This window comes from Lipotes vexillifer, unplaced genomic scaffold (assembly GCF_000442215.2).
Source record: "Lipotes vexillifer unplaced genomic scaffold, Lipotes_vexillifer_v1.1 scaffold902, whole genome shotgun sequence".
NCBI lineage: Eukaryota > Metazoa > Chordata > Mammalia > Artiodactyla > Lipotidae > Lipotes > Lipotes vexillifer.
Genome location: NW_006794304.1, coordinates 204,976 through 277,064, shown reverse-complemented (window position 1 = coordinate 277,064; position 72,089 = coordinate 204,976). Strand labels below are relative to the sequence as shown.

Sequence of the window (72,089 nt, the reverse complement as noted above, 5' to 3'; positions counted from 1 at the left end):
GAATCCAAATTGCAAAAGAAGTAAAACTGTCACACTTTGCAGATGACATGATACTATACATAGAAAATCCTAAAGACGCCACCAGAGAATTACTAATCAATGGATTTGATAAAGTTGCAGGATACAAAATTAATGAACAGAAATCTCTTGCATTCCTGTATACTAACAATGAAAGATCAGAAAGAGAAATTAAGGAAACAATCCCATTCACCATTGCAACAAAAAGTGTAAAATACCTAGGAATAAACCTACCTAAGGAGGTAAAAGACCTGTACTCAGAAAACTATAAGATACTGATGAAAGAAATCAGATGACACAAACAGATGCAGAGATATACCATGTTCTTGTATTGGAAGAATCAATATTGTGAAAATGACTATACTACCCAAAGCAATCTACAGATTCAATGCAATCCCTATCAAATTACCAATGGCATTTTTCACAGAAGTAGAACAAAAAAATCTTAAAACTTTTATGGAAACACACAAGAACCCGAATAGGTAAAACAATCTTGAGAAAGTAAAATGGAGCTGGAGGAATCAGGCTTCTTGACTTGAGACTGTACTACAAAGCTACAGTAATCAAGACAGTATGGGACTGGCACAAAAACAGAAATATAGATCAATGGAACAGGATAGAAAGCCCAGAAGTAAACCCACACACCTATGGTCAACTAATCTATGACAAAGGAGGCAAGGATATACAATGGAGAAAAGACAGTCTCTTCAATAAGTGGTGCTGGGAAAACTGGACAGCTACAGGTAAAAGAATGAAATTAGAGCAATCCCTAACACCATACACAAAAATAACTCAAAATACAATAGATACCTAAATGTAAAACTGGACACTATAAAACTCTTGGAGGAAAACATAGGCAGAACACTCTTTGACATAAATCACAGCAAGATCTTTTTTGACCCACCTCCTAGAATAATGAGAATAAAAACAAAAATAAATAAATGGGACTTAATGAAACTTAAAAGCTTTTGCACAGCAAAGGAAACTATGAAGAAGAAGAAAAGACAACCCTCAGAATGGGAGAAAATATCTGCCAACAAAGCAACTGACAAGGGATTAATCTCCAAAATATACAAACAGCTCATGCAGCTCAATACCAAAAAAACAAACAACCCAATCAAGAAATGGGCTGAAGATCTAAAAGTACATTTCTCCAAAGAAAACATACAGTTGGCCACAGGCACTGGAAAAGATCACTAATTATTAGATAAATGCAAATCAAAACTACAATGAGGTATCATCACCTCATACCAGTCAGAATGGCCATCATCAAAAAATCTACAAACAAATGCTGGAGAGGGTGTGGAGAAAAGGGAACCCTGTTGCACTGTTGGTGGGAATGTAAACTGATACAGCCACTATGGAGAACAGTATGGAGGTTCCTTTATAAACTAAAAATAGAATTACCATATGACCCAGCAATCCCAGTACTGTGCATATACCCTGAGAAAACCATAATTCAAAAAGACACATGAACCCCAATGTTCACTGCAGCACTATTTACAATAGCCAGGTCATGGAAGCTACCTAAATGCCCATCAACTGACTAATGGATAAAGAAGATATGGTACATATATGCAATGGAATATTACTCAGCCATAAAAAGGAACAAAACTGGGTCATTTGTAGGGGTGTGGATGGACCTAGAAACTGTCATACAGAGCAAAGGAAGTCAGAAAGCGAAAAACGAATTTCGTATATTAACGCATATATATGGATTCTAGAAAAATCATACAGATGAACTTGTTTGCAAGGCAGAAATAGAAACACAGATGTTGAGAACAAACGTATGGACACCAAGGGGGGAAAGGGGGTTGGGATGAATTGGGAGATTGGGACTGACATATTTACACTACTATGTATAAAATAGATAACTAATGAGAACCTGCTGTATGGCACAGGGAACTCTACTCAGTGCTCTGTGGTGACCTAAATGGGAAGAAAATCCAAAAAAAGGTGATATATGTATACATATAGCTGATTCACTTTGCTGTACAGCAGAAACTAACACAACATTGTAAAACAACTGTACCCCCCCCACACACACACATAAAAGGAATAGAATGGAAAATGGAGGAGTAGGAAGACCTTGAGCTCATCTCCTCCCACAGGCACAGCAAAATTACAACTATTTACAGAGAGACTATTGATGAGGTTGTTTCCATGTCTTGGCTACTGTAAATAGTGCTGCTATGAACATTGGGGTGCATGTATCTTTTCAAATTAGAATTTTATCTTTTCTGGATATATGCCCAGGAGTGGGATTACTGGATCATATGGCAACTCTAATTTTAGTTTTTTGAGGAACTTCCATATTGTTTTCCATAGTGGCTGCACCAATTTACATTCCCACCAATGGTGTAGGAGGGCTCCTTTTAGAGACTCCACTCTTAAAGTGGACACACAGGATCTTGCATACTCTGGGACCCAGGGTGGATCAGACCTACCTGCTGACCTTGGAGAGCCTCCGGCGAAGCAGGAGGCCACTGGAACTCACCCTGGGGACATAGACACAGATGGCAGCCATTCTGGGGACTTGTTCTACTACCTGGGCACTGGTGCTGTCAAGTGCCATTTTGGAATCCTCCCTCTAGCTTATTAGTGCAGGGACCTGGCCCAGCCCACCAGCCTGTTGGCAACAGTACTGGGATGCCCCAGGCCAAGAAGCTAGCTGGGCAGGGACACAGCCCCACCTACCAGCAGGCCTGGTCCTAAAGACCCCCTGAGCCCATAGCCACTTCCACCAAAGGGCCTAAGACCCAGCCAGCCCCTCACACCAGTGGGCTGGCACTCTCCCTGGGACCAGCCTCACCCACCAGTGGGCAGGAATCAGCTCCAGGACCCCTTGGGCTCCAGCCCTGCCCACCAGTGGCCTGAAACACCAACTCTGGAAATCCCTAGGGCCCTGCTGGCAGAACCCTGGGACCCAGCTCTGCCCACAATGAGCCTGCACTAGGCCCAGGACCGGGTTTGACCCACCAGTAGGCTGATACCAGCTCCAAGAGACCTTGGACCACTTAGCCAGCTGCCCCAGGATCCAGCTCCACTCACCAGCAGGCCAACATTAGATTTTGGACCCCTGGTTCTGTAACTACACACTCCAGAACACAGCTCTACCTAAGTGGGCCAAGACTAGCCCCTGGGCCTCCTGGGGTCCTGCAGCAAGCAGCCTCATGATAAAACCTGCCCACCAGTGGCTGGCAGCCTCTGCATAAGACAGGACCTGGAAATCAACTGGGGGCCAGACACGCCTACCAGATCATCCACTGTAGTCAGCCCACAGCAATAGAAGGACCCACATAGCCCAGATAGGGAACATCCCTAAAGCATATAGCTCCAGTGATCAGAAGGGAGTGTGTTGCTGGGACACATAGGATGTCTCCTACAAAAGGCCACTTCTCCAAGGTCAAGAAATATAGCCAATCTATTGGATACATAGAAATAAAAACAACAAATTAGGCAAGATGAGGGGACAGAGAAATGTGTTCAAAATGAAGGAACAAGATAAAAGCCCAGAAGAACTAAGTGAAGTGGAGATAGGCAATCTACCCAATAAAGAGTTCAAGGTAATGATCAGAAATATTATCATAGGGACTTCCCTGGTGGTGCAGTGGTTAAGAATCCACCTTCCAATGCAGGGGACATGAGTTCTATTCCTGGTTGGGGAACTAAGTTCCCACAGGCTACAGGGCAACTAAGCCTGCGCACCACAACTACTGAGCCTGCACTCTCTGGAGCCCACGCATCACAACTAGAGGGTCCACACACTGCAACTACTGAGCCCGCATGCTCTGGAGCCTGCGCACCACAACTAGAGAGAAGCCTGCATGTTGCAATGGAGAGCTGATGCACCCCAGTGAAAGATACCATGTGCCACAACTAAGATCCCATGTACCACAACTAAGACCCAATGCAGCCAAATAAACATTAAAAAAAAAAAAAGAAATATCATCATAGAACTCAGGAGAAGAATAGATGAACAGAGTGAGCAGTTAGAAGTTTTAACAAAGAGTTAGAAAATACGAAGAAGAACCAAACAGAGATGAAGAATACAATAACTGAAATGAAAAGTACACTAGATGGAATCAACAGTAGGTTAGATGATACAGAGGAACGGATCAGAGATCTGGAAGACAGAGTAAGGGAAATCAGTGTAGAGGAACAGAAAAAAAGAATAAAGAATAAAAGAAATGTGGGCAGTTTAAGAGATCTCTGGAACAATATCAAGCATACTAACATTCACATTATAGGGGTCTCAGAAGGAGAAGTGAGAGAGCAAGGGGCAGAGAACATTTTTGAAGTCATAATAGCTGAAAACCTCCCTAACATGAGAAAGGAAACAGACACACAGGTCTAGGAAGTCCCAAACAGAATCAACCCAAAGAGGAATACACCAAGATGCACTGTAATTAAAACGTCAAAAATTAAAGAGACAATATTAAAAGCAGCAAGGTCCCATTTGTTTATTTTTGTTTTTATTTCCATTTCTCTAGGAGGTGGGTCAAAAAGGATCTTGCTGTGATTTATGTCATAGAGTGTTCTGCCTATGTTTTCCTCTAAGAGTTTGATAGTTTCTGGCCTTACATTTAGGTCTTTAATCCATTTTGAGTTTATTTTTGTGTATGGTGTTAGGGAGTGCTCTAATTTCATACTTTTACATGTACCTGTCCAGTTTTCCCAGCACCACTTACTGAAAGAGGCTGTCTTTTCTCCACTGTATATTGTTGCCTCCTTTATCAAAAATAAGGGAACCATACGTGTGTGTTTTTATCTCTGGGCTTTCTATCCTGTTCCATTGATCTATATTTCTCTTTTTGTGCCAGTACCTTTCTGTTTTTGTGCCAGTACCATACTGTCTTGATTACTGTAGCTTTGTAGTATAGTCTGAAGTCAGGGAGCCTGATTCCTCCAGCTCCATTTTTCATTTTCAAGATTGTTTTGGCTATTCGGGGTCTTTTGTGTTTCCATACAAATTGTGAAATTTTTTGTTCTAGTTCTGTGAAAAATGCCAGTGGTAGTTTGATAGGGATTGCATTGAATCTGTAGATTGCTTTGTTTAATAGAGTCATTTTCACAATGTTGATTCTTCCAAACTGAGAACATGGTATATCTCTCCATCTATTTGTATCATCTTTTGCACAGCAAAGGAAACCATAAACAAGACCAAAAGACAACCCTCAGAATGGGAGAAAATATTTGCAAATGAAGCAACTGACAAAGGATTAATCTCCAAAATTTACAAGCAGCTCATGCAGCTCAATGTCAAAAAACAAACAACCCAATCCACCAGTCAGAATGGCCATCATCAAAAAATCTAGAAACAATAAATGCTGGAGAGGGTGTGGAGAAAAGGGAACACTCTTGCACTGCTGGTGGGAATGTGAATTGGTACAGCCACTATGGAGAACAGTATGGAGGTTCCTTAAAAAACTACAAATAGAACTACCATATGACCCAGCAATCCCACTACTGGGCATATACCCTGAGAAAACCATAATTCAAAGAGTCATGTACCAAAATGTTCATTGTGGCTCTATTTACAATAGCCAGGAGATGGAAACAACCTAAGTGTCCATCATTGGATGAATGGATAAAGATGTGGCACATATATACTATGGAATATTACTCAGCCATAAAAAGAAACGAAATTGAGCTATTTTTTTGTTTTTGTTTTTTGCGGTACGTGGGCCTCTCAATGTTGCGGCCTCTCCCGTTGCGGAGCACAGGCTCCGGACGTGCAGGCTCAGCGACCATGGCTCATGGGCCCAGCCGCTCCGCGGCATGTGGGATCTTCCTGGACCGGGGCACGAACCCGCGTCCCCTGCATCGGTAGGCGGACTCTCAACCACTGCGCCACCAGGGAAGCCCTGAAATTGAGCTATTTGTAATGAGGTGGATGGACCTAGAGTCTGTCATACAGAGTGAAGTAAGACAGAAAGAGAAAGACAAATATCCTATGCTAACACATATATATGGAATTTAAGAAGAAAACATGTCATGAAGAACCTAGGGGTAAGACAGGAATAAAGACAGAGACGTACTAGAGAATAGACTTGAGGATATGCGGAGGGGGAAGGGTAAGCTGTGAAAAAGCGAGAGAGTGGCATGGACATATACACACTGCCAAATGTGGAGTGGATGGCTAGTGGGAAGCAGCCATGTAGCGCAGGGAGATCGGCTCGGTGCTTTGTGACCCCCTGGAGGGGTGGGATAGGGAGGGTGAGAGGGAGGGAGACGCAAGAGAGAAGAGATATGGGAACATATGTATATGTATAGTTGATTCACTTTGTTATAAAGCAGAAACTAGCACACCATTGTAGGGAAGTTATACTCCAATAAAGATGTAAAAAAAAAGAAAAGCAGCAAGGAAAAGCAACAATTACATTCATGGAAACTCCCATATATCACCTGATTTTTCAGCAGAAACACTGTAGGCCAAAAGGGAGTGTCCCAATATATTTAAAGTGATGAAAGGGAAAAACCTACAACCAAGAATACCCTACCCAGCAAGGCTTTCAATCAGTTTTTTTTTGCCGTATGCGGGCCTCTCACCGTTGTGGCCTCTCCCGCTGCGGAGCACACACAGGCTCTGGACGCGCAGGCCCAGCAGCCATGGCGCACGGGCCCAGCCGCTCTGCGGCATGTGGGATCCTCCCGGACCGGGGCACGAACACGTGTCCCCTGCATCAGCAGGCGGACTCTCAACCACAGCACCACCAGGGAAGCCCCTTTCAATCAGTTTTAATGGAGAAATCAAAAGTGTTACAGACAAGCAAAAGCTAAAAGAGTTCACACCACACTAGCTTTAGGAGAAATGTTAAAGGGACTTCACTAAGTGAAAAAGAAAGGCCACAACTAGAAACATGAAAGTTATGAAAGGATAAATCTCATTGGTAAAGGCAAATATACAGTAAAGGTAGCAGATCAGCCATGTATAAAGTGAGTAGGAAAGGTAAAAGACAAAAGTAGTAGAATCATCTCTATCTGCAATAAATAGTTAAGGGATACTCAAAACAAAAAGATGTAAAATATGATGTCAAAAACAGTAAACATGAGGAGGGGATAAAAATTCATGGTTGTTAAAATGTATTTGAACTTAAGAGATCAGCAACTTAAAACAATCACAGATAGATAAATAGTTATGTACAGTGTGGAGAATATAGTTAATAACTATGTATCTTTGAATGGTGACATATTGTAACTAGACTTATCCTGGTGATTATTTTGAAATGTAAAGAAATACCAAATCACTATGTTGTGTAATAGGAACTAACATAGTGTTGTAGGTCAATTTTACCTCGAAAACAAACAAACAAACTTATAGAAAAAGAGAGCAGATTTGTGGTTACCTGAGACAGTGAGGTGGGGGGAGGGAGAATTGGATGAATTGGTGGTCAAAAAGTACAAACTTCCAGTTATAAGATAAATAAGTACTAGGGATGTAATATATAGCATGATAAATATAATTAACACTGCTCTATGTTGTATGTAAAAGTTGTTAAGGCAGTAAATCCTAAGAGTTTTCATCCCTAAGAAAAAAGTTTTTCTCTAATTCTTTAGAAATAGAAAAATTTTATATTTTTCTATAAAATAAAATTCTATAAAATAGAATTTTATATCTATATGAGATGATGGATGTTCCCTAAACTTATTGTGGTAATCATCTCATGATGTGTGTAAATCAAATCATTATGGTGTACACCTTAAACTTATACAGTGCTGTATGTCAATTATATCTCAAAACTGGAAGAAAAAAATAAAATAAAACCTAAAAAAAAAAAAGGAATAGAATGCCAAATAAGAAAAACTGAAAAAATCAGAAAATAAGGAAATGCTCTAGAAAATAAAAATATATGATAACAGAAATAAATAAAAAACAATGGAATTTTTGGAAAATTAAGTTGAGGAACTCAGAAAGCAGAGCAAAAGGCAAAGAGATAAAAATAAAAGAGAAAAGATAAGACAGTTAAAGAATCAGCCCAGCAACCCCAACATTTGAATAATACAAGTTCCAGAAAGAGAGAGTCAAGAAAACAGAGAGAAGAAATTTAAGAAGGAAATAATACAATTTTTCCCCTTAGAGCTAAAGAACATATGTTTTTCAATTGTGTTAAAAAAAATCCAACTGAGTAAATTTGAAGATCTAATTGTCTTTATTCAATGATTCAGGAATAGATCGGCATACCATCTAGTAAATAGAAGGGTGCTCTGAGGAGCTGTACAAAACGGAGGGTTTTTATACGAGTGTTAGGCAAAGAATTTGTCAGTAAAAGAAAAGAAAGAATGGTTTCAGGCTGGGTCACTTTCTTTTGAGAAGAAGGTGAGGGTCTATCATGCAGACTACCTCTTCTTCCTTTGACAGGGGGATGGAGAGAACACATGTGACAGAATACCTCACTGATACTGACCAGAAAATTCCAGACTGGCTAATTAAGATTATGTCCCTGGGGAAGGTCATAACTACAATTAGGTCAGATATTAAATCTAGGTTTGTGGTCATGGGCTTTAGCACAAGTGACACCATTTTGGGCCTGTGGTTTTCTCTTTCACAAAGGACCCATCTGATTCCCAGAAATATAAATGAAAAAACACCCACTTCCAGCCACAAGATCGTGCATAGAAAAAGAACAGGAATAGAAAAAATATTCTCGAAACTTTCAGAGAGAAGGGGTTTCCCTGGTGGTGCAGTGGTTAAGAATCCACCTGCCAATGCAGGGGGACACGGGTCTCGGAAGCTCTGGTCTGGGAAGATCCCACATGCTGAGGAGCAACTAAGCCCATGTGCACAACTACTGAGCCTGTGCTCTAGAGCCTGTGAGCCATAACTACTGAGCCCGTGTGCCACAACTACTGAGCCCGTGCACCTATAGCCTGTGATCCACAACAAGATAAGCCACCATGATGAGAAGCCTGTGCACTGCAATGAAAAGTAGCTCCCAATCACTGCAACAAGAGGAAGGCTGTGCAGAGCAACGAAGACCCAATGCAGCCAAAAATAAATAAATAAATTTATAACAAACAAACAAACAAAACAACAAAAAAAACCTGACTAGTAAATTTGCTGAATTTGCCAGCTGGCACCTGGAGGGGGCAGGAGCGAGCTGACCCAGGGCTTTCTAAATGACTTGATGGAAATCCCTGAAGTCACTACTGTGCATTGTGACCTTGCTCACTGTTTCCTGCACCTATAGCCTGTGATCCACAACAAGATAAGCCACCATGATGAGAAGCCTGTGCACTGCAATGAAAAGTAGCTCCCAATCACTGCAACAAGAGGAAGGCTGTGCAGAGCAACGAAGACCCAATGCAGCCAAAAATAAATAAATAAATTTATAACAAACAAACAAACAAAACAACAAAAAAAACCTGACTAGTAAATTTGCTGAATTTGCCAGCTGGCACCTGGAGGGGGCAGGAGCGAGCTGACCCAGGGCTTTCTAAATGACTTGATGGAAATCCCTGAAGTCACTACTGTGCATTGTGACCTTGCTTTCACTGTTTCCTCTCTGTTTTTTTTTTTTAATGCTTAAATTTAATTTAATTTATTTTTTATACAGCAGGCTCTTACTAGTTATCTATTTTATACACATTAGTATTAGTATGTCAATCCCAGTCTCCCAATGCATCCTATGACCACCCCCCCACCACCACTTTCCCACCTTGATGTCCATACGTTTGTTCTCTGCATCTGTGTCTTAATTTCTGTCCAGCAAACTGGTTCATCTGTATCATTTAGCTAGGTTCCACATATATGCGTTAATATACGATATTTGTTTTTCTCTTTCTGACTTACTTCACTCTGTATGACAGTCTCTAGGTCTATCCATGTCTCTACAAATGATCCAATTTTGTTCCTTTATATGGTTGAGTAATATTCCATTGTATATATGTACCATATCTTCCTTATCCATTCATCTGTCAATGGGCATTTAGGTTGCTTCCATGACCTGGCTATTGTAAATAGTGCTGCAATGACCATTGGGGTGCATGTGTCTTTTTGAATTATGGTTTTCTCGGGGTATATGCCCAGTACTGGGATTGCTGGGTCATATGGTAATTCTATTTTTAGTTTTTTAAGGAACCTCCATACTGTTCTCCATAGTGGCTGTATCAGTTTACATTCCCACCAACAGTGCAAGAGGGTACCCTTTTCTCCACACCCTCTCCAGCATTTGTTGTTTGTAGATTTTCTGATGATACCCATTCTAACCAGTGTGAGGTGATACCTCACTGTAGCTTTGATTTGCATTTCTCTAATAATTAGCGATGTTGAGCAGCTTTTCATGTGCTTCTTGGCCGTCTGTGTATCTTCTTTGGAGAAATGTCTATTTAGGTCTTGTGCCCAATTTTGGATTGGGTTTTTTTTTTAATATTGAGCTGCATGAGCTGTTTATATATTTTAGAGATTAATCCTTTGTCTGTTGATTCATTTGCAAATATTTTCTCCCCTTCTGAGGGCTGCCTTTACGTCTCGTCTGTAGTTTCCTTTGCTTTGCAAAAGGTTTTGTTTCATTAGATCCCATTTGTTTATTTTAGTTTTTATTTCCATTACTTTAGGAGGTGTATCAAAAAAGATCTTGCTGTGATTTATGTCAAAGAGTGTTCTGCCTATGTTTTCCTCCAAGAGTTTTATAGTGTCCAGTCTTACATTTAGGTCTTTAATCCATTTTGAGTTTATTTTTGTGTATGGTGTTTGGGAGTGCCCTAATTTCGTTCTTTTACATGTAGCTGTCCAGTTTTCCCAGCACCACTTATTGAAGAGACTGTCTTTTCTCCATTGTATATCCTTGCCTCCTTTGTCATAGATTAGTTGACCATAGGTGTGTGGGTTTACTTCTGGGCTTTCTATCCTGTTCCATTGATTTCTGTTTTTGTGCCAGTCCCATACTGTCTTGATTACTGTAGCTTTGTAGTACAGTCTCAAGTCAAGAAGCCTGATTCCTCCAGCTCCATTTTACTTTCTCAAGATTGTTTTGCCTATTTGGGTTCTTTTGTGTTTCCATAAAAATTTTAAGATTTTTTTGTTCTACTTCTGTGAAAAATGCCATTGGTAATTTGATAGGGATTGCATTGAATCTGTAGATTGCTTTGGGTAGTATAGTCATTTTCACAATATTGATTCTTCCAATCCAAGAACAAGGTATATCTCTGTATCTGTTTGTGTCATCTGATTTCTTTCATCAGTATCTTATAGTTTTCTGAGTACAGGTCTTTTACCTCCTTAGGTAGGTTTATTCCTAGGTATTTCACTCTTATTGTTGCAATGGTGAATGGGATTGTTTCCTTAATTTCTCTTTCTGATCTTTCATTGTTAGTATATAGGAATGCAAGAGATTTCTGTTCATTAATTTTGTATCCTGCTACTTTACCAAATTCATTGATTATCTCTAATAATTTTCTGGTGGCATCTTTAGGATTCTCTATGTATAGCATCATGTCATCTGCAAACAGTGATAGTTTTACTTCTTCTTTTCCAATTTGTATTCCTTTAATTTCTTTTTCTTCTCTGATTGCTGTGGCTAGGACTTCCAAAACTATGTTGAATAATAGTAGTGAGAGTGGACATCCTTGTCTTGTTCCTAATCTTAGAGGAAATGCTTTCAGTTTTTCACCATGGAGAATGATGTTTGCTGTGAGTTTGTCATATATGGCCTTTATTATGTTGAGGTAGGTTCCCTCTATGCCCACTTTCTGGAGAGTTTTTAACATAAATTGGTGTTGAATTTTGTCAAAAGCTTTTTCTGCATCTATTGAGATGATCATATGGTTTTTATTCTTGTTTGTTAATATGGTGTGTCACATTGATTGATTTGCATATATTGAAGCATCCTTGCATCTCTGGGATAAATTCCACTTGATCATGGTGTATGACCCTTTTAATGTGTTGTTGGATTCTGTTTGCTAGTATTTTGTTGAGAATTTTTGCATCTATATTCATCAGTGATAATGGTCTGTAATTTTCTTTTTTTGTAGTGTCTTTGTCTGGTTTTGTCTGGTTTTGGTATCAGGGTGGTATCAGGCCTCATAGAATGAGTTTGGGATTGTTCCTTCCTCTGCAATTTTTTGGAAGAGTTTGAGAAGGATGGGTGTTAGCTCTTCTCTAAATGTTTGATAGAATTCACCTGTGAAGCCTTCTGGTCCTGCACTTTTTTTTGTTGGAAGGTTTTTAATCACAGTTTCAATTTCATTACTTGTGATTGGTCTGTTCATATTTTCTATTTCTTCCTGGTTCAGTCTTGGGAGGTTATACTTTTCTAAGAATTTGTCCATTTCTTCCAGATTTCCATTTTATTGGCATAGAGTTGCTTGTAGTAGTCTCTTATAATGCTTTGTATTTCTGTGGTGTTCGTTGTAACTTCTTTCTCATTTCTCAATTTAATGATTTGAATCCTCTCCCTCTTTTTCTGATGAGTATGACTAAAGGTTTATCAATTTTCTTTATCTTCTCAAAGAACCAGCTTTTAGTTTTACAGATCTTTGCTATTGTTTTCTTTGTTTCTATTTCATTTATTTCTTTATTTATGATTTCTCTCCTTCTACTAAATTTGTGTTTTGTTTGTTCTTCTTTCTCTTGTTCCTTTAGGTATAAAGTTAGATTGTTTATTTGAGATTTTTCTTGTTTCTTGAGGTAGGCTTGTATTACTATAAACTTCCCTCTTAGAACTGCTTTTGCTGCATCCCATAGGTTTTGGATTGTCCTGTTTTCATGGTCATTTGTCTCTAGGTATTTTTTGATTTCCTCTTTGATTTCTTCAATAATCTCTTGGTTATTTAGTAATGTATTGTTTAGCCTCCATGTGTTTTGTGTTTTTCACAGTTTTTTCCCTGTAATTGATTTCTAATCTCATAACCTTGTGGTCGTAAAAGATGCTTGATATAGTTTCAATTTTCTTAAATTTACTGAGGCTTGATTTGTGATCTATCCTGGAGAATGTTCTGTGTGCACTTGAGAAGAAAGTGTAATCTGATGCTTTTGTATGGAAGTCTGATAAATATCTGATAAATATCAATTAAATCTATCTGGTCTATTGTGTCATTTAAAGCTTGTATTTCCTTATTGATTTTCTGTCTGGATGATCTGTCCATTGGTGTAATTGAGGTGTTGAAGTCCCCCACTATTAGTGTGTTACTGTTGATTTCCTCTTTTATAGCTGTTAGCAGTTGCCTTAGGTATTGAGGTGCTCCTATGTTGGGTGTGTATGTATTTATAATGTTATAGCTTCTTCTTGGACTGATCCCTTGATCATTATGTAGCGTCCTTCCTTGTCTCTTGTAACATTCTTTATTTTAAGGTCTATTTTATCTGATATGAGTACTGCTACTCCAGCTTTCTTTTGATATCCATTTTCATGGAATATCTTTTTCCATCCCCTCACTTTCAGTCTGTATGTGTCCCTAGGTCTGAAGTGGGTCTCTTGTAGACAGCATATGTATGGGTCTTGTTTCTGTATCCATTCAGCAAGCCTGTATCTTTTGGTTGGAGCATTTAATCCATTTACGTTTAAGGTAATTATCGATATGTATGTATTACCATTTTCTTAATTGTTATGGGTTTCTTGTTTAGGTCATTTTCTTCTCTTGTGTTTCCACTTAAATAAGTTCCTTTAGCATTTGTTGTAGAGCTGGTTTGGTGGTGCTGAATTCTCTTAGCTGTTGCTTGTCTGTAAAGCTTTTGATTTCTCCATTGAATCTGAATAAAATCCCTGCTGGGTAGAGTAATCTTGGTTGTAGTTTCTTCCCTTTCATCACTTTTAATATATTGTGCCACTCCCTTCTGGCTTGTAGAATTTCTGCTGAGTAATCAGCTGTTACCCTTATGGGAGTTCTCTTGTATGTTATTTGTCATTTTTCCCTTGTTACTTTCAATAATTTTTCTTTGTCTTTAATTTTTGTCAATTTGATTACTATGTGTCTAGGGGTGTTTTTCCATGGGTTTTTCCTGCCTGGGACTCTCTGTGCTTCCTGGTCTTGTGTGGCTATTTCCTTTCCCATGTTAGGGAAGTTTTTGACTATAATCTCTTCAAATATTTTCTCGGGTCCTTTCTCTCTCTCTTCTCCTTCTGGGACCCCTATAATGCGAATGTTGTTGTGTTTAATGTTGTCCCAGAGGTCTCTTAGGCTGTCTTCATTTCTTTTCATTCTTTTTTCTTTATTCTTTTCCACGGCAGTGAATTCTACCTTTCTGTCTTCCAGGTCATTTATCTGTTCTTCTGCCTCAGTTATTCTGCTATTGATTCTTTCTACTGTATTTTTCATTTCAGTTATTGTATTGTTTATCTCTCTTTGTTCTTTTTTTTTTTTTTTTTTTTTTTTTTTTTTTTTGCAGTATGTGGGCCTCTCACTGCTGTGGCCTCTCCCGTTGTGGAGCACAGGCTCCAGATGTGCAGGCTCAGTGGCCATAGCTTATGGGCCCAGCCACTCCGTGGCATGTGGGATCTTCCTGGACTGGGGCATGAACCCGTGTCCCCTGCATCGGCATATGGACTCTCAACCACTGCACCACCAGGGAAGCCCCGTTTGTTTGTTCTTTAATTCTTCTAACTGTTTGTTCTTTAATTCTTCTAGGTGTGTGTTAAACTTTTCTTACATCTTTTTGATCTTTGCCTCCAGTCTTTTTCCAATGTCCTGGATCATCTTCACTATCATTATTCTGAATTCTTTTTCTGGAATTTTGCCTATCTCCACTTCATTTAGTTGTTTTTCTGGGGTTTTATCTTGTTCCTTCATCTGGTACAAAGTCCTCTGCCTTTTCATTTTGTCTGTCTTTCTGTGAATGTGGTTTTCCTTCCACAGACTGCAGAATTGTAGTTCTTCTTGATTCTGCTGTCTGTCCTCTGGTCAATGAGGCTATCTAAGAGGTTTGAGAAAGCTTCCTGATGGGAGGGACTGGTGGTGGGTAGAGCTAGCTGTTGCTCTGGTGGGCAGAGCTCAATAAAACTTTAATCCACTTGTGTGTTGATGGGATGGGCTAGGTTACCTCCCTGTTCGTTGTTTGGCCTGAGGTGACCCAACAATGGAGCCTACCTTGGCTCTTTGGTGGGGTTAATGGCTGACTCTGGGAGGTCTCATGCCAAGGAGTACTTCCCAGAAGTTCTGTGGCCAGTGTCCTTGTCCCCACAGTGAGCCACAGCCACCCCCAACCTCTGCAAGACACCCTCCAACACTAGCAGGTAGGTTTGGTTCAGTCTCCTATGGGGTCACTGCTCCTCTCCCTGAGTCCCGATGCAGACACTACTTTGTGTGTGCCCTCCAACAGTGGAGTCTCTGTTTCCTCCTGTCCTGTCAAAGTCCTGCAATCATGTCCCACTATCCTTTAAAGTCTGATTCTCTAGGAATTCTTCCTCCCGTTTCCAGACCCCCAGGGGAAGCCTGATGTGGGGCTCAGATCCTTCACTTCAGTGGGTGTACTTCTGTGGTATAAGTGATCTCCAGTTTGTGAGTCACCCACCCAGCCATTATGGGATTTGATTTTATTGTGATTGCACCCCTCCTACCACCTCACTGTGGTTTCTCCTTTGTCTTTGGATGTGGGGTATCTTTTTTGGTGAGTGCCAGTGTCTTCCTGTTGATAATTGTTCAGCAGTTAGTTGTGATTACAGTGCTCTCACAAGAGGAAGTGAGTGCACGTCCTTCTACTCTGCCATCCTGAACCAATGTCCTTTTTTTTTTTTTAATGCATATAGTAATTTATTGTTTACAGATGAAGAATCTGAATTAGGCACGAGCAGTTAGTAAAGTTGTTCAAAGCTTCAGGACCAAGGAAAAGAGTACCATGATGGAATTCCAGCTTCACATCATTTCATCCAGGGATATGTTGGGAGTAGCAGTGACTTCTTTGTAATGATACAACCAGCTGACAACAGGTGCAGTTGAACTGCTAACTTGGCACACTACTTTGGCATTCTCTTCTGTTTGAACTTTTGAGGAGATACCACTTCTCTGAAAGTGAGTTTTTGGTAAATTTCCAAAACAACAGTAGCTTCCTGTATTTGTCCTTTGGTATCTGTTGCTCAACAAGATATATCCATGCATCTTCTATATTTGCAATGTAGATGGCTTCCTTCTGCACCACTACCCTCTGTGTTGAAATTATCTTCTCTCCTAGAGGATTATACGAATCTGTACTCTCAGGTTCACCAATTGCTGTATGTGTGAAAAATTTAGATTCACCCACACTGAGTTCTACTTTGCTAAGTGGAATTGTCACTTGAAGAACAGCTTTTTTCTTTTCCTTTGTGCTTAGTCTAGTTTCACTTGCTCAAAGGGTGCTGCATGCAGAGGTCTTGCACCCAGAACCTCAGACCTGGGTTCCTCATTTTCTATTTTTGTCTGTCATCTGTGAAATGAAGAGTTCACACTGAGTGATCCTTAGAGTCTCTTCCAGCTCCATAATTCTGTGTGTAAGATTTAAATAGGAGAAGTTTGGCTTTGATCTAGGCTCTGGGGACAGAACAGAAAAGTCTTCAGACAAGAATTCCCCACCCTTATGAAGCTAACATTCTGGTGGGGACTTCCAGAGCCCTGTGGCTGCCACAGTGATATGGAAGGTGTGAGGAATGGAGGGTGTGGGCTTAACAGGGCCTCAAAAACACTGCTTGACCAGTAGGCACTTGACCAGAAAACAAGCAACGCAGAAAACAACAAGGGGTTTGCTGGATAGTGTTAGGTACATCACTTGATCTGTGAGCACTGGTCTGCCACCTCTTATGACATGCTTCAATATTTTAATTATTTGATTAACAGCTATTCCCAGGTCTTCAATTATTCTTTATACTTAAAGGTAGAGGTTCAGTTCCAAATGGAATGTGCATGATCAGGCAGTGACCTACTTAATACTAGGTAACTCTTGTTGAATGATTATTATGTAATAAATGCTCTGCTAAACCATTTTCATGTATGATTACCTTTAACCTTTAATCTCACTACACACCTATGAGGTAGAAACTATTATCTATATTTTCTAGATAAGGAAACTGAGATTCAGAGAAGCTAAGCTCCTTGCTCATGGTTATAGGATCAGGAGGAGATATATAATACTCAGAGCTGTTCTCTTTCTCTCTCTCTTTCTCTCATCCCAGGTTTCAGGGTGACAAAAGTAATCCAGATTAGTGATTAACCACCTTTGGGAACATGGACTTTTCCTTTCCTTTCTCATTTTTAAATTAAGAATCCTTTATTTTTGTTCCCTGGTGCTCTAAGCCAGTTTACTCCTTGGTTTTTGTTCTGCCTAGTGTCAACCAAAAAATAATGCAGGAGCCTACAAATAAGAAAAGAGTTTAAGGGACTTCCCTGGTGGTCCAGTCGTTAAGACTACACTTCCACTGCAGGGCATGCCACGCAGCACAGCCAAAAAAAAAAAAAAAAAAAAAAAAAAAAAAAAAAAGAGTTTATTTAGGGTCTTAAGAATTGCAATTCAGGAGACATAGATTTGGTTAACCCCAAGAGAGTGTAAGAGTGTTCCAGGGAAGAGAAAGAGTCAGGGACTTATAAAGACAAAAAGCCACAAGGTTGTTAAAAGTTGCCTGGTGAAAATTATGGTTGACTCTGAAGGTATTTTAGGGTAGGGGCCAGATAATGTTATCTTCTAAGGAGTGACATAGCTGGTGCCAGAAGGAGAAAAATTGATCTTTATGGTTGAGTAGATATTTCTGCCATTGGTGAGGTCTGGTTAACATGTAACACATAATGCCGCTGCACAATACACACTAGGGGTTGGGGGGGCGGAGGAGGCCAAAGGGCAGAGAAAAAGTTTTATGTTTAATTTTTTCTTGTCTTGCCTTAAAATGTGAATTTTTATTTCATCACTGGTTTATTATAAAAGATACATTTCGGGAACAAATTAATTGAAGAGATGGACAGATCAAAGTTATGTGGGTTGGAGTGTGAAGCTTCCATGTCCTCTCCAGGCTCACCACTCTCCCAGAACCTCCATGTCTTCACCAACCTGGAAGCTCTCTACCCCCTTGGCTGGGGATTTTTTTGGAGGCTTCATTACGTAGGCATGATTGATTAAATCATTGAACACTGGTGACAGAACTCTATCTCCAGCCCCTCTCCCATCCCTGGATATTGGAGGTGGGTGAGTAGGGGAGTCGGGGGAAGATGGGGCTGAAATTCCAACCCTCTAATCACATGCTTCATTTCCCTGGCAACCAGCCAACAGCCTGAGGCTATCCAGGAACCTCTTGCCACCAGTCATCTCATTACACAAAAAAATCACTTTGCTTTGAAGGTTTCAAGGGTTTTTGGCACTGTGTGTAAAGAAAGTGTAAGACCAACATATATTTTTTATTATATCACAATATCACAGCCTCTTTCATTAAAATGTTAAGTACCATGATGGCAGAGAACTTTGTTTTGGGCTCACTGCTATATTCTGTGTTCAGCACAGTGCCTGGCACTGAGTGGTGCTCATTAAGCCCTGCCGAATGAGTAAATAATGAAGGCATGCATGAACAAATGAATACCTGCCTAAAATGGTAGACTCCTTTTCTGTATTTCGATATTTGAGAACCCGGTATTTACAGCTCACAGGCCCCAAACCACACAGCACTGGGGGCTGCAAGTGTTGGACCTTGACGTGAAGTGTGACTTCTCACCTAACCAGCTGGTGGTTTCCTTTGTCTGCTGGTTGAGCTCCTGAGGTGAGGTCTCCTTCTGCATCTGGCCTTGGGAAAGATCTTGAGTGTCCAGACTCCAGATCTATTGGTATCCCTGGGCCCAACTTCATCACTGGTGGGAAAAAAAAAACAGAGGAAGGGGGAGAGTAATTCTAATTGTTTTACCATCTAAACTGGCTCAGAAGAGAGAGGGGGTGGGGGAAAGGATGCATTTGAAAGCTGGCAGTTACAATTCTCCCCCTCTTAATCTTCACCCCTTTTGAAGCTCCTCCAACCTCAAGCCGACCTCTCTGTAACATTTTCCTCTGATCATCGTGGAGGGGCTTCCGCACCTCTCCCCACCCATCCTCAGTCAGACAAGGCACTTTCCATCCTCCTCCACCTCACCCCTAGCATGTGGGTCTCAGACTTTCCTTTGCCCCTCATAGTGGGCAACACCTTTGTTTTTCTTCATAGAATGTTTTTAAAAATTTCTTCCACTCTTGGATTTCCCTGGTGGTGCAGTTGTTAAGAATCTGCCTGCCAATGCAGGGGACACAGGTCTGAGCCCTGGTCCTGGAAGATTCCACAAGCTGTGGAACAACTAAGCCTGTGCCACAACTATTGAGCCTGCTCTCTAGAGCCCGCGAGTCACAACTACTGAGCCCGTGTGCCACAACTACTGAAGCCCGCACACCCCAGAGCCCGTGCTCTGCAACAAGAGAAGCCACCGCAATGAGAAGCCTGCACACCGCAATGAAGAGTAGCACCGGCTCGCCGCAACTAGAGAAAACCCGTGCGCAGCAACAAAGACCCAACACAGCCAAAAATAAATAAATAAATAAATAAAACAAAATTCTTCCACTCCATTATGTAATATGTGCTTTCTCATTAAAGAACATTTGACAAATGAAGACAAGTAGAAGAAAACCATGCCACATATCACCCACCCCCAAAAAAACCAGTGTTAATACTTTGATGTTTTTCTCTTCTGATGAAATAAATTCATATTTTATGGCAAGACAGAAAAAAATTTAAACATAAAATTTTTCTTTGCCATTTTGGCCTCCTTCCTCCCCATTACTGTGTATTGTGCATCTGCAATAACCAGACCTCCTTAGGAGGTAACATTCCTTTTTAATCTCATAAAGGGTCATAACTCCTTAGGAGATAACCTTCCTTCTTAATCTTGTAAGGGGTCATGACCCATGACTCACTACTTGCTTTGTACGCATAGAGCTGGATTGTGTAAACTGTCAATAATCCATCATTTGACTATAGCCGTTTGTCTGAAAACCATATATAACTGTGCTTTGGCCTCTAAGGGGCTGAACAGTCCTCAGAACTTCCTGAAAGACTGTCTCCCAGGTAATAATCCTCAGGTTGGCTCAAATACAATTTTCCATTTCTTCCTTAGATCAACTATTGATTAATTTTTTCACGACAATTTTTTTGCACAGGCGTTTTTAAAAAGCAGTTTTAATTATAGAGCATATTAAAATTGACATTCTACTTTTTTCACTTGTGATGTTGTAGGGGAGGAAAAACAATCTTCCACCCTCTACCTTTCTAGGTTCTATGACTGAGACCTTCCCCTTCATTAAAGATTAACAAGAGAATATTCCACCCCAAAATGTGCCACTTTGGCAGGTGGATTATTTTGAGCTGAAGGCAATCAAGACGGAACCAACTCAGAAAAAGCTTTTTACCATCCCTTAAACTGACTAAAAGAATTTAGAAATGGGGTCTGTGCCAGAAAGAGAGCTACTACCAGAGACAACTTTTTCATCTGAGTCACTTCTCTGCATGGCAGGGCAAACATCTGTTAGCAAAACATTTGCTCTTCTCATCTTCCTGTGAGTTGTCTTCTACCCCTCTGAAGTCCCAGACCCCCATTTCTTTCATTAGCTCAGGATGGTATATAGGTTTTAATTGTCTGACTGCCTTTGAGTCTCATATTCTTATGGGTCTCTTGTACGTATAAAGTTGAATTTGTTTTTCTCCTGTTATTCTGTCTTCCATCAATCTGATTATTATACCAGCCAACGAACCTAGATGGTAAAAAAGGGAAATTTTTTCTCCCCTACAATAGATAGTTCTCTTTTAAGGGCTGAGTCTCCACTTTAATGCTTCTGTTACCTTATTCTGAGTTGACTTTTGGGAAGTTAACCATTTTTTATGTACCGTATTCTTCCCTAAGCATCATGAACCATATGTGAATCTCCAACTACAGGCCAAGCACTTGTTTCATATAATCCTCACATTGCAAGCCCTATAAGGATTTTAGAGACAAGAAACTAGAAGCTCACGGAACCCAAGTCTTTGGTGAGGGTTACTCTGCTAGTAAGGGCTCTCAACCCCAGTCCTGACGGTCTCCAAAGCTATGTTCTTTCCTCCACCTACAGTTGGGAAGGGGGGGACCACCCTTCTCAAGTTTGAGCCCCATCTTCCTCTGCAGTAGACAATGGCTGGTGGAGAGGGCACTGCTTTTGTTCTAGCTTTGATTGCATATCGAAGTGTGAAACTTCAGGCAAGTTTCCGTTTGTCTTGGTTTCAGTTTCAACATCTGCAAACTGGACATACATACCCCAGACGAGCTGGTCCCACAGGAGTCATATGAAGACCCATGGGACAAAATTTACACGAAAGTAACTGGTCCCTAGCAAGGGACTGTAGGCTGGGGATGTGTGGGGAGAGAGGGGTCTTAGAAGACTCACTTGTTGTTAGGAGGTTTAGGCGGGTGCAGAATGCTAGTGGAATCTCAGTGACACATTTTCTCCAGTGGAGTCAGGCAAACACCCAGAGAGGTTGTCATCTCAGTTTAGGGAATACTGTAAATTAGTATTTTTTTCCACTTAGAATAATGGGGGACTCACACTCTTGCCTAAAGACCCACCTAGCTTTGGGCTGAAGGAGAGAGAACAGTGCAGCTCAGAGGACAAAGTATCAAAATTTTGACTAAAGACAGAATCAGTATTACTAATTTTTCCTTTTCCTTCAGTCTCCAATCTGACTTGGCATGGCACTTCTTTATTTAAAATTTTGATATTTTGTCCATCACAGTGATGGGGCAGAGAGCAGACCACTCCAAGATGTGCCACTCTGGCATGCAGATTATTTTGAGCTGAAAATTACCAAGGTTAGTCATCAGTTAGATCCATTAAACTTGTAAACTGCCTTCACTGATCAAGCTTGCTTTAATAGTTTTTACAAAAACTTTCATGTTCTCCAAGAGTCATGTAGCCTAAATGATAAGATGTTTGCCCTAACTGTTTTTCAGGCATTTGGAGTTAGCTATGTTCAGTTGGAGTTTGAGCCAGCTAAGACCTCTGGCCCTCCAACTGGGCATGCATGAGTGTCCTCTCGGTGACCTTTTAACATCAGAGGGTCTAAAACTCCACCCTGAGGACATGCATGCAGCCGTTTTCTGAATATGCATCCTATGAAGAAGCCTGTAGTTTAGTTGCAGTGTGCAGAATGATGATTATCTCACCTTTTTTTCTTATTTCCATTCACCTTTCCCCACATTCCCCATGCTTCAGAACACCCTGCTTTCTTACCCCATAAATAACCTGAGCCCCTCACCTTTGAGGAGGTGGATTTGAGATTTGTTCTCCTGTCTCTCCACTTGGCTGCCTCAAGAATAAACCTTTTCTCTGCTGCAGATCTTGGTGTCTCAGGAAGAACCTTGAACTTACCCCTTACTGCCTAAAAGATTTTAAGATAGGAGGCCTGTCCAGGAAGATGCTCTCACCATAGAAAACTATATAAAGTATTAGGAGTGGCAGACAGTGCTAGAACCTAGCAAAGCCCATTTGGTCAAAGTCCTGTGTCCCATTATCTTTTGATGGCCCAGTAAACATTTGTTTACCAAACATTAACTCTTTTTATCTTCCTGTGAGTTACCTTACTTCCCATTGAAACTTCAGACCCCTACCTCCTTCTCCTTAGTCCAGAATATATACACATCTCACCTTGCCTTGCTGTCTTTGAAATTCTTCATACTTATATGGATTCCTACTGTGCATGTAATAAATTTGATTTTCTCCTGTTAATCTGCCTTATCATTTTAATTGCTAGCCAAGAGAACTAAGAGGGGAAAGAAGGGAAACACTCCTTCACCAGTAATGGATTTTTCACATTAATTTTGATTTTTCTAAATATTGCACAAAAATATTATTTACCTTGATGGCTGAGTGTTTTGGTGCTCCCTTAAATTTTGTGCCATGATGAATGCCACACTGGGTTCACCCTAAGCCATGAAGATGTGGTACAGTGTCACAGCTGAGGTGGCATCAGTGTCGGTCACACATATACTCAGTTGGTAGCTTCCCCTTCTGGCTCCAATGTAGATCACTCTCCCCTCCAAGTGCTGCTATAGCTACACTCCACCCCACTCTACCCCACACCAATCTTTGTGAGAATTATAAAAAAAAAAATCTTCCTCAGGACATGTTTATTTTATTAAAAAAGTAATTGTAGTAATAAATACAGACATTTACAATATTTATATGTGAATCACACTCTATTCGATGTGGTGCCTCAGACAGGACACATCTGTGAAGGGGAGCAGAATTTGTCACCTCAAAAATATGTCTCTTTGGCATAAGGATTATTTTATGCTGATTACTTTTAAGAAACAACCGACATAGGAAGAGCTCTGAAAATGAGTAGAAGTTACCCTTTTGTAAGAGACATTTACATTTACAAGAGAAATCTCCACTTGCAAGGGTGTCTCCTTCTCTGTACCAGGAGGAGGGGGGGTGACTAAATCTCTAAAAACTCATCAACAGAGATGGCAGTGATTTAAAACTGCTTAACAATCATGTGGTACTGTGCTTTGCCTGATAACCTCCCATAACTGCCCCCACCTCCATCTTCTTTTGTCTGGAGATGGTGATGGAAGAGGCCATTTCAGGGAGGTTTATTCAGTTTTCCTGGGTATCTCACATGTATATAGGAGGAATACTTGCTATTAAACGTGTTTGTTTTTCTTCTGTTAATCTTTTTATTATGGAGTCTCAGCCAAGAACCCAGAAGGGCAGAGGAAAATTATTTTTTCTCATCTACATCTGCACGACTCCACGTGGAGGCCAGCTGGGCCCTCCTCCAGGTTCCTCAGAGCTGGGGGACTGCCTCCTACTCACAACATTTGTTTCCCCTCAAATCAGCCTCAGACTGTTCTTTTGGTCCCCTCCCTTTTAGTTTTTTTCTTGACAGCTTATTATCTCTTACATTGGCCATTTTATATCTGAAGGTTTTTTTTTTTTTTCGGTACGCGGGCCTCTCACTGTTGTGGCCTCTCCCGTTGCGGACGTGCAGGCTCAGCGGCCATGGCTCACGGGCCCAGCCACTCTGCGGCATGTGGGATCTTCCTGGAACGGGGCACGAACCCATGTCCCCTGCATCAGCATGCGGACTCTCAACCACTGCGCCACCAGGGAAGCCCTATTGGAAGTTTCTTTTTTCTAGATATTTCCTCTCTCTTTCTCTCTCTCCATCTCTCTCTCTCTCTCTCTCTCATGGTTTAAAACAATTTTTAAATTTCTTACTATTCTCTGGATTGCCTAGCTGGTTCTTCTGCTTCACGTGGTATTGGCTGAGATGTCAATAATGATGGAATATCCAAAATGGCTTCACTCTCGTGGCTGGCAGTTGGTGCTGGCTGTTGGCTGGAAGCTCAGCTTGGCTGTCAGCCAGTGGACTTGCTCTTCTCCCATGTGGGCCTTTCCACACAGAGCAGATATTTTCTCCTTTCACAAATTTTAACACACATTTCTTCACTATATTTCTAATAATTCATATATTTGGACCCACAAAATGGCAGCTGCCCCAGTGGTCCAGCCCACATCACGAATCTAAGCCTAAGTCAGCCTGCACTTATGGGAAACACCTGTCCAGGAACCTAACATCCACTAATCACAATCCTCCAACTCAGCTTTTCCTAGCTCACCTTACCCTAGAAACTAGAACTTATAGGGAAATCCCCACCTCTTAGCCAATCATGCCCTGTTTCTAAGTTGCCTCTTCTAAAACTCTATAAAACTCACTCTTGTCCAAAATCCCTCAGGAAGAGTGCTGCACTGCTTGTGAGGCACTGTACTCCCCAATGCAGAAGTTGTTTTCCCTTGAATAAAGGAAACACTTCACACCCCTAGACTTGAGACCTCAGATCCCTTTCCAACATTTCCATTCAAGATGTGTGTCCAGGAAGACATCCAAAGCAACCCTCTCCCTCCACATATTTCTCATTTCATTAAAAAGGTGAGCTCTATGGGGGCAGGGATCATGTCTGTCTTATTTGCTAGACTGACCTAACAGAGGTTCCTAATAAATATTCATTGAATGAATTAAACAACTTTAAATGTTTGCAAGTCTCCTATAAATAGATTCAAAGTATGTCTTCAGGGCAGTTCTTCCACTGAGATGGGCTCCTGTATAGGCCTAAGGCCTGGGTTTCTCCCTTACAGCACAAAAGTGTAAATGAAGCTGGGGCAGTGGTCAATCCCACTTCTGAGTTTCCACTCAGCCAAACTGAGTCTTCTACCTGGCTTCTCTGTCCTTGTGTTCTTTGACTCCCAAGTCCTATGGATCCACACCTGACCCCCTGGGTGTTGGGAATCAGTGGTCAGGCCTGATGCCACTGCCCACGAAAGTAATTCATGAAGGGTCAGTTTCAGGAGAACAGAGAGCACATCTGATGAAAATCACAGTAAGCTCAGCACAGTGCCAGGCACGTCGTTGATGAGTCAGTAAATAAATCCATTTCTGACTGCTGTCTTCTGCTTCTGTGGGGAACATCAGCTGGCTGTTCCGAAGTTCTTGCCCTCTTGGCAACCAATCCCTTGGTATATTCCTCATCTCCAAACCCTGGAATGGGAGCTGTCATTTAAATGTGTGAAACTACATTTACATTTCAACAGAGATGCTTCTAAGCCCTTGCTTTGAGTTGGCTGATAAATTCCCAATCACATTTCCAGGAGGGATTCTGGATTTGAAGAGATTTCCTAGCAGTGGGTAGGATTAAGAACTCTCTCTTTTTTTTTTTTTGGCCTCACCACACTGCTTGTGGGATTTTAGTTCCCCAACCAGGGATTGAACCCCGGCCCTCAGCAGTGAAAGCACAGAGTCCTAACCACTGGACCACCAGGAAATTCCCAGATTAGGAACTCTTAAGTCTGTAGGAGCCTAAGGGATACTTTATTCTGGAAGGAAGTCAGTGTCCTTCATTTTTCCTTGATGTTTTTGATTAAGTCAGTGAATTCTTTTGACCATTTTCTTTGGAGCACATGGCTGCTTAGTTGACATTCTCATGGGTAAATTTCCTTGGTGTGTCTGGCAACGTGGGCAGTGAGTGGGATTTCTCCACCTGCTGGGCAGACATAAGGATGCAGAACACTGAAGAGGAGCAGAACTATGGATCCCCCCAGGAGACCCCACCATCCCAGACACTCTTCATTGCCAAGGGTACTCAACCTAAACCTCTTGCTATGCTTTCTCCCACTGTTTAATCATTTTGACCTTAGAAAAACTATGCCTCAAGCCTAACCCACATGTATCTTGTTGAATGTTTAGTGAACTCAACTTTCCTTCTAATGATCTATCCAAACCAACCTTTCCTATTACTAGGTAAAGTGCTTTACCCATCCTTATTTTTCTGAAGTGGTTGCGAGAGGAGACAGGAAGCCATTCCTGGCTTCTGCCAAGTGTGATCTGTGAAGGAATAAGCTTTAAAAGCTTACTACGTTAGTAGCTTGACTGGGGAGAAGTTGCAAATCACATGTAACATAGCTAGACCATGGAAAAGAAGAGGAACACTCTCCTGCCTCCAGTTTACTAGTGGCTCAGAAACAAGCCAGAGTTGTCTCCCCAGCCATCCCTTTCTCCCAGGCACAGCCTAAGCCATGGAACTTTTCCCAGGCCCTCAGTCAGGATCCTGCTGATTTTCCCTATTGATCTCACCTGGAACCTCTCTCCTACTCTGTTTGTTCCACATTACCCCCATTTTCACTCCTAAAACATAATTCTCTTCTATTCCCCACATACTTGTGTAACCTTAAGCCAAGGGAATGGGTATCCTGGTGTACCTTTTAGTACCAGGGAAAATGAGATCTCTGGGGCCCAAGAAATTCTAGCTAAACTTGAAACAGGAAGAAGGATGGGACAGCTAAGATAAAACTCAGCTCTAAAGCTTCTTACCTTTGGGGGTATTTGCACAGTGGAATAAAGTGTATTTACTGCATTTTCCTGTGGTACAGTGCTCTGTTAAAAAACAAAAAACAAACAAACAAAATCATCACCAACCCTCTGGGTCACATAGACAAGGCCAAAGAGACATCCAGAATCCAGAGAAGGGAAAACAGAGGTGGGAGGAGATGGTGAGAGAGAAGAGAGGGTTCTGGAGCCTGAATGGGGGAGTGGGAAGTGCTCTTGTCAGTGACTGCTATCGTAATTATTAATGACTTTTTTCAAGAAGCAATTGTGGGTTTCCCTTGTAGCACAGTGGTTAAGAATCCACCTACCAATGCAGGGGACACGGGTTCGAGCCCTGGTCTGGGAAGATCCCACATGCCACGGAGCAACTAAGCCCGTGCACCAAAACTACTGAGCCTGTGCTCTAGATCCTGCAAGCTGCAACTACTGAAGCCCATGTGCCTAGAACCCATGCTCCGCAACAAGTGACGCCACTGCAACGAGAAGACTGTGAACCGCAACGAAGAGTAGCCCCTGCTCACCACAACTAGAGAAAGCCCGTGCACAGCAAAAAGGACCCAATGCAGCCAAAAATAAATAAAATTTTAAAAAGAAGAAATTGCATTATTTTAAAACTGTATCTTGTTTAAACTGTATCTTGTTTAAATTACTTAATAAAAAATTACTTAATAAATATGTAAGATATATAAGTCCCATGAGCTATGAGCCTCCTAAGGTGATTAAAGGATAATTTGAAATCATATTGTCAATGTTGGAAATAAACTTTTCCATCAGTCAAAAGAGCTTATGGGGCAAATCAGAAATGATGACTAAAGGGACAAAACAAAACAAAACAAAACAATGACAGCAATAACAAAAGCTCCTTCCAGGCTGGAGAAAAATATCCTGGGTCAGTGAAGTTTATTCCTGAACATCTAGGACAGTCTTGTGGTCTCCAGGGAATGTGTCTTGAGCAGGGGAAGAGGGAGGATGGTGATAAAGTGATCGATTTTGACAGAAGCCGGGCTGAGTGAAGCACAAAGAGGTCACCCCTGTGAGGAAGGAAGGAGCTCTCAGGACACCAACAGCTTCAAAGAGAAAACATAATATCTCCTCTTGGAAAAGTTGTGGATAAGTGTAAGAAGATGTATCCTGATCAGGAGACACTGAAGGCTGGAGTAAAACTAAGATTTTTGAAGCTCCAAAGTGCTTTTATTTCTTCATTAAGTGGGCCAATGTGGAAAGGGCATTATGACCCCCTAAGGAGCAAGCCTAGCCTCAGCTACAATGATTTTTGCCAGTGGACCTTTTGAAGCTGTCTACCTAGTTCATGTCTACAAATTGTCTCTTGTTATTTGCATTTCTTTAAACCTTAGTCTTAGGATTTTCTTTTCAAAGAGTTTTCTTTGAATTAACCTTGTGTTTGTTCACTGCAGCTTGGCGACCCACACTTGGGAAGCCTTGAGTGAGGGCCCAGAGCCACCATGGACACTCTGAGCCCCCTCCTGATGCTTCCTTGAGTTGCCTCAGAGGAAATGGCATCTCTAAAGCCAGTTTTCTGATACCATAACTCAAACATCATATCAAAGTCACATTTCTCTACCCGCCATCATATGCAAAAGGAATTGGGTCTGTTGAGTGGCCATTTTGAACAGTGGAGGGGAAGGAGTGATTCCATAGATCACAGTGTGAGCGTTACTGGCTAGGTCAGAACCAGATGCTCCAGGGGCCACCAGTTCCTGCACAAGAGAGAATCCATGAAGACTTGGGGGAGACACAGGTACATTGGGTTTAAAGGGTTATACATTTTCATTCCCCATGTTGCCCAAATCCATGGAAAAATCTCAAGTAAAACAAGGAGGGCCTCAGAGAGGAGAATCAGGCCCCAGGAAAGACGGGAAAGAACTCACATTTAAGTAAGAGATTGTGTCATACTCCGAGGTCTCTCCAAAAGCGGGGGAGTAGTTAAGAGTTTCTGGATGAAGGTTCAGTCCCTTCTTCTCTTCAATGGACTCTGAAACTAAGTTGGGAGAGAATCAGAGCTGGCTCCTCCTTCCCCTTGCCACCCCCATTGGCCCACCATCTGGATGACCCACTTAGGGTGACCAACCATCCTGATTTCCCTGTAACTGAAGGGTTTTCCAGGACATGAGACTTTCAGTGCTAAACCCAGGAACTCCAAGATGAACTGGTCACCCTCATCACTTCACTTCCTAATTTCTGGACAAAGGCAGCCAAAAGAGGAAGCAGAGGAGATCAGAAATGCTTTTACAGTGTTTACAGGAGGGAGAGAATATCTCAAAGTCTGCAGTTCGTACCCAACCAACGCTTAGGTCCCTCCCCAATACCCTGAGTGGACAGTATCAGTGGGAACCCGAGAAGACAAATCAGCAGGGTTTAGGGACACAGAGCATGGGACACAGCCTGGAGAAAGACAGAGAAAGGCTTCTCCAGGAGTAATGTATCTAGACTGATGTGGGGAGTAGAGAGAAGTCTCTGGAGTTGATCCAATAGAGAGAACTGGGATGGATTGGGGGCTCTGACAGGGATGGGCTGAACGGACGGTGCTGGTTTGTGGACCTCAGAGTTGAAGGTCATGGCCTCCCAGTCAGGGGAGCAGAGTCAACAGTGTGTCACCTGTGTCAGCAGGAGGGATACACTAGTAAGTCCCTCTGAGGGGAAGGAGAAGGGCAGGCACTGGAGAAGGAACTAGGAGAACCTTGGTCTTAGGAGAGAAGTTAAGGGCTCAGGTATTCTCTCCACTCCAGAATTAAGGAGTACAGATGGCTGGTGCTGTCCTTTAGGACAGAGATGATGGCTTCTTCATATCTGCATCCTTAGTGCCTAACACCAAGCTTGGCACACAGTCCAACATACTGTTGAATGAGTGAAAGAGAAAATGCATGATTGAGGGTGAAGACAAAAATAGTTCATGCTCTACCTTTTCTTCTTTCTCTTCGTATGATCAAAATAATTAGCACCAGTGCAATGCAACAGAGCAGGGTGAGTGACAACAGGAGTTTGAGGATCACAGTGGTAGCCAGGCCACCAGCAGCACCTTTAAAGAGAGAATGGGTGGAGGCACAGGGCAGGGAGAAGAGTCAGCTAGGGAAAATGACCCAACTTTTGGAGCAATTGCAACCTTCCTCCCAGTCTGATGACTTCCCCAGGGCTTCCAGTTTTCACAAAGGGCTTGTTCCCATGGGGGACCAGGAGCTGAAGAAGATATACGTCCTAAGACCAGGGGCTCCTGGAGAAAGAGGAGAGACAGTCACCTTCACAGAGCTTCCAGGCAAAGATGGGGTTTGAGGAGTTGCTGCTGATGGGGTTTCTGGCCATGCAGATGAAGGTCATATCCCTTTTCTCCTGCCTCCAGGATATGGGGAGGGTGGAGCCACTATGGGACTCATTGGTCGCCTGTCCCAGGGACTTCCAGCTGTAAGTTACATCCTCTCCTCCCTGTTCCATGGAACATGTCAGATTGGTTACACATGTGCCATTCTTATTGTTCTGCAGACCTATGATGACTTTGGGCTTTGACAGGTGCTCTGTAAAAGAGAAATAGACAACCAAGTGTGGAAACTATGCCCATAGCCCTCATTTTTTCTGCATTATTCTTGTAAACCTTGGACCTGAATCTCCCTGGTGTGCTACAGAGTGGAGAGGAAGCAGCAATTCAGAGCAGAATTCTCATTCTCATCTGGAGAAGAGAACTATCTAGGTCAGATTGCCCACAGCCATAAAACAACAACAATAGTAAGAGAAATAATTATAATGCAACAAGAATGAGCTTTCATTTACTAAGCACAGGCATATGGCAAGCACTGTGTTAAAAGCATTTTAGATGTTCATTAGTTTTATCTTTTTTGGAGACTCCCTATTCCCCTGTCCTCAGGCTTCCTTGAAGAGACTCACTTTACTCTCTAGGAGAGAACAAAGATATTGGAGCAACACTTCTGGCTCCCCTCTCTACCTTGTGCTCACTCTTTCAGAGGATGAGCAATTGTTTCATTGCTGAGTTGGTGAGTCTGACATCCCTCATCTACATTTCTCTATTTACATGTTTGGGCTGTTATGATTGTTGTTTAAATGTGGTTTGCCCTCCCCCCTCCCCCCAACCCTGCTAGTTTACCTGCAGAATGCATGTCTTCCATTCTTTTCAACTATATCTATATGGAGGACACACCTGGAACAAGGTGCATGGTCTACCTCCTACAAGCAAACCTGCAGGCCCATCTCCTGGTGTCGCTGATATTGCAGCTCAGTGAGAAAGGCAGCTATTCTTTTAGGTGGTTGAGTAATTGTTTCATAAGTTCATTTTCCCTGAATAGGTGCCAAAATCTAGACTTGGGGGAAAGTATTTTTATTATCCAGCTTTACCAGAAAAAATAAAGCTGATATTTTTATCTTCCTTCCTGATTCTTGTGTCTATTTCTCATTTGGTTAGAATCTTCACGGGAAGAGGTGTGATTGATAGTTATACCTGATAATCTTTCTAAGATAGGTATCACTTTACTCCCCATTACAGATGTGGAAACTAAGTTTCAAAGAGATCAAGTAACTTGTCTAAGGCCATGTAATTAGTAAGTAGAGAAGCCAACATTTGACCTGCATGATTGTCACTTCTCATAAAGCCTATCTGCTGTACCACAATCCTTCTTACTGAATATCTAAGAGGGGACTTCAAGGGTGGGCTATATCTACTTCATCCATGCACGAGTTCTCTCTTCCACTTTATTGCCACTTTATCCAGCCTTTGTCTGAACAGCTCCAATATCAGGGAGTTCACCATTTTAAGAAGGCAGTCATCCACATTTGGAACTGGTTCTGCTCACCATAGACACGCAGCTCATACTCCTGGGTGAGGGGATCCTGGAGGGTTGAGCTGTGTATCTCCACACGGTAGACACCTGAGTCATTCTTCTTCAGTTTGCTGAGATTCAGGGAGTAGCCTTCATGTGGGAAATTCACCCTTTCCTTGTTACGATGTTGGGTCACTATGATAAGGGCTTTTTTGTCTGCCAACTTTGGCTGTATGGTGACGAGAGTGGTTGTGTTGAAGACCCAGATAATGCTGTCAATTGGATCTACTGAGAGATTCAGTGGGAAATTCACAGACCCACCAAGGGCACCAACTAGCTTCTTCAGTACTCCAGAGGCTGCTGGCTCTGCAGAAACAGAGAACCATAAAATAAACCTGAGTACCTGACCTTACCACCAATTACTCACTCCCTTTGGGTCCTGGAAAGGTCCCAAGAAACCCTCTCAGTCTAACCCAACCAGTCCTGGGAAACCCTTTGGAACCTCACTCACACAAAGGCACTGAGGTCAGAAGTCTCTGCCTGAAAGGGGTGACTACAGGCAAACCCACCCCATTACCAGAGATCTCTGGCTGAAAAGACCAAGCTCTGAGGTAGACCATGAGGTCGGCTGCATCCTTGACAAGTTCCTGTGGGGTGACAAGTGGGGAGGTTACTGTCCAAGCTCCATTTAGGACTCCCAGATTGCTCCTGGGAGAGCTGATTTTGTTGCAGATGAAGAAGATAGCAGTTTATCTGACCTGGGGCAGAGGTTCTTAAGCACAAACCAGGGCACTGGGAGGCAAGCTGTAAGTCTTTAAAGATAGTGATAGCTTAGAAGTTTGAGGATGATTTATCTTTCTAATTTATGGTGGATGGGAGTGAATTCAAGCTCATCCCCAAATGAAGTTCTCATTCACTTGAATTCCAATATCCTTCCTTGAGTGGACAGGAAAAGGGTGAGTGACTGGGAGCTCTGGAATATGCCCAGGCTACCTTGTGATGTTTAACCTGAACTATCAGGAATTGTAGTTGGGCTTTACTGCTCCCTGCCTCCCAAATTTCTGTTTCACTGCAATCTTAATTCACCTCAGAAAGCATGACTTACAAACAACCATCACTGATTTTGTGGCTTCAGGTGAAAAACAGTTAAGAATGGCTGCTGAAAAAGTTTCCAGAAGTGGTCAACTGAGCAGCAACCTAATAAATAGCCCATGGGCCAAACCTGGCCTGCCCCCTGTTTTTGAAAATAAAGTTTTATTGGAACACAGCCATGTTCTTTCCTTTGCACATTGTCTATGGCTGCTTTTCCACTACAAAGGCTGAGTTGGATAGTTGTGACAGAGATCATACTGCCTGAAAAGCTTAAAATTTTACTATTTGGCCCTTTACAGCAAAAGTTTGTTAATTGGATTTGATTAAAAAAACAAAAACAAACCTGAGATTCAAAAAAACCTAAGTAACATTTCCAAGGGCACAAAGCTAGTAGGTGATAATTTGAGGATTTAACCCAATGTCACTCCAGCCCTGGAGCCTGGACTCTTTCCAGTATGGCTCAGTTTGAAGGTCCCTTGGCATTTGTACCAGGTCCAGCCCTTTCCATTAGTTCCCTTCTTCAGTTCCCTCAAGGGCTCAGGTGTCAACTCTGAAGCCCTGGGGTCTCATGGAATCCAGATTTACCATTCAAGTCCTTTGGTGACCTTCCTTCAAGTACAAGCTGCTCTACCAGTGCCCCCAGAGTAAGGGAATCTGCTGCTACCAAATGTTGACCTAGCCCCTTGATAACAGGTCTTGGATCTTGACCAAATTTTTTGCTAAATTTATCTATAAAAGTACTTGTTTCTCTTCCTGAGTAAATGCCTTTTAAGACCTGATTCCTGTTTTCAAACAATTTCCCCCTATAATTTATATATATGCATATATACTTTGGATCACTCAAGCCTTTATCAAATCATCCTGTTAAGTAAGCTGATTTTCCAAAAAGCTGCCCTCCCTGCTTCTCTAATACTAAGGGAGGATGGTTTTTCATTACTCTCTCTTTGATCATCTCATGGGGTGTCAAAATATTTCCAGTCTATAATGTTATAGACAAAACCAATTTTATTTGAATTTTTGATTTATCAATTAATGTATTCATTCTCTTACTTCAACCATGAGATGGAAGTGGTGAATATTTTGCAGTCAAATAAAGATTGGATATCACTTGCCCCCAAGTAGGTGCAGTTCTTGGATTAGGGCACCTTTGAGTATTTTAATTTTCATGTGAGGTTTGGGGGACATGTATATGTCAAGGAGGTGACAAAATTATAAGGATGTGGCTTTAGTGTTTTAGCATGTGTGCATGCACTTAAGCCATGAATAATTAGTTCTTTTTTTTTTTTTTTTTTGCGGTATGCAGGCCTCTCACTGTTGTGGCCTCTCCCCTTGTGGAGCACAGGCTCCGGACGCGCAGGCTCAGCGGCCACGGCTCACGGGCCCAGCCGCTCCGCGGCATGTGGGATCTTCCCAGACCGGGCCAAGAACCTGTGTCCCCTGCATCGGCAGGCAGACTCTCAACCACTGCGCCACCAGGGAAGCCTAGTTCTTCTTTTTACATCTTTATATACATGATGCTATCTTCCTAGGGTACATTTTAAGAAATGTTAATTGTGTGGAGATATAAGAAAATATCTCCAAATTCATTGTTCCTTGTTAGAATGAAATTGGAGGACAATACAGTGCAAATTGCCAACATGAACCTAGGTGGAAGATATTGTTCTATCTTTATTGTATCTTCAGGGTGAGGAGAAGAGTCATAAAAGAAGAAAGTAGTTCCATGCCATTCCCTAAATGTGAGCTCAGACGTTACGGGCCTGGGTTGGTTAAGTCCTAACCAGTTTTGTTTCCTCTTCCCAGTTGACTGTGAAAGGGGGTCCAGAAACAAGACACTTCTCTTCTCAGCTTCTAAGACTGAACTGAAGCTCCCCTTTCTCTGATGGCTTCTCCACCTGTGGTGTGTGACCCTATAGGGTTTTACCATGTCTAGGTAAGTCATGCTCTGCTCATTCAGTCATTCCTTCCTTTAACTAAAATTTGTTTAGTTCCATACTTGTGCCTGGCACTGTTTAGGAGCTGAGGGTATAACTGGGGAGCAAGATAGTCATGATCCTTGCACTCATGGAGCTGGGAGAGAGTCATTAAATGAGTAACAACATATGCTGTGAAAGGGGAAATGACAGTACTTAGGGAACACATGACAGGGGTGGGGGATGTAACATGACCTGTGTGATCAGAAGGCCCTAGAGAATGAGTAGCTACTAACACCTATGTACAAGGCCAGGGAGGATTGGGCCCCATGAGACTCATCTACCCTCCCACGTGGATCAGTGTGGTGAATGTTGTAACTTGCCTCCTCTGCATTCATTTCAGTCCTTCCTCATTTTGTAACAGCCATATGGTTTGGGTAACTCAACTCAAGTGGTAGACTTCCTCTGCACAGTAATTAGTTCAGGGGTATCACATGTCCCATGTTGATTGTATCTGAGAGAAGCCCAGGGATTTTGTTCCTAGGCCAGCAAAAGTTGATGCTGTGGGAAGATATGAAGCCTTGGACTGCCACCCACTTACTACCACCAGACAAGCAGCCAGGGTTCCTTCCTCAGCTTATCCCCAGTTTACATCCTAACTCACACTTTTATTGGTGCTTTATCCTTTTCTCTGTCCATCTAAGTCTTATTTAAGACCCATAAATCCTAGTTCAAAGCCCTTCCCTGAGGAAGTCTTCAACACTTTGTCACACCTACCCCCTGAAATTCCACCATGAATGTCACTTCATTTTCCACTTGAAATTCCCCATGAGGAGCTATTCCCATGGGTGGTGACTGGACATACCATTTTGCTCTGAGTTAGTGGATCACTGATCTACAGGCATTAGGTTCCAGATCACCTGATGATGGGGTCTGGAGTCTCATTCAGGGACCTGTGGAGATGGCCTCTTCTCCCAGGCAACATGCAGCAGTGTAAAAATGTTAGAGGTCTGGCCTAAATGGGGGTCAGGAGACCTGGGTTCCATTCTGGTTCCTCTGTAATAATAACTCCAGCAATGAATACTTGGTTTAATGTGTATTCCCGTTCTTGATCCTCAAGTCAACTCTATGTGATAAAGTTTAAGCTGTACTTTATAGATGAAGACATTGGGGGTCCAAGATGCTCAGTGACTTTCCCAAGGCCCCAAACTGGAAAGTGGCAGAAGTGACATGAGAAGCTAGTTCGTTCCCCCATCTCCTCTAGAGGCCTGAATTCTTTCCACTTCTACCTCCCACTACCACTTTGAATTTCAGCTTATCCCCAGTTTACGTCCTAAACGTAAATTTGAATTTCAGTGTTCTTACCTCTCATAGGAGAAAAAGAATAACCTTTATTCACCAGGATTTAGGGAAGGATGAAGGGTGAATACAGATGTGAAAATACTTTGAGAAGTACAGAGCAGTCTGAGACATGGTGGGAGGCAAGAGGGTACTACAGGCAGTAGTGCTATGAGACAGGCTTTGAGAAAGCTTCCCACTTTTTGGTCTCATTTCTGCAAGAATGACTAAAAGTGAGATTTCCCAAAACTTCTTTGGATGGCTTCTCAGTAAGGTAAGCTTCTTAGAAGGTGGTCTGGACCCTAACGCCTATACATCAGTCACTGGCTAATTCACAGCAAAAGAGTAAGTCCAATCACACACAGGGAGATAATTCCTACAGCAAGCATCCTCACCAACCTACTTTTGGAGGTTGAGGAAGCTGGGGAAGGAGACCCTCTGCTTTCTGCCCTGGCCAAGTCTCAGGTATTTTTGGCACCAGGAGATTCAGCCCTAAGATGCTCTTCATAACAAGAACGGACAACAGCTTCTCCCTTTTGCCACCTGCCTTTCCTTTTGGCTGTCACCTCCTCCCCTTAACCTGTTCCCCCAAGGCTCATGTGTTGAGTGGAGGGAAGGAGCCAAATTAGGAGGAAGGGGCACCATCAGTACAGCCAGAATCAAGGAATGGTGACCTAGGAGGAAGACCTCGGCATAGCGGAGTGTGTAAAGCCCACCTCCTGCTTGCCAGCCCAGTCCCCAAGCACCTCTTCCAGTACTGGGTGCCTCTATCAGAATGCACCAGCGTGTCATGCCACCCTCACCATGGAAACCAAGGACCAGAGCATCTCAAAGCTAGGAGGAACTTTAGGGACTACTTAGTCCAATCCCATTTTATAGATGAAGAGTCTGGTGCTCTGAAGGTTATAGTGATGTGTGCCAAGTGAGTAGAAGGCCAGGATTAGTAACAAGGGCTCCTAAGGCAGGGTTTCCCAAGCTGTGCCCCTGCTACCTTTGAGGTCTGTGGCAGTGCCTCAGTGTATTTCTTGGGAGCTTTGATGGAGGTCAAGGGGGTAGGGGATGGGTGGAGGCTATGGAACTCCCCCCCTCCATCAGGGAGGCTTCAATTCTCTGCATCAGAGTTGTTTGTTTCTGTGTAAGTTTTCTTTTTATAAAAGGAAACCACTGCTTAAAAAAGAAAAAAATGACTTTGGAAACTACTGTTCTTTACCCAAATTACCCTTAATTAATGTACTTGGAAAGGGCATTTACAATCAGTACCATGTAAGATGCACATGGAACAGAGGCTGACAAGCCTCCCAATTCACCAGCCACCTTTGCCAACACTCCAGTTCTAACCTGCAGCATTCATATTCAAGTTCCCTACTGTTCTTCCCCTCACTCATCTCTGAAACATTCCTCTTGTTTGTCTCTTCTGGTCTTTTTCAACACCTCTCCAATACCTCCTCACCCACTTTTTCTGATTTCCTTTTATAAACTTTCTCCTCAACTCTACTGTATCTTATAATCATCATAAAATTGTGCCCATTTTCCAGATGAGAATACTGAGGCTGCAAAAGTTTTTCCTTGGTAACCTCTGAATTTGGCCAGGGTGATTTTTGTTTGGTGCATTCAAATCCTGGAAATGGAGTTCCCTACTCTTCTTGGGCATTTCCAGTGCCTACCTTGGCCTCATGTACCTGGAGAGGGAAGGAATCTCTGGGGAAGATTCATCTCAAATACACATTCATTGAGCACTTTTTCTGAGGGTACAATATTAGGCCGTTAGTTTGGTGTGATGAAATGAGCACTAGCTTTGGAAACTCAGTTTCTGTTCTACCTTTTAATAGCTGTGTAATCTTGCCTAAGCCACTTGACGTCTCAGAGCCTAAGTTTTGGGGATAATAATATCTATCTTGTAGATTTGTGAGGAGATTGTATGAAAAATGCCTTAGATGTAATAGGAGCTTAATAAATGGTGATTATTATTATATTGTTTTGCATTTGATATCTTATTTAAAACATCACAATAATTTGCAAATTAAGTTTCATTTTCTGTTACATACTTGTAAAGACCGAGGTTCAGAGGCTAAGAAACTTATCCACAATAATATAGCTACTAAGTCAAGCCCAGGAGTTCTTCTCCAGGGCCAGCACTGCTTTCATAGTCCTGCCCACTGGAGGCTCTATGACAATCTCAGATTATTCTTTCAATCACGGAAGGTATAGCACGCAGGCTGCCACAGCCTCCTGGAACAGGGCGCACACTTGCAACTTGCACCCTGCTGCCCCAGGTCATGTTTCAGGGGGGCACCTGGGTTTTGAAAAGTTCTGCCATGTCCTCCCCCATTTCACTATCCCCAAGTTCTCCTTCTGATCACCATTTCCGTTCAAGGAGTCGTTTTTAAAGTAAGGGTCAGTTCCAGGACCAGGTGCTTCCTAAAAATGCAAACTTTTAACGAACTCACAAAGGGTGTGAGTTTGTTGATGCTGAACAGTTCAAGACACCAGGTGGCGGGGAGGAGAGGATTGCGAGGCCTGACTTACCATGTGGGCTTGGGCAGTTCTCTTCTGGCAGGTCTGGGGCACACATAAATGAACCAGCCACACCAAATCCTCAGAGGGAGACCTCATGGTGGTTCTCCATGAGTTTGATGACCAGAGAGATATTCCTAACTTATGGGGTTCCTGGTCCTTCCTGAGAGCCCTGAAGATAGTAACATCTTGAAAGACTAGAATACCTGTGACAGGCATAGAAAAGTCCTCAGTCCTTCATGGCATTAAATATAAAGTGCCTACCTATGAGTTGGTTTTCTAAGTAGAGACTGATTGTGTTACTTGGGTTAAGAGAGAAAATTCAAATGTTCTCTGCCATCAGTATGATTGTTAAATGCATAATAATTTAAAATATTTTTCTAAATAATACATGTTTATATTTACATAAATATAAACCATAGAAGTATATGTATAAATGTTATAAATATATTTGAATTAAAATATTTTAAATATATATTTCTAAGTAAATAAATATACACCTATACCATCTCATTTTGTTCTTAAAATTACCCTCAAAATGAAGGAGGGCTGAGGAAGATAACATCTGAGGAAGATGACATTCTTCATCTATTTCATGGCAGAATCCAGATAAGGACACAGGTTTTTCTGATACCCAACACCACTTCTTTCAGCCCTTTGTTCCCTGGGACAGTCAGAAAGGCAGTCAATTCCCAAAGTCATTCCTTCTCCTCTCCCTCCAGTCTCTTCCTACCCTCTGTGAGTCAGAGACTACAGGATATAAAAGCTTTTGCACAACAAAGGAAACCATAAACAAGACCAAAATACAATCCTCAGAATGGGAGAAAATATTTGCAAATGAAGCAACTGACAAAGGATTAATCTCCAAAATTTACAAGCAGCTCATGCAGCTCAATAACCAAAAAACAAACAACCCAATCTAAAAATGGGCAGAAGACCTAAATAGACATTTCTCCAAAGCAGACATACAGATTGCCAACAAACACATGAAAGAATTCTCAACATCATTAATCATTAGAGAAACGCAAATCAAAACTACAATGAGATATCACCTCACACCAGTCAGAATGGCCATCATCAAAAAATCTACAAACAACAAATGCTGGAGAGGGTGTGGAGAAAAGGGAACACTCTTGCACTGTTAGTGGGAATGTAAATTGATACAGCCACTATGGAGAACAGTATGGAGGTTCCTTAAAAAACTACAAATAGAACTACCATATGACCCAGCAATCCCGCTACTGGGCATATATCCTGAGAAAACCATAATTCAAAAAGAGTAATGTACCAAAATGTTCATTGCAGCTCTATTTACAATAGCCAAGAGATGGAAACAACGTAAGTGTCCATCAACAGATGAATGGATAAAGAAGATGTGGCACATATATACAATGGAATATTACTCAGCCATAAAGAGAAACAAAACTGAGTTATCTGTAGTGAGGTGGATGGACCTAGAGTCTGTCATACAGAGTGAAGTAAGTCAGAAAGAGAAAAACAAATACTGTATGCTAACACATATATACAGAATCTAAGAAGAAAAAAAAAAAGGTCATGAAGAACCTAGGGGTAAGATGGGAATAAAGACACAGACCTACTAGAGAATGGACTTGAAGATATGGGGAGGGGGAAGGGTAAGCTGTGACAAAGTGAGAAAGAGGCATGGACATATATACACTACCAAACGTAAAATAGATAGCTAGTGGGAAGCAGCCGCATAGCGCAGGGAGATCAGCTCGGTGCTTTGTGACCACCTAGAGGGGTGGGATAGGGAGGGTGGGAGGGAGGAAGATGCAAGAGGGAAGAGATATGGGAACATATGTATATGTATAACTGATTCACTTTGTTATAAAGCAGAAACTAACACACCATTGTAAAGCAATTATACTCCAATAAAGATGTTTAAAAAAAAAAAAAAGCAATATTAGATGAGGGAGCAGAGCCTCCTAAGTTGAGCCAGAGGCCCAGAGTGGAGCCAGGAGCCTGGAGCTACACACAGGATGGGGTAGGAAGTCAGGAAAACAGGAAGATCTTGCTGGACTCACCTGTGAGCTGGCAGAGGAGAAAGATCAAGGTGAAGTATGCTGTGGAAGTAAGCATATTGCTCTTTGGATGTCAGTCACTAAAATGAACCCACTTCCCTCTTGTAGTCACCTTCTTATATCTCTTCCCCTGCTGGGATTTTAAGTAGGTGGGGTCATGAGATTGAGAGTGAGTCATCTCAATTTTCTCCATATGGCCAGCATTTTCTGTTACACCATGTGACATTTCAGAGATTCACAATAGAGAACATGGAAGGAAATATAAGGTTATACAGAGAAAAAAGGGTGGCACTGGGGATAATAATAATATCTTTTGAGCTTTGCTAAGTACCAGGAGTACCTGCATTCTTTTATTTATTCCTCATAACAACCCTGTGAGTGAAATACTACCATAATGCCTAGTTTACAGATGAGAAAATGAAGGCTTAAAGTGTAGTACAGCAAAATTAAGAAGTTCTTTTAATCAAAAGAAACCATTATAATAGTAAAAATGGAAGCCACGTAGGGGGAGAACATATTTGTAATACATTTATTCCACAAGAGCCTTATATCCATGATATATGGTTGTCCAATTGTTCCAGCACCATTTGTTGAAAAGACTGTCCTTTCTGTATTGAATTGCTTTTTATTTTAAAATTAATTTTTATTGGAGTATAGTTACTTTACAATGTTGTGTTAGTTCCTACTGTACAGCAAAATGAATTAGCTATACATATACATATATTCCCTCTTTTTTGGATTTCCTTCCCATTTAGGTTACCACAGTGCATTAAGTAAAGTTCCCTGTGCTATACAGTATGTTTTCATTAATTGTCTATTTTGAATTGCTTTTATACCTCTGTCAAAAAGCAGTTGATCATACTTGTGTGGGTATATTCTGAGCTACCTATTCTGTTCCATTGATTTATATAATGTAATTATTGATATATTATGACTTAAGTCTGCCATTTTACTGTTTGTTTTCTTCTTGTTTCTTCTGTTTTTTATTCCTTCGTTTTACTTTCCTGGCCATTCTGTAGGTTATTTGAATATTTTTTGAATAATTCCATTTTGATTTACTATAGTGTATCTTGGGTGTATCTCTTTGAATAGATTTTTTAATGGCTGCTCAAGGCATTACATTAAACATACATAACTTATGGTTTACTGATGTTGGCTTTTTACCAGTTCAACTAGCATGTAGAAACATTACCCTTATAAGATTCCTTTACCTTCACTCCTTAATAACTTAATTATATCCTCTCCACATATTGAAAACCATATCAGGAAATGTTATAATTTTTGCTTCAATTGTCAAATATAATTTAGAAAACTCAAGAGGAGGAGGATAGGGAATTCCCTGGTGGTCCAGTGATTAGGACTCTGTACTTTCACTTCCAGGGCCCGGGTTCAATCCCTAGTGGGGGAACTAAAATCCTGCAAGCCATCTGGTGCAGCCAATAAAAAGAAAGAAATGAGGAGAAGGATAGTCCATGATATTTAACCCATATTTTTACTCTTTCCATTGCTCTTTCTTTATTCCTGATGTTCCAAGTTTCCTTCTTTTTTCTTTCTTTTTCAAGATATTCCTTTAGCCATTCTTTTAGGGTAGGTCTGCTGGTGACAAATACTTTTAGTTTTCCTTCACAGTGAGGATGTCTTGATTTCACCTTTATTTCCTGGGCATAGAATTCTATTTTTTTCACAGATAAGATCTTTTATTTGTCACCATTAGAAGTCTGATTTTTAAACAGATTCTTGGACTGGTGGCTCATATCCATCAGTTCATTCAACTTTAGCACCTGCTGCATCCCCAGTAGCTTTTCCAGAACTACTACCTTCACTATGTAGCTCCATGAGTTTTCCCAATTCAAACTTGGGCTTCTTCAGCATTTTTACTTTGCTAACAAAGGCATCATGGAGTGGATAAATAGATTGGAAGGCCTTTTCTGTCTTTCCCAATGCTGCCTGGAATGAATTTATTTACCCTGTTTCAAGTCATTTGTCTACACCTCTTGGGTCATGATTTTCATCATTTTCTTGCGGATCTGGAGGACCTACTGGTGTTGGGCATAAGAGGTCTTCCGAATCTGATTGTTGCGTTTTTTAGTAAAACCCGTACAGAATAGATGAAGCAAATAACAATAGGTAGTCTTGACATCAGTGTGAGCTTCAATCATGGTCTGACATTTTTTGACCATGGAGCACATTTTATCATGGGTAAGATCCATGCCATGGAAATTAGTCAGGCAGTTTTTGCCCTGAACATCCTCAGTAATTAGCATGAATTTTCTAAATGCAACTTCATCATTCTACAGATCAGCAAGGCTCACTTCAAAAATATGACCCTTGAGGCCATCAGATGAGATTTTGGTTACTTGAGTTCTAGTGACTAGTGTTTTCCCAATATTTCTTATATTGAACATAGCTGGTGTTTTCACATCATACCAATCTTTCTTAGAAAATGGATCAACCACTTTCTTCTTGGCTCCTTTTTACCACCTTTTGTAAGACACTTGATCTTGCCGACCCTGGGTATAGAATTCTAGATTGACAGTTCTTTTCTTTCAACACTTGAAAAATGTTATGCTACTCCTCTTGCCCGCATTGGTTTCTGATGAGAAATCAGCAGTCATTTAAATTGTTTTCCCCTGTAGTTAATGTGTTGCTTCTCTCTGTTATGAAGATTTTTTTTTCTTTTTTGTTAGTTTTCAGCTGGTTGATTATAATATGTCTTGGTATGTATTTCTTTGAGTTTCTTTGGGGTTCATTCAGTTTCTTGAATCTGTAGATTTGTGCTTTTTGCCAAGTTTGGAGAAATTTCAATACTTTTTGAATAGTTTTTCTTTTTTTAGCCCGGCATTCTTATTTTTTCTCCTCTCATTCTGAGACTTTGATAACAAGAATGTTAGATCTTCTATTATTGCCCCCATAGAGCTCTGAGTCTCTGTTAATTTTTTTCAGTCTATTTTCTTTCTGTTGTTCAGTTTGGGCATTTTCTGTCTTCAAGTACACTGATTCTTCCCTTTATAAACTCCGTTTTGCTATTAAGCCCATCAAGTGACTTTTAAATTTCATTTACTGCATTATTCACTTCTAAAACTTCCCTTTGTTTCTTCTTCATATATTCTGTTCTTTTGCTGAGACTTCCTAGTGGTTTTGTCTTTTTTTTTTCATTTCCAGGGTTTTATAATTACTTGTTGAAGCATTTTTATGATGGCTGCTTTAAAATCCTTGTCAGATAATTCAAACATCTGTCATCTTGGTTTTGGTGCCTGTTGATTGCCTTTTCTTCATTCAAGTTGATACTTTCCTGGTTTTTGGTATGATGAGTGATTTTTGACACTGTGGTGGTGGGGTAGGTGATGTTATTACCACTGCATGGTTGAGAAAATCCAAATTTTCCCTTGTCCTTGCTCAATAACACCTCAAGCAAGAGAGGGAAGTAGTGCCTCATTACTTCAGGGTGGGAATGGAAGTTCAGTCTTCCCACTCAGCCTCTTCTGATGTCACTTCAATTGGGAAGAGGAGGGATTCCTCCTTACTGCCAAGAGAGATGGAGGTCTAGGCCTTCCTCTTGGCCTTGCTGATGGTGTGGGGTCCCACATTTTTCCAATGGCATTTGGCCAGAATAAGGTGATTATTGCCTAAAGGCTTCTGTCTTGCTAGGCCATCTCTTTCCACATCCTTTGCCAAGAGAGAGAAGAGTTCTGTTGGGATTGGCATTTCTGGGCTACAGACTTGTTTAACACACAGCCCAAGGTATATACATGACAAAAAGGAAACCCAGGGGACTAACCATCATGTCATTCCTTGGATCTTGAGGTCCCTAACCAATACTTCTTCTCTCCACCTTTTAGAATCTTCTTGTGTTTGTGTTTTATATATAATGTCCAGGATTCTTGGAAAACTAGAGAAAAATGTGCCCACTTCATCTTCTCTGGAATGAGTAGTCTGATCATGTGTTTTTATAGCCTTTCTAATCTATCTATCTATCTATCTATCTATCTTTCTCTCATTGAAATAATGGTGTGATCTTTAAAAATAACTTCTTGTTAATTGGTAAAATCTCAGAAGATTTAATAAAAACTTGGTAAAATTCAGTACTCACTCATAATTGCAAAAATTTGTAGAAAACTACAGCAAACATCATATTTAGGTAGTGAGCCTTTAGAAGCAATACTATCAAAGTCAGGAATATGGCAAGAATTTCTCCAGTTACTGCTACTCTTTATTAATTAACTGGTGTCTTGGCCAAAGCAATGAAACAAGAAAAATAAAAATGTATGTGGATTAGAAAAGGAGACACAAATTATCATATTTTTAGATCACATTATTGCTGATGTAGAATATCCAAAGGAATCTGCAGGCAAATTATGAGAGCTAATAAAGGAGTGAACAGGACTCCAGCAAACAACCATATCGTATACAAAATATTTTTCTAACTTGGCTCACAGGTTAACACTTGTTTACTAATCTTGACATAGTTCAAGATTATCTCCTAGTAAGTCCTCAGTAAATATTAGCTATTATTTTAATTATAATTCATTTAAAATAGCTTCTAGTCAGTTATAAAAAGCCAGGCCTTGAGCTGTAAGCATAAACAAATGAAGTCCCAGTCTTCTTTTTTTTTTTTTTAAAGTCTTTATTGAATTTGTTACAATATTGCTTCTGTTTTTATGTTTTAGTTTTTTGGCCGGGAGGCATATGGAATCTTAGCTCCCTGACCAGGGATCAAACCCGCACCCCCTGCATTGGAAGACAAAGTCTTAACTGCTGGACCATCAGGGAAGTCCCCTAGTCCCAGTCTTTATGTGAGGAATGCTGGTGAGCCATATGCCTGCTGTGCATCTGCACTTGCCCTCTGCCCTCTGCGTTGATATTCCAGCTCCCTGCCCACTGCAGAAAAGCCACCTGACCCATCCAGGTAGGCCACAGCACTCCTAACTGATACCTCATCTCTGATTCCCTGACTCTTTGCTGCTATCTGCTGGCACAGATATGTGTGCCATGTGCCAGGCTTAGGTAAGAGGGATGGGGGAGGTAGGTGGGAGATGGAGGGTGTGTGTAAGTTGACAAACGTGGAGATGTCTGTTACACCTAGTCTCTGTTTTCACAGAGCTCATGACACCAATTGTAAATTCTGACATTATAATCATATACAGTAGTCCCTTGTTATCCATGGGAGATTGAGTCTAGGACTGCTCACTCCATACCAAGATACCCTGGATGCTCAAGTCTTTTACAATCACCCTCTGTATCTGTGGGTTCTAGAAACATGGATATGGAAGGCTGACTGTAATGTAAATCTTTTTCAAAAAAAGAAGGGGGGGATTTGGTAGAAGCTCAACATATTTCAGTTAATTAGCAGCTGTGCAAATTAGTATAAACAGATTTACAAATCACTCTGGGAGCCATTTTGTGGAAATTAAGGGTGAATTTTATATAAAATACTATATTTTGATGTAAAGAAGGTAGACTGTGATAGCACAATAAGATGAAAATCACATCAAATTGATACTAAGACTAGAAAGCACACTGGAAGAACTTGCTACCATGTGCCCCTGACAAGCTGTGACCAGCTCTGATCTCATGTAAGTAGTCAGTATTGACTCCACAGCTAAATTGGGCAAATGAATGCAGTTACAGTCAGTAAAAACTCACAAAAAGAACACACAGATATTGTGATTAGCAAGTGTATAGAAAAATTCAGTCTTAGAAGAGACAGGAATTAAAATGAGTAAGATGGTGGTGTAGGATTTTTTAGTGCCTGTCCCCTCCTAGAAACATCAATTTGAACAACTCCAGTGGCTCCAGGCAGCTTCTGTGACAACAGGCTCCTGGTGAACTCCAGTGAACCCAGCCTCCTGGACCACCCCAGAGCAAGCCAGCTCCCTTAGCTCATGATTATTGTGGCCCCAGCTCCCAACCAGCTCCCATGAATCTAAGCTTCTATGAATCCAGACTCCATCTGGGCCCATGCTACCACACCCCAAGCTGCCAGCCTTGCCAGGCTGGCCCCTGCAGACCTAGACTTTCGATAATCTCTTACAGACCCAGGCTCCTAGTCTGCCCCAGTGCCAGATGACTTCCCTCAGACCAAACCTTCAGGCCAGGAGCTGTGGTCTCAGGCTCCAGGATGACCCTAGTTCCAGGCCAATCCCCATGTCCCCAGTCTCCAGGCTGGCTCCCACAAAACCAGGTTCCTGGCCCATTCCAGCACCTGACTGGTCCCTTTTGACCCAGATGTCAGGTTCATCTCACTGGTACCTTGGTAGCCTTGGTTTAGATCACATTACTGCTGATGTAGAAAATCCAAAGGAATCTGCAGGCAAATTATGAGACTAGCCTTGGTAGACTAGCCTTGGTAGCCTTGGTTGACCGCTGTGGTCCTAGAAGACAGGTCTTCCCATTTGGACACAGATCCCAGGCTCCCCACCACAGACTTATGCATCAGACCCACCCAAGTGAACACAGGTTCTGGGCCCAACTCATGGACCCAGGCACAAATGAACCCAAGCACCAGCTTGCCAGTCTGCTGACCCAGGCACCATACTTGCCAGTACAAGGACTCAAGAAGTGAGCCCACTCAGGATCTCTGGATCTCTGATGGGCTGACTGGTAAAGGGCTTTGCCTGCTGAAGCTAGTCTTCAAAGACTGGAAGAGGTGTCTACTTCCTCAAATGTGAAGACACCAATTCAAGGCCAAAAGGATCATGAATAATCAAGGAAACATGACACCATCAAAGGAAACTAATAAAGCTCCAAAGTCTGACCCTAAAGAAATGGAGATTTACAAAGTGTTTGACAAAGAATTCAGAATAATCTTCTTAAATTCAGTGAACTCTAAGAAAACACAGAGAGACAACTAAATAAAATTAGGAAAGCAGGGCATGAACAAAATGAAAAGTTCAACAAAGAAATAGAAACCATTAAAAAAAAAACACACAGAAAAACCCAAAACAGAAATCCTATGTTGCAGAATACAGTAACTAAACTGAAAGAGTCCATAGAGAGCTTCAACAACAGATTCAACCAAACAGAAGAATTAGTGAACTAGAAGACAGGTCCTTTGAATCATTCTCTAAGAGAAGAAAAAACAATGAAAAAGAGCAGAGAAAGCCTATGTGAATTATGGGCTAACATTAAAATAAATAATCTACACATGATTGGAGACCCAGAAAGAGAAGAGGAGGAAAAAGGAGCAGAAAGCTTACTTAAAGAAATAATGGCTGAGGAAGATCCTTTTTGACCCACCTCCTAGAGAAATGGAAATAAAAACAAAAATAAACAAATGGGACCTAATGAAACTTAAAAACTTTTGCATAGCAAAGGAAACCATAAACAGGACAAAAAGACAACCCTCAGAATGGGAGAAGATGTTTTCAAATGAAGTAACTGACAAAGGATTAATCTCCAAAATTTACAAGCAGCTCATGCAGCTCAATGTCAAAAAAACAAACAACTCAATCCAAAAAAAATGGGCAGAAGACCTAAATAGAAATTTCTCCAAAGAAGATATACAGATTGCCAAAAAACACATGAAAGAATGTTCAACATCACTAATCATTAGAGAAATGCAGATCAAGACTACAATGAGGTATCACCTGACACAGATCAGAATGACCATCTTCAAAAAATCTAGAAACAATAAATGCTGGAGAGGGTGTGGAGAAAAGGGAACCCTCTTGCACTGTTGGTAGGAATGTGAATTGCTACAGTCACTATGGAGAACAGTGTGGAAGTTCCTTAAAAAACTACAAATAGAACCACCATATGACCCAGCAATCCCACTACTGGGCATATACCCTGAGAAAACCATAATTCAAAGAGTCATGCACCACAATGTTCATTGCAGCTCTATTTACAATAGCCAGGGCATGGAAACAACCTAAGTGTCCATCGACAGATGAATGGATAAAGAAGATGTGGCACATATATACAATGGAATATTACTCAGCCATAAAAATAAAAGAAATTGAGTTATTTGTAGTGAGATAGATGGACCTAGAATCTGTCATACAGAGTGAAGTAAGTCAGAAAGAGAAAAATAAATACCATATGCTAACACATATATGTGGAATCTAAAAAAAAAAAAGGTTCTGAAGAACCTAGGGGCAGGACAGTAATAAAGACACAGATGTAGAGAATGAACTTGAGGACACAGGGAGGGGGAAGGGTAAGCTGTGACAAAGTGAGAGAGTGGCATGGACATATATACACTACCAAATGTAAAATAGATAGCTAGTGGGAAGCAGCCGCATAGCACAGGGAGATCAGCCTTGTGCTCTGTGCCCACCTAGAGTGGTGGGATAGGGAGGGTGGGAGGGAAACACAAGAAGGAGGAGTAATGGGGATATATGTATATGTATAGCTGATTCACTTTGTTATAAAGTAGAAACTAACACACCATTGTAAAGCAATTATACTCCAATAAAGATGTTAAAAAAAATAAGAAAGTTCTAAAAAAAGCACAAAAAACGAAAAGAAATAATGGCTGAGAATTTCCCAAATCTTGAAAGAGATTTTGACATCTAAGTTCATGGAGCTGATAAGTCATGGACATGTTGGTCATTTATGTCTTCTTTGGGAAAAATGTCTATTCATGTCCTCTGCCCATTTTTAAATCATATTTCTTTCTATTTAGTTGCATGAATTCCATATATATTTTTAAATTGAAGTATAGTTGATTTACAATGTTGTGTTACTTTCTGCTGTAAAGCAAAGTGAATCAATTATACGTATACAGATATCTACTCTTTATTAGATTCTTTTCCCATGCAGGTCATTACATAGTATTGAGTAGAGTTCCCTGTGCTATACAGTAGGTCCTTATTAGTTATCTGTTTTATATATAGTGGTGTGTATATGTCATTCCCAATTTCCCAATTTAACCCTCCCCCCTTTCCTCCCAGTAACCATAAGATTGTTTTCTACTTCTGTGACTCTATTTGTTTTGTAAATTAGTTCGTTTGTACCATTTATTTTAGATTCTACATATAAGTGTTATCATATGATATTTGTTCTTCTGTGACTTACTTCATACTTTACTCAGTATGACAATCTTTGGTCCATCAACATTGCTGCAAATGGAATGATTTCATTCTTTTTTAGGACTGAGTAATATTCCATTGTATATATGTACCACATCTTCTTTATCCTTTCCCCTGTCAATAAACATTTAGGTTGCTTCCATATCTGAGCTATTGTAAATAGTGCTGCAATGAATATTGGGGTGCATGTTGCATGAGTTTCTTGTATATTGTGGATGTTAACCCTTTATCAGATGGTTTGCAAATACTTTCTCCAATTCAGTAGGTCACCTTTTCAATTGTTTCTTTTGCTGTGCAGAAGCTTTTTAGTTTGCTGTAGCCCCACTTTTTTATTTTTGTTTTTGTTGTTTGTGCTATTGATGTCATATTCAAAAAACCATTACCAACACCAGTGTCAAGGAGTTTTTCAGCTATGTTTTCTTCTAGGAGTATCACAGTTTCTGGTCTTACACTTAAATCTTTAATCCATTTTGATAGTTTTTGTGACTTGTATAAGATAGGGATTTAATTTCATTCTTTTGTATGTAAATAACCAGTTTTCCCAGCACCATTTATTGAAGACTATACTTTTCCCATTGAGTATTCTTGGCTCCCTTGTCAAATATTAGTTGACTGTATATACATGGACTCTCAATTCTGTTCCACTGGTCTATGTGTCTGTCTTTATGTCAGTACCACAATATTTTGGTTATTATAGCTTTGAAATAAAGTTTCAAATCAGAACATGTGGTGCCTCCAGGTTTGTTCCCCTTTCTCAGGATTGCTATGGCTACTTTTTGTCTTTTGTGGTTCCATATAAAATTTTCTATTTCTGTGAAAAATGCCATTGGAAATTTGGTAGAGTTTGTACTGAATCTATAGATGGCTTTGGGTAGTATGAATATTTTAACAATATTAAATCTTCCAATTCATGAACACAGGATATTTTTTCACTTATTTATGTCTTCAATTTCTTTCATCAAAGCCTTGTGATTTTCAGTATACAAATCTTTCAACTCCTTGGTTAAATTTATTCCTGAATAGTTTATTATTTTGATGCTATTACAAATAAGATTGTTTTCTTTATTTTTCAGCTAGTTCATTGTTAATATATAAAAATGACTCATGATTTTCCCTTGCCAAGCAAACCAAAAATATACCAATGAAACAGATCCTGTTGTGTTCATAGCCATCAAGTGAATAGCTCAAACTATTTCTCAGAAAGATCTATATATATTGATCCCTACAATAAAATCTTGTGGCTAGTTAAAAAAATACAATTGATTTTTTATGTTGATTTTGTATCCTGCAACTTTACTAAATTCCTTTATTAGTTCTAACAGTTTTTTGGTGGAGTCTTTACGACTATTTAGACAAGTTTACTTCTTGCTTTCTAATTGGATGCCTTTATTTCTTCTTGTTTAATGGCCCGGGATAGGACTTTCAGCTCTACGTTGAATGAGAGTGGTGAGAGTGGGCATATTTGTGCCCACTTTATTAATGTTAGAAGGAAAACTTTCAACCTTTCACCACTGAGTATATCGTTAACTATGGTTTTGTCATATATGGCCTTTACTATGTTGAGGTACATTCCTTTTATACCCCATTTGCTGAATTTTTATTACAAAAGATGCTGAATCTTTTAAAATGCTTTTCCTGCATCTATTAAGATGATCATATGATTTTTATCTTTCATTCTATTAATATGGTTTATCACATTTATATATTTGCCTGTATTGAAATCCCAGGGATAAATTCTGCTTGATCACGATGTATAATCCTTTGAATATGTTGTTGAATTTGGTGTGCTAGTATTTTGTTGAGAATCTTTGCATCTATATTCATCAAGGATATTGGCCTGTAGTTTTCTTTTCCTGTAGTTCCTTATTTGGCTTTGGTATCAGGGTAATGCTAGCGTAATAAAATGAGTTTAGGGATGTTCTCTCCTCTTCAATTTTTTTGGAAGAGTTTGAGAAGGATTGGTGTTAATTCTTTTTTAAATGTTTGGTAGAATTCACCAGTGAAACCATCTGGTCCTGGCTTTTTCTTTGTTGAGAAGTTTTTGATTACTGATTCAATCTCCTTTCTTGTCATTGGTCTGTTCAAATTTTCTATCTCTTCATTATTCAGTCTTGACAGGTTGCACATTTCTGGGAATTGAACCATTTCTTCTGGGTTATCTAGTTTGTTGGCATATAGTAGTTTATAGTAGTCTCCTGTGATGTTTTGTATTTCTGTGGTGTGAGTTGTAAGTCTCCTCCTTCATTTCTGTTTTTATTTATTTGAGTCTTCTCTCTTTTTTTCTTAGTCTACATAAAGGTTTGTCAATTTTATCTTAAAAGGAGATGGCATGTTTACTGGAACATGCAAGAAATTTACCTCCTGAGAATATAACAGCACAATCAGTGTTATAAACTGTTCTACTCAAATAATGGGAGCAGTGGAGGGTGACTAGAGAATAGTGTGATAAATGAATGGAATTTAATGCTTTCCAGAACATTCACAGAAAAGTAGAAAACCACTGTTTTCTCCAAAAGGGGAGAAGTTCTTGGTACTTCATTCTACACTTTCTCAACCTCCAGAAAGTCTCTGTGTGAAGGTTAGCCAACTGAAGTTAGGGGCAGTCCCTAAGAACTCCCTCACTTCTGACACTAATTACAAGCTCAGGGGGCTTCCCCACACTCTATTTTGATAACTCACTAGAATTCACCTCACATGTGAAAGGTTCGAGATTTGTAAACAGGTGGAAATACCAGGCTCTCCAGGCAGTTCTGGAGAGCAGCAAAATGAGCCTTACCTTCACAGGCCCCTGTGAACAAGAACAGAGTTGGTCCAGGGGGTTAGTGCACACAGCAGGGCTTGGGTTTGAATCCTGGTTCTGCCACTTGACCACTGTGTGAGCTCTTTGCTGTGCTGACCTCTCTGGGTCTCTCTCTCCATTTGTTAAAAAAAAAATTCACGAAAATCTTCTATACTCACGGTTATGATTTATTATAGGGAAAGGATACAGATTAAAATAAGCCAAAGGAAGGGATGCTTGTGGTAGAGTCCAGGAGGGTTTTAAACATGGATCTTCCAATTGTCCTCTTCCCATGGAGTCATGAACAGCATTAACTCTTCCTGGCAGAGATGAATGACAATATACATGAAATATTGTCAGTCAGGGATGCTTACTCCAGTCTTGGTGTCCAGAGTCAGTGTTGGTTCATCATTCAGGCTCCAATATTACTGATCTCAGTTTTCATCCCTTCAGGAAGTTGAGTTGATATATATGACCCAAAGTCCCCACGTTGAATCACATTTTTGATGTGGCTTAAATCCCCTAACCTAAATCACATTGTTACTATCTGGCAGGTGCAAGCTCCCCTGGCAAACAAAGACACTCTTATCAGGCTTGACATTCCAAGAGTTTAGAGATTACCTCTCAGACTTGGAGGAAAACCATCTTTGGCTGAGCTTGCTTATTAGAGCAATAAAGCTGTGTAGACCAGACAAGAGTGAGGCCTGCCTTGAGACTCACTCTCCTGTGAGGGAACTACACATCCAGGAGGTAAATGGTGGTGATTTCCACAGTCATATAGCTGGGTAGGGGAGAACCACCAGCATCACCAGACCTGAAAATTCTACTTTCTGCTGCAAAAATGTCATGAAAGACTTGAATAACATCTACAGAGTTGAGGAAGGTGTAGATGATGACCCAAGAACTCTATTGCCACTTCAAGTCATCATTTAGTACAAGGGAAAAGAAGGAACATTCTCAGATGCACAAGAAATATGCCACCCTTGTGAAGTTTTAACTGAATGAGCTAGAGTCAATGCATGTTTAGACTGGTATGCCAATTGTTTATACTGCTATCAACTTTATCTTCTTGATATTAGAAATATTCCATCATAAATAATATGACAGGGGATAGATGAAGCCACAGAAATAGAGTAAATCATTCAGAGACCATATGTGATAAGAGAAAGGATGAAGGACACAATTCTGGGAACTGCCAGTAATAAACATGAGCACAAGAAGTAGAATCAGAGAGGTAGAAATAAAACAGGAGTGGAGTTTGGGATTAGCAGATGCAAACTATTATATATAGAATGGATAAACAACAAGGTCCTACTGTATAGCACAGGGAACAATATTTAATATCCTGTGATAAGCCATAATGGAAAAAATATTAAAAAGTATATATATATAACTGAATCACCTTGCTGTACAGCAGAAATTAACACAACATTGTAAATTAACTATATTTCTATAAAATAAAATTTAAAAAATAGGAGTCTCTCATGTGTATTTGTCTACAATTTTTTTCTTCAACAATATATAACAGATTTCTTTTAGATCAATACCATCTGTTTTGTCTCATTCTGTATTACAGATCCATATTGTTCCATAGTATGTTTATACCATAATTTATTCACCTAACCTCTTATTGATTGGTATTTGTAAATTATTTCCAACTTCTTTCATTGTGAATTATGTTGTAATGAACATTGTTTTATGTCTCACTTATCCTTGCGCAATTGTGCTAGTATGTGTGTACACAGATTGTTACAAGTAGAACAGAGTACCAAGGGTATCAAACAATTAAAATTTTGACAGGTAACACCAAATTTTTCTCCAAAAACTCCGCACCAATTTATACTTCCATAAACAGTGTATGTGCCTGGTTTCCTCTAATTTTGTCATCACTGGAATCTATCAATTATCTTTTTCCAATTTTATAGGCAATATTATCAATATATGTTTAATTTACATTTCTCTGATTCCTAGAATGAATGTGCATTTTTCATGTTTATTAAGCATTTTCTTATTCTTATTATATAAATTGCCTGTTTATATACGTTGCAATGAACACATCCCTGTAACATTATTGTATTTCATTTCTGCAGTATTTGACATTGTTAATATCCCAGTTCTTCAAATTCTCTAATTTCCTACTGACCTCTTTAAAACACTTTAATTTTCTTCCTACTCTTCTAGTGAGTTGTTGTCAATCTCCTCTGTGTATGTCTCTTCCTTTACAATTCTTTAAATGTTAGTATTGCCAGGATGTTATAGACTGGATGTTTGTGTGCCCCTCCCCTTCCAACACCCTAAGTCTTCTGTTGAAACTTAATCTCCAGTGTGATAGCATTAGAAAGTGAGGGCTTTGGGAGATGATTAACTCAGGAGGGTGGAGCCCTCATGAATGGGATTAGTGGTCTTTTTTTCCTTCTAGTTTCATTGAGATATAATTGAAATACAGCACTGTGTAAGTTTAAGGTGTACACCATAATGATTTGAATTTCGTACATCATGAATGATTATTACAACAAGTTTAGGGAACACCCATCATCTTATAAAGAAACAAAATTAAAGAAATAGAAAAAAAATTTTTCTAGTGATGAAAACTCTTAGGATTTACTCTTAGCAATTTTCATATTTAACATACAGCAGTGGTCATTATATTTATCATGTTGAACATTACATTTCTAGTACTTATTTATCTTATAACTGGTAGTTTGTAGCTTTTGACCACCTTCATCCAATTCCCCTCCCCCCAACCCCAGCCTCTGGTAACCACAAATCCAATCTTTTTCTATGATTTGTTTGTTTGTTTTTGAAGTGTAATTGACCTACAACACTGTGTTAGTTCCTGTGCCACAACATAGCAATTTGGTATTTCTATATATTTAAAAATGATCACCACGATAAGTCTAGTTATGATGTCATCATACAAAGATATTAGTTATTGACTATATTCTCCCCATTGTACATAACTATCTATCTGTATATATACACACACACATATAGTTATTTTAAGTTGCTGATCTCTTAAATTCAAATGCATTTGACAAACCTGCATTTTCACTGCCCCCAACACACTAACTGTTCTTGATGTCATATTTTACATCATTTTGTTTTGTGTATCCCTTAATTACTTATTGCAGATATACACGATTTTATTACCTTTGTCTTTTACCCTCCCTCCTAACTTTATACATGGCTGATTTACTGTATATTTGCCTTTACTAATGAGAGTTTTCCTTTCATAATTTTCGTGTTTCTAGTTGTGGTCTTTCTTTTTCACTTAGAGAAGTCCCTTTAATATTTCTTATAAAGCAGGTGTGGTGTGAACTCTTTTAGCTTTTGCTTGTCTGTAACACTTTTGATTTCTCCATCAAATCTGATTGAAAGCCTTGTTGGGTAGAGTGTTCTTGGTTGTGGTTTCATCACTTTAAATATATTGGGCCACTCCATTTTGGCCTACAGAGTTTCTGCTGAAAAGTCAGCTGATAGCCTTATGGGAGATCCCTTGTATGAAACTTGTTCTCTGCCCCTTGCTTTCTCACTTTTCTTTCTGAGACCCCTATAATGTGAATGTTAGTATCCTTTATGTTGTCAGAGGTCTCTTAAACTGCCCTCATTTCTTTTTATTCTTTATTCTTTTTTTCTGTTCCTTTACACTGATTTCCCTTACTCTGTCTTCCAGTTTGTTGATCCATTCCTCTGAATCATCTAATCTACTGTTGACTACTTCTAGTGTATTTTTCATTTCAATGATTGTATTCTTGATCTCTGGTCTTCTTCATATTTTCTAACTGTTAAAAACTTCTAACTTCTCATTCTGTTTATCCAGTCTTCTTCTGAGTTCTTTGAACATCTTTATGATCATTAACTTTAACTCTCTATAGGGTAGATTGCCTATCTCCACTTCACTTAGTTCTTCTTCTGGGGTTTTATCTTATTCCTTCATTTGGAAGATATTCCTCTGTTACCTCATTTTACTTAATTTGCTGTTTTTATTTCTATGTATCTGTATGTTGGTTATGTTTCCTGTGCTTGGAGAAGTGACCTTTTGGAGGAGACCTTCTATGCCTCGCAGTAGCATATTCCCCTCTGGTCACCAGAGCTCTATGCTCTAGGGTTGGCTTCTATTTGGGCTGTGTGGGTCCTTCTGTTGTGGCAGGCTGACTACCGTGGGCAATCTGGTAGATGTGGCTGGCCCCCAGTCCAGTTGGTTGCCATGTCCTGTCTTGTGTGGAAGCTGCTGGCCACTGGTTGTCAGGGCTGAGTCATGAGGCTGATAACGGCAGGAACCCAGGTGCTTTTGGGTCTAGTGCTGGCCCACTGGTAGGCAGAGACAGGTCTGGCATAGGTGGTTGTGAGGTGAGGGGTTTCATATCTATTGTCAGTCTACTGGTGAGCAGAGCCAGTTCCTGACACAACTGGCTGTGGGGTCTAAGTTGCCCCAAGACTAGTGTTGGCCTTTGATAAATGGGGATGATCCTAGGGCAGCTGAGTAAGGTGTCCAAGTTGTCTTGAAGCTGGGGTTGGCCTGCTAGGGCCAAGGCCAGCAGGTTGTGGGGTTGGTGGCTACCCACTTGTGGATGAGGATGGTCCTGGGGCTAGTACCAGTTCATTGGTGGGCATAGCCAGGTCCGAGGGCCTCTGACTGCAGGGCCCTGGCGTTTCCAGGGCTAGTGTTGGTGCACTGGTGTATGAGGTGTGGTCCTGGGCCCTCTGATGGGCAGGGTATGGTCCTGGGATGGCTGTGGGCTCAGAAGGCCTTAAGGCAGAAGCCCTGCTAGTGGCTGGGACTGTGTTCTCGACCAGCTTGACGCTTGGCTTGAGGCATCCCAGTACTGGTGCTGAAAGGCTGGTGGGTGGGGCCAGGTCCCTGCACTAATAAGTTAGAGAGAGGATTACAAAATGGTGCTTGCCAGCACCAGTGCCCACATGGTAGAACGAGTTCCTCACAATGGCTCCCTCCAGTGTCTATGCCCCCAGGGTGAGCTGCAGTTGCCTCCTGCTTCTCCATGAGGCTCCCCAAGATCAGCAGGTGGGTCTGGTCCAGGCTCCTTTCAAATTACTGCCTCTTCCCTGAGTCCCTGAGTACAGGGAATTTTGTGTTACCTTTTAAGACTGGAATGTCTACTTCCCACAGCCCTCTCACACCCCTGAAAGTAAGCCCCATTGGCTTTCAAAGTCAAACATTCTGGGGGTTCATATTTCTGGTGCAGGGCCCCAGGGAAGGGGAGTCCAATGTGGGGCTCAGACCCCTTGCTACTTGGGAAGAACCTCTACCATTATAATAGTCCTCCCATTTGTGGGTCACCCACCTTGGGTTATGGGTCTTGACTATACCGTGTCTTCACTCTTCTACCTGTCTCATTGTGGCTCCTTCTTTATATCTCTAGTTGTAGGAGATCTTTTCTTCTAGTCTTCCAGTTTTTCTCATCAATAGTTGCTCTGTAAATAGTTATAATTTTGTTATGCCCATGAGCTCAGGGTCTTCCAACTCCACCCTCTTGGTCCTGCCCTAGATTAACACTTTTAAAAAAGAGACCTCAGAGAGCTCCCTCCTCTTTTCTACCATGTAAGAACACAGTGTGAAGATGCCCATCTATGAACCAGTAAGTGGACTCTCACTAGACACTGAGTCCGTTGGTTCCTTCATCTTGGATTTCCCAGCCTCCTGAACTGTGAGAAAAAAAATGTGTGTTGTTTAAGCCATATAAATAATGGTATTTTTGACATAGTGGCTGGCATGGACTAAGCCACAGGGGGTGCTCCTCCTCAGCCCCCTTTTCACTTTACATTTTCTTTCCCAGAAAGATCCTTCTAGTACATGGTATGACTTCAACCACAATTTGTGTGCTGCTTATACATGTATCTGGTATGTAGCTCAGGTGACTCTTTTTAGTCCCACATCCATATATTCAACTCTGTCATAGACATCTTAATCTTAACGTGTCCCAAACTGAACTTATCATCTCTCATGTCCCAACTTGTCCGTTCTCTTATCTTGGGTTTTATCACCCAAGTCAGCAACCAGACGCATCCTTTTCCCTCTCTTTCAATAGCATATAAAACCAGGTATCAAGTTTCGCTGAATCTGACTTCTTCTGTTTATCCACCCCCCTCCCTGCCCCGCTTCAACTAAGGCCTTCATTATTGCTTAGCTGGATTCTTCCAATAGCCTTGGAATATCTCCTTGTTTCTAGTCTCATTCTCCTCTTCATCAGTTTTATTTCTAACCTGTGAATTGAAGCATAACACTCCCCTGCCCCCAGTCTTTTCTTTACATCTCCTTGAAAGGCTTCAGGATAAAATCCAAACTCCTAATCTTGGACACTAAAACCTTAGCACTATGGACCTGGTTTTCTTTCCTTTTCTTTCAACCACACTAAAATATCCTCAGTTTCTTGAACTAGCTAAGTTCTCTGGCTTCTCAGATATTACCCTTGTTCATCCTCATTATGTAACATACTTCCCCCGTTTTTCAAAGGAACCACACCTATTAACTTCTCTCCCAGCAGCCTCCTCTGATAAAACAGAGTTATATTATGCAGTCATTCTAAGTGACCCCATAGTTTCAGAATTACATTTTAATGCCTTGCTTCTAGCTGGTTCCTCCATGAGACTGTGAGCTGCTTAAAAGCAGACAAGAGTGTAGTTTTTATTTCTACATCCTCAGATGTAGCTCAAGAAATATCCACTAGATAGAAGGAAGAAGGAGAAGAGCAAAGGAGAATCTGGCATTTACCTCCACTAAAATAGTGCTCACCAAGATCAACGTTACCAGTGACCACACAATTACTAAATGCATTGGACATACTTTTTGCTAATCTGGATACAGTTTTGAAAATCTTTTCCTTGTTTCTTTGTATTGTTTTTTGAGACATTGCTTTCTCTTAGACTCCTGTCTATCAGATAGATTCTTCTCATTTTCGTCTTCAGGATCCCTTTCTTCTGTTGCTTCTTAAATATTAAGCTTACCTCCTACCTCAGGATAGTGTCCTGGGTCTCCAGATCTTTTAGTTTCACTGGAGACCGAGGTCCAAGCTGGAGCTTACTCAGACACCTGCAGTGTTGTACTGCCGCCTACTGGAACCAGCAAGAGGCCAGCCAGCAAAAGTAGAGTCCCTCATCCTAGGGTGTTGCAAAAAGGTTTTGCTATTCTCTGCTGGCTAAGACATCAAATGTTTCAGCAAAACACTGGGCAACAGGGAGATTGGTTCAAGATGGCAGAGTAGAAGGATGTGCTCTCACTCCCTCTTGCAATAGCACCAGAATCACAACTAACTGCTGAACAGTCATCAACAGGAAAACACTGAAACTCACCAAAAAAGATACCCCACTTCCAAAGACAAAGGAGAAGTCACAATGAGATGGTAGGAGGGGAGCAATCACAATAAAATCAAATTCCCTAACTGCTGGGTGGGTGACTCACAAACTGGAGAACACTTATACCACAGAAGCCCACCCACTGGAGTGAACGTTCTGAGCCCCACGTCAGGCTTCCTAAGCTGGGGGTCCAGCAATGAGAGGAGGAATTCCTAGAGAATCAGACTTTGAAGGCTAGTGGGATTTGATTGCAGGACTTTGACAGGACTGGGGGAAACAAAGACTCCAAGTTTGGAGGGCACACACAAAGTCGTGTGTGCATTGAACCCAGGGGAAGGAGCAGTGACCCCATAGGAGACTGAACCAGACCTATCTGTTAGTGTTGGAGGGTCTCCTGCAGAGGCGGGGGATGGCTGTGTCTCACCATGAGGCAAAGAACACTGGCAGCAGAAGTTCTGGGAAGTACTCCTTGGAGTGAGACCTCCCAGAGTCCACCATTAGCCACACCAAAGAGCCTGCGTAGGCTCCAGTGTTGGGTCCCCTTACACCAAATGACCAATAGCAGACAAGCAGATTAAAGTTTTACTGAGCTCTGCCCACCAGAGGAACAGTCAGCTCTACCCACCACCAGTCTCTCCCATCAGAAGACTTGCTCAAGCCTTTTAGATAGCTTCATCCACCAGAGGACAGACAGCAGAAGCAAGAAAAAGTACAATCCTGCAGCCTGTGGAATGAAAACCACATTCACAGAAAGATAGAAAATATGAAAAGGCAGAGGACTATGTACCAGAGGAAGGAACAAGATAACCCCCCAGAAAAATAACTAAATGAGGTGCAGTTAGGCAACCTTCCAGAAAAAGAATTCAGAATAATGATAGTGAAGATGATCCAAGACCTTGGAAAAAGAATGGAGGCAAAGATCAAGAAGATGCAAGAAATGTTTAACAAAGATCTAGAAGAATTAAAGAACAAACAAACAGAGATGAACAATACAATAACTGAAATGAAAACTACACTAGAAGGAATCAGTAGCAGAATAACTGAGGCAGAACGAATAAGTGACCTGGAAGACAGAATGGTGGAATTCAGTGCTGCAGAACATAATAAAGAAGAAAGAATGGAAAGAAATGAAGACAGCCTAAGAGACCTCTGGGACAGCATTAAATGCACCAACATTCAAATTATAGGGGTCCCAGAAGGGGAAGAGAGAGAGAAAGGACCAGAGAAAATATTTGAAGAGATTATAGTCAGAAACTTCCATAACATGGGAAAGGAAATGGCCACCCAAATCCAGAAAGTGCAGAGAGTCTCATATAGGATAAACCCAAGGTGAAACACGCCGTGACACATTGTAAACAAATTGGAAAAAATTTAACACAAAGAAAAATTATATTGAATGCAGCAAGGGAAAAATGACAAATAACACACAAGGGAACTCCCATAAGGTTAACAGCTGATTTCTCAGCAGAAACTCTAAAAGGCAGAAGAGAGTGGCATGACATATTTAAAGTGATGAAAGGGAAGAACCTACAACCAAGATTACTCTACCGGCAAGGATCCCATTCAGATTTGATGGAGAAATCAAAAGCTTAACAGACAAGCAAAAGCTAAGAGAATTCAGTACCACCAAACCAGCTCAACAACAAATGCTAAAGGAACTTCTCTAAGTGGAAAACACAGGAGAAAAGGACCTACAACAAACCCATAACAATTAAGAAAATTGTAATAGGAATATACATATCAATAATTACCTTAAAAGTTAATGGATTAAATGTTCTGACCAAAAGACACAGGCTCACTAAATGGACACAAAAACAAGACCTATATATATGCTGTCTACAAGAGACGCACTTCAGACCTAGGGACATACACACACTGAAAGTGAGGGGATGGAAGAAAAGACATTCCATGCAAATGGAAATCAAAAGAAAGCTGGAGTAACAAACCTCATATCAGATAAAATAGGTTTTAAAATAAAGAATGTTACAAGAGACAAGGAAGGACACTACATAATGATCAAGGGATCAATCCAAGAAGAAGGTATAACAATTATAAATATATACGCACCCAACATAGGAGCACCTCAATACCTAACGCAACTGCTAACAGCTATAAAAGAGGATATCGGCAGTAACACAGTAATAGTGGGGGACTTTAACACCTCACTTACACCAATGGAAAGATCATCCAAAGTGAAAATAAATAAGGAAACAGAAGCTTTAAATGACACAATATGCAATATAGATTTAATTGATATTTATAGGACATTCCATTCAAAAACAGCAGATTATACTTTCTTCTCAAGTGTGCATGGAACATTCTCCAGGACAGATCACATCTTGGGTCACAAATCAAACCTCAGTAAATTTAAGAAAATTGAAATCATATCAAGCATCTTTTCTGACCACAACGCTATGAGATTAGAAATGGATTACAGGGAAAAAAATGTAAAAAACACAAACACATGGAGGCTAAACAATATGTTACTAAATAACCAAGAAATGACTGAAGAAATCAAAGAGGAAATAAAAAAATACCTAGAGAGAAATGACAATGAAAACACGACAATCCAAAACCTATGGGTTGCAGCAAAAGCAGTTCTAAGAAGGAAGTTTATAGCTATAAAAGCCTACCTCAAGAAACAAGAAACATCTCAAATAAACAATCTAACCTTACACCTAAAGGAACTAGAGAAAGAAGAACAAACAAAACCCAAAGTTAGCAAAAGGAAAGAAATCATAAAGATCAGAGCAGAAATAAGTGAAATAGAAACAAAGAAAACAATAGTAAAGATCAGTAAAACTAAAAGCTGATTCTTTGAGAAGATAAACAAAATTGATAAACCATTAGCCAGACTCATCAAGAAAAAGAGGGAGAGGACTCAAATCAATAAAATTAGAAATGAAAAAGGAGAAGTTATAAGAGACTCCGCAGAAATACAAAGCATCCTACGAGACTACTACAAACAACTCTATGTCAATAAAATGGACAACCTGGAAGAAATGGACAAATTCTTAGAAAGGTATAACCTTCCAAGAGTGAATCAGGAAGAAGCAGAAAATATGAACAGACCAATCACAAGTAATGAAATTGAAACTGTGATTAAAAATACTCCAACAAATAAAAGTCCAGGACCAGATGGCTTCACAGGTGAATTCTACCAAACATTTAGAGAAGAGCTAACACCCACCCTTCTCAAACTCTTCCAAAAAATTGCAGAGGAAGGAACACTCCTAAACTCATTCTATGAGGCCACAATCACCCTGATACCAAAGCAGAGAAAGATACTACAAAAAAAGAAAGTTATAGGCCAATATCACTCAAGAATATAGATGCAAAAACCTCAACAAAATACTAGCAAATAGAATCCAGCAACACATTAAAAGGGTCATACACCATGATCAAGTGGGATTTATCCCAGGGATGCAAGGATTCTTCAATATACGCAAATCAATCAGCATGATACACCATATTAACAAACTGAAGAATAAAAACCATATGATCGGGAGAGAGGGGGAAGATGGCAGAAGAGTAAGACGCAGAGATCACCTTCCTCCCCACATCAGAAATACATCTACATGTTGAACAGCTCCTACAGAACACCTACTGAACGCTGGCAGAAGACCTAAGACCTCCCAGAAGGCAAGAAACTCCCCACATACCTGGGTAGGGCAAAAGAAAAAAGAAAAAACAGAGACAAAATAATAGGGATGGGACCTGCACCAGTGCGAGGGAGCTGTGAAGGAGGAAAGGTTTCCACACACTAGGAAGCCCCTTCACTGGTGGAGACAGGGGTGGCAGAGGGGGGAGGCTTCAGGGCTGCAGAGGAGAGCACAGCCACAGGGGTGAGGAGGGCAAAGCGGAGAGATTCCCGCATAGAGGATCAGTGCCGACCAGCACTCACCAGCCCGAGAGGCTTGTCTGCTCACCCGCCAGGGCGGGCGGGGGCTGGGAGCTGAGGCTCGGGCTTTGGTCGGATCGCAGGGAGAGGACTGGCGGTGTGAACACAGCCCGAAAGGGTTAGTGCACCATGGCTAGCCGGGAAGGAGTCCAGGGAAAAGTCTAGACCTGCCGAAGAGGCAAGAGACCTTTTCTTCCCTCTTTGATTCCTGGTGTGTGATGAGAGGGGATTAAGAGCGCTGCTTAAAGGAGCTACAGAGATGGGCGTGAGTCGCGGCTATCAGTGCAGACCCCAGAGACGGGCATGAGACGCTAAGGCTGCTGCTGCTGCCACCAAGAAGCCTGTGTGCGAGCACAGGTCACTATCCACACCTCCCCTTCTGGGGAGCATGTGCAGTCTGCCACTGCCAGGGTCCCAGGAGCCAGGGACAAATTCCCCGGGAGAATGTATGGGGTGCCTCAGGCTGGTGCAACATCCCGCTGGCCTCTGCTGCCGCAGGCTCAACTTGCATCCGTACCCCTCCCTCTCCCTGGCCTGACTGAGCCAGAGCCCTCGAATCAGCGGCTCCTTTAACCCTGTCCTCTTTGAGGGAAGAACAGACGCCCTCAGGCGACCTACACACAGAGGCGGGGCCAAATCCAAAGCTGGGCCCCGGGAGCCGTGTGAACAAAGAAGAGAAAGGGAAATGTCTTCCAGCAGCCTCAGGAGCAGCGGATTAAATCTCCACAATCAACTTGATGTACCCTGCATCTGTGGAATACCTGAATAGACAACGAATCATCCCAAATTGAGGAGGTGGACTTTGAGAGTAAGATTTATTATTTTTCCCCTTTTCCTCTTTTTGTGAGTGTGTATGTGTACGCTTCTGTGTGAGATTTTGTCTGTATAGCTTTACTTTCACCATTTGTCCTAGGGTTATGTCCATTCGAGTTTTTTTGTTTTGTTTTTTTTACTTAAAAATTTTTTTCTTAATAATAATTTTTTATTTTAATAACTGTATTTTATTTTATCTTACTTTATTTTATCCTTTCTTTCTTCCTTCCTTCCTTCCTTCCTTCCTTCTTTCCTTCCTTCCTTCCTTCCTTCCTTCCTTCCTTTCTTTCTTTCTTTCTTTCTTTCTTTCTTTCTTTCTTTCTTTCTTTCTTTCTTTCTTTCTTTCTTTCTAATTTTTCTCCCTTTTATTCTGAGCTGTGTGGATGAAATGCTGTTGGTGCTACAGCCAGGAGTCAGTGCTGTGCCTCTGAGGTGGGAGAGCCAAATTCAGGACACTGGTCCACAAGAGACCTCCCAGCTCCATGTAGTATCAAATAGCGAAAATCTCCCAGAGATCTCCATCTCAACACCAACATCCAGCTTCACTCAACGACCAGCAAGTTACAGTGCTGGGCTCCCTATGCCAAACAACTAGCAAGATAGGAACACAACCCCACCCATTAGCAGAGTGGCTGTCTAAAATCAAAATAAGTCCACAGACACCCCAAAACACACCACCAGACGTGGACCTGCCCACCAGAAAGACAAGATCCAGCCTCATCCACCAGAACACAGGCACTAGTCCCCTCCACCAGAAAGCCTACACAACCCACTGAAACAAATTTAGCTACTGGGGACAGACACCAAAAACAACAGGAACTATGAACCTGCAGCCTGCAAAAAGGAGACCCCAAACACAGTAAGATAAGCAAAATGAGAAGACAGAAAAACACACAGCAGATGAAGGAGCAAGGTAAAAACCCACCAGACGTAACAAATGAAGAGGAAATAGGCAGTCTATCTGAAAAAGAATTCAGAATAATGAGAGTAAAGATGGTCCCAAATCTTGTAAATAGAATAGAGAAAAGCCAAGAAACATTTAACAAGGATCCAGAAGAACTAAAGATGAAACAAGCAACGATGAACAACACAATAAATGAAATGAAAAATACTCTAGATGGGATCAATAGCAGAATAACTGAGGCAGAAGAACGGATAAGTGACCTGGAAGATAAAATGGTGGAAATAACTACGGCAGAGCAGAATAAAGAAAGAAGAATGAAAAGAACTGTGGACAGTCTCAGAGATCTCTGGGACAACATTAAACACACCAACATTCGAATTATAGGGGTTCCAGAAGAAGAAGAGAAAAAGAAAGGGACTGAGAAAATATTTGAAGAGATTATAGTTGAAAACTTCCCTAATATGGGAAAGGAAATAGTTAATCAAGTTCAGGAAGCACAGAGAGTCCCATAAGGATAAATCCAAGGAGAAACATGCAAAGACACATATTAATCAAACTGTCAAAAATTAATTACAAAGAAAACATATTAAAAGCAGCAAGGGAAAAACAACAAATAACACACAAGGGAATCCCCATAAGGTTAACAGCTGATCTTTCAGCAGAAACTCTGCAAGTCAGAAGGGACTGGCAGGACATATTTAAAGTGAGGAAGGAGAAAAACCTACAACAAAGATTACTCTACCCAGCAAGGATCTCATTCAGATTTCATGGAGAAATTAAAACCTTTACAGACAAGCAAAAGCCGAGAGAGTTCAGCACCACCAAACCAACTTTACAACAAATGCTAAAGGAACTTCTCTAGGCAAGAAACACAAGAGAAGGAAAACACCTACAATAACAAACCCAAAACAATTAAGAAAATGGGAATAGGAACATACATATCGATAATTACCTTAAATGTAAATGGATTAAATGCTCCCACCAAAAGACACAGACTGGCTGAATGGATACAAAAACAAGACCCATATATATTCTGTCTACAAGAGACCCACTTCAGACCTAGGGACACATACAGATTGAAAGTGAGGGGATGGAAAAAGACACTCCATGCAAATGGAAACCAAAAGAAAGCTGGAGTAGCAATTCTCAATCAGACAAAATAGACTTTAAAATAAATACTATTACAAGAGACAAAGAAGGACACTACATAATAATCAATGGATCGATCCAAGAAGAAGATATAACAATTGTAAATATTTATGTGCCCAACATAGGAGCACTTCAATACATAAGGCAAATACTAACAGCCATAAAAGGGGAAATTGACAGTAACACATTCATAGTAGGGGACTTTAACACCCCACTTTCACCAAATACAGACCATCCAAAATGAAAATAAATAAGGAAACACAAGCTTTAAATGATACATTAAACAAGATGGACTTAATTGATATTTATAGGACAGTCCATCCAAAAACAAAAGAATACACATTTTTCTCAAGTGCTCATGGAACATTCTCCAGGATAGATCATATCTTGGGTTACAAATCAAGCCTTGGTAAATTGAGGAAAATTGAAATTTTATGAAGTATCTTTTCCGACCACAACACTATGAGACTAGATATCAATTACAGGAAAATATCTGTAAAAAATACAAACACATGGAGGCTAAACAATACACTACTTAATAATGAAGTGAGCACTGAAGAAATCAAAGAGGAAATCAAAAAATACCTAGAAACAAATGACAATGGAGACATGACGACCCAAAACCTATGGGATGCAGCAAAAGCAGTTCCAAGAAGGAAGTTTATAGCAATACAATCCTACCTTAAGAAACAGGAAACATCTCGAATAAACAATGTAACCTTGCACCTAAATCAATTAGAGAAAGAAGAACAAAATAACCCCAAGGTCAGCAGAAGGAAAGAAATCATAAAGATCAGATCAGAAATAAATGAAAAAGAAATGAAGGAAATGATAGCAAAGATCAATACAACTAAAAGCAGGTTCTTTGAGAAGATAAACAAAATTCATAAACCATTATTCAGACTCATCAAGAAAAAAAGGGAGAAGACTCAAATCAATAGAACTAGAAATGAAAAAGGAGAAGTAACAACTGACACTGCAGATATACAAAAGATCATGAGAGATTAGTACAAGCAACTCTATGCCAATAAAATGGACAACCTGGAAGAAATGGACAAATTCTTAGAAATGCACAATGTGCCAAGACTGAATCAGGAAGAAATAGAAAAGATGAACAGACCAATCACAAGCACTGAAATTGAAACTGTGATTAAATATCTTCCAACAGGGGCTTCCCTGGCGACACAGTGGTCGAGAGTCCGCCTGCCGATGCAGGGGACACGGGTTCGTGTCCCGGTCCGGGAGAATCCCACATGCCATGGAGCAGCTGGGCCCATGAGCCATGGCTACTGAGCCTGTGTGTCCGGAGCCTGTGCTCCACAACTGGAGAGGCCACAACAGTGAGAGGCCCGCGTACCAAAAAAAAAGAAAAGAAAAAAATCTTCCAACAAACAAAAGCCCAGGACCAGATGGCTTCACAGGCGAACTCTATCAAACATTTAGAGAAGAGCTACCACCTCTCCTGCTCAAACTCTTCCAAAATATAGCAGAGGGAGGAACACTCCCAAACTCATTCTATGAGGCCACCATCACTGTGATACCAAAACCAGACAAGGATGTCACAAAGAAAGAAAACTACTGGCCAATATCACTGATGAGCATAGATGCAAAAATCCCCAACAAAATACTAGCAAACAGAATCCAACAGCACATTAAAAGGATCATACACCATGATCAAGTGGGATTTATTCCAGGAATGCAAGGATTCTTCAATATGCACAAATCAATCAATGTGATACACCATATTAACAAATTGAAAGAGAAAAACCATACGGTCATCTCAATAGATGCTGAGAAAGCTTTTGACAAAATTCAACACCCATTTATGATAAAAACCCTGCAGAAAGTAGGGATAGAGGGAACTTCCCTCAACATAATAAAGGCCACATACGACAAACCCACAGCCAACATCGTCCTCAATGGGGAAAAACTGAAACCATTTCCACTAAGATCAGGAACAAGACAAGGTTGTCCATTCTCACCACTCTTATTCAACATAGTTTTGGAAGTTTTAGCCACAGCAATCAGAGAAGAAAAGGAAATAAAAAGAATCCATATTGGAAAAGAAGTAAAGCTGTCAGTGTTTGCAGATGACATGATACTATACTTAGAGAATCCTAAAGATGCTACCAGAAAACTACTAGAGCTAATCAATGAATTTGGTAATGTAGCAGGAAACAAAACTAATGCACAGAAATCTCTGGCATTCCTATATACTAATGATGACAAATCTGAAAGTGAAATCAATAAAACACTCCCATTTACCATTGCAGCAAACAGAATAAAATATCTAGGAATAAACCTACCTAAGGAGACAAAAGACCTGTATGCAGAAAATTATAAGACAGTGATGTAAGAAATTAAAAATTCTACCAACAGATGGAGAAATATACCATGTTCTTGGATTGGAAGAATCAATATTGTGAAAATGACACACTACCCAAAGCAATCTGCAGATTCACTGCAATCCCTATCAAATTATCGATGGCAGTTTTTATGGAACTAGAACAAAAAATCTTAAAATTTGTATGGAGACACAAAAGACCTCGAATAGCCAAAGCAGTCTTGAGGGAAAAAAACGGAGCTGGAGGAATCAGACTCCCTGACTTCAGACTATACTACAAAGCTACAGTAGTCAAGACAATATGGTAATGGCACAAAAACAGAAATGTAGATCAATGGAACAGAATAGAAAGCCCAGAGGTGAACCCATGAACCTATGTCAAGTAATCTATGACAAAGGAGGCAAGGATATTCAATGGAGAAAATATAGTCTCTTCAATAAGTGGTGTTGGGAAAACTGGACAGCTACATGTAAAAGAATAAAATTAGAACACTCTCTAACACAATACACAAAGATAAACTCAAAATGGATTAAAGAACTAAATGTAAGGCCAGACACTATGAAACTCTTAGGGGAAAACATAGGCAGAACACTCTATGACATACATCACAGCAAGATCCTTTTTGACCCACCTGCTAGAGAAATGGAAATAAAAGCAAAAATAAACAAATGGGATGTAATGAAACTTCAAAGCTTTTGCACAGCAAAGGAAACCATAAACAAGACGAAAAGACTACCCTCAGGGGCTTCCCTGGTGGTGCAGCAGTTGAGAGTCGTCCTGCCGATACAGGGGCACGGGTTCGTGCCCTGGTCCAGGAAGATCCCACATGCTACAGAGTGGCTGGGCCCGTGAGCCATGGCCACTGAGCCTGCACGTCCGGAGCCTGTGCTCCGCAATGGGAGAGGCCAGAACAGTGAGAGGCCCGTGTACTGCAAAAAAAAAAAAAAAAAAAAAAAAGAGAACACTCAGAATGAGAGAAAATATTTGCAAATGAAGTAACTGACAAAGGATTAATCTCCCAAATATATAAACAGCTCATGCAGCTCAATATTAAAAAAACACACAACCCAATCCAAAAATGGGCAGAAGACATAAGTAGACGGTTCTCCAAATGAGACATACAGATGGCCACATGAAGCACATGAAAAGCTGCTCAACACCACTAATTATTAGAGAAATGTAAATCAAAAGTATAATGAGGTACCACCTCACACCATTTAGAATGGGCATCATCAGAAAATCTACAAACTAAAAATACTGAAGAGGGTGTGGAGAAAAGGGAGCCCTCTTGCACTGTTGGTGGGAATGTAAATTGATACAGCCACTAGGGAGAACAGTATGGAAGTTCCTTAAAAAACTAAAAATAGAATTACCATATGACCCAGCAACCCCAGTACTGGGCATATAACCAGAGAAAACCATAATTCAGAAAGACACAAGCACCCCTATATTCAAAGCAACACTATTTATAATAGCCAGGTCATGGAAGCAACCTAAATGCCCATTGACGGACAAATGGATAAAGAAGATGTGGTACGTATGTACAATGGAATATTACTCAGCCATAAAAATGAATGAAATTCAGTTATTTGTAGAGACGTGGCTGGATCTAGAGACTGTCATACAGAGTGAAATAAGTCAGAAAGAGAAAAACAAATATAGTATATTAACACATATATGTGGAAACTACAAAAATGGTACAGATGAAATGGTTTGCAGGGCAGAAATTGAGACACAGATGTAGAGAACAAACCTATGGACACCAAGTGGGGAAAGCAGTGGGGTGGTGGTGGTGGTCATGTGATGAATTGGGAGATTGGGATAGACATGTATACACTAATATGTATAAAATGGATAACTAATTAGAACCTGCTGTATAAAAAAATAATATAAAATTCAAAAATTAAAATAAAAAAAAGATCAAGAGAAAAATCAAACAAAAAAATCCCCACTGGGCAACAGCTCCTTTGAAAAATCCTCAGAGGAATCAGTCGGAGCAAATCCCATGACCTTGACTTCCATCCCTTACCCTGTTCTGTCATTTGACTCTGCCTACTCCTCCTCAGCTTCTTTTTCGTGGTTCACTTTAGAGTTTTTCTTAGTTAACTCCACTTCAAACTTGTTCATTCTACTCCTGTTTCATCTTACCTTCTAGTCAAAGTATTTACTGTAGTCCATGTTGGGGGAAGAGCTGGGTGAAAACTGGGGTTGACTGGAGCTGAACCATGACCTCAGGCAAGTCTGACCCTGAGTTTCAGTTTGGAAATGCAGGTAGTAATAACTGTCCTTCTCACTTCACAGGGCTCCAATATGATCAAGTGTCATATACAATTTCTGGTATTTAGCCGACTCCATTTCCCCATGCTGATCCTTTGGGGAGGGTAACTACTTCCAAGACAACAGTTCAGAGATTGAGGAGAGCAGTGTTTTTATTTGTCATCTCCTTGTTGAGAATCAGAAATGTCCCCAATTGGAAATAGCTACTAATATGCTGTATCAGGGACTGTGGCTACTTTATCGGTCTCCAAATTGTCTTGGGTGGGCAAATAACTCATTTAAATACAAGAGGGATGGGCCTGAAATTTCTTAGACCACAAGGGTGTGGAATCCATTCATTTGGGTCAAATAACCTTGCTTTTCTACTAATGTTCAGTGGATAGGCCAATGTAAAGTTTCATACAGTGAATTTATCATAAGGGAGGAAGAGCCTGGGCGTGGGAAACGAGTATTCAAACTGTGTAGATCTGACTTCCCACATTTTGTGCTCTCAACCTACCCACACATGATTTACTCCTCACATGATTTAAAGTTGGCTCAGGCCAGAAATCCCCTTGGGTGGGTACCTGCAAATTTTAGCCTCTGGATTAATCAGGGTGATCCCTAACTGGGAAACCGAAGGCAGATATTCTCTATCAGGGGTCTTTAATCTTTTCTGAGCACTGATACCTCTGAAAACCAGTAGAAGCTATGGATCCTCTCACCAGAAAAAAAACTAACACACATTCAACCAAAATGGTTCGTTTCCGTTGTGCTCGCATTAAAACAAAAAACAAAAAAACACAATAGGACTTCCTGTTTCTGGTGCCCAGGCCCCACCCACAAGTTGCTGAATGGAGAGAAGAGCTCAGTGATTTTTTTTCTCTAACCTTAAGACACAAATTCAAGAGAGCCCTCGGTCCTTTTCTAGCTTGGTTCTGGCCTGTCTCCAGAGTTCCTGGGAAGTTCTGGAGAATAACATGTGCTCCAGAAGGTGGGAACTGTCTCTGGCTCTGGAACTTCTGCTGCCTCATTTGTTCCTGGCAACCAGCATACAAGGTAATTTCCACAAATTGACTGCCTCTAATTGT

At 40.8% G+C, this 72,089-nt stretch overlaps 1 protein-coding gene and 1 pseudogene across 1 annotated transcript; both read right to left on the bottom strand.

Moving 5' to 3' along the window:
* Nucleotides 1–25,914: 25,914 nt before the first annotated feature.
* On the bottom strand, nt 25,915–40,566 carry SLAMF7 (SLAM family member 7). The gene is made up of 7 exons (XM_007467144.1): nt 40,512–40,566; nt 31,646–31,978; nt 30,086–30,358; nt 29,752–29,868; nt 28,721–28,824; nt 26,817–26,879; nt 25,915–25,986 (listed from the first exon to the last, which is right to left on the bottom strand). Exons 1-7 carry the CDS (start codon nt 40,564–40,566, stop codon nt 25,915–25,917), a joined length of 1,017 nt encoding a protein of 338 aa, XP_007467206.1.
* A 1,667-nt stretch (nt 40,567–42,233) lies between these two features.
* LOC103087866 (40S ribosomal protein S3a-like) lies at nt 42,234–57,675 on the bottom strand (annotated as a pseudogene).
* Between the last annotated feature and the right edge of the window lie 14,414 nt (nt 57,676–72,089).

Excerpts from the sequence above, each read along its gene's own strand:
- SLAMF7 (XM_007467144.1), bottom strand. The coding sequence starts at position 40,566 with ATGCTTACTTCCACAGCATACTTCACCTTGATCTTTCTCCTCTGCCAG. Across the intron at positions 30,359-31,645 it reads GTATGAGCTGCGTGTCTATG|AGCACCTGTCAAAGCCCAAA; the intron begins GTGAGCAGAACC and ends TCTCTTTTACAG. Across the intron at positions 25,987-26,816 it reads CTGTGCAAATACCCCCAAAG|GTGGAGAAATCCCACTCACT; the intron begins GTAAGAAGCTTT and ends TCTGCCCAGCAG.